Source organism: Dreissena polymorpha, chromosome 13 (genome assembly GCF_020536995.1).
Source record: "Dreissena polymorpha isolate Duluth1 chromosome 13, UMN_Dpol_1.0, whole genome shotgun sequence".
NCBI lineage: Eukaryota > Metazoa > Mollusca > Bivalvia > Myida > Dreissenidae > Dreissena > Dreissena polymorpha.
Genome location: NC_068367.1, coordinates 47,096,876 through 47,157,823, shown reverse-complemented (window position 1 = coordinate 47,157,823; position 60,948 = coordinate 47,096,876). Strand labels below are relative to the sequence as shown.

At 33.8% G+C, this 60,948-nt stretch overlaps 3 protein-coding genes across 3 annotated transcripts; 2 read left to right on the top strand and 1 right to left on the bottom strand.

The window, feature by feature from the left end:
* The first annotated feature begins 6,576 nt into the window (after window positions 1-6,576).
* Window positions 6,577-12,460, top strand: LOC127854638 (uncharacterized). Its single transcript, XM_052389700.1, has 6 exons — window positions 6,577-6,691; window positions 8,424-9,445; window positions 10,221-10,391; window positions 10,596-10,768; window positions 11,611-11,752; window positions 12,356-12,460. Exons 2-6 carry the CDS (start codon window positions 8,426-8,428, stop codon window positions 12,458-12,460), a joined length of 1,611 nt encoding a protein of 536 aa, XP_052245660.1. The 5' UTR covers window positions 6,577-6,691; window positions 8,424-8,425.
* Window positions 12,461-12,470: 10 nt separating this feature from the next.
* Window positions 12,471-16,769, top strand: LOC127855694 (uncharacterized). The gene is made up of 4 exons (XM_052391477.1): window positions 12,471-13,827; window positions 14,658-14,809; window positions 15,166-15,434; window positions 15,752-16,769. The coding sequence occupies exons 1-4, from the start codon at window positions 13,672-13,674 to the stop codon at window positions 16,462-16,464; spliced, it is 1,290 nt and encodes a 429-aa protein (XP_052247437.1). The 5' UTR covers window positions 12,471-13,671; the 3' UTR covers window positions 16,465-16,769.
* A 2,000-nt stretch (window positions 16,770-18,769) lies between these two features.
* On the bottom strand, window positions 18,770-19,312 carry LOC127854636 (bifunctional 3'-5' exonuclease/ATP-dependent helicase WRN-like). The gene has a single exon (XM_052389699.1). It carries the CDS (start codon window positions 19,310-19,312, stop codon window positions 18,770-18,772), a length of 543 nt encoding a protein of 180 aa, XP_052245659.1.
* Between the last annotated feature and the right edge of the window lie 41,636 nt (window positions 19,313-60,948).

The following is a 60,948-nucleotide window of genomic DNA, read 5'->3' as shown; positions in this document are numbered from 1 at the left end:
AGTTGGGGGACAAGATTTTTTTTTATAGAAAACTTCAAAGGGCCATAACTCTGTGAAAAAGCATCCGACCAGAACCCGCTGATTATATGCACATCTCCTCTTGGAGTAAAGCTTCCCATAACGTTTCATTGAATTCCGGTCATTAGTTGCTGAGAAATAGCCCGGACAAAAATTGTGCACGGACGGACACACGGACGCACGGACACACGGACAGACGAAGCGGCGACTATATGCTCCCCCCAAAATAAATTTTGGAGGAGCATAAAAAGACGTCAAATTACGACGACTACATTTCTGAAGATGTATGTTTTAGAAGCCAACAGCGCATGACTACTTTGTTTGACTATTCTGTTGGTAAAACAAATAATAATAATAATAATAATAATAATAATAATAATAATAATAATAATAAAAGCTTCATATTCAGAAGGTTACACATAAAGACAATGAGACATTATGCATATTACGCAGATGAATCAATACTTGTTTTACAATGTGGCCTTCTTATAATAACATACACAAATAGGTCTAAAACAAATAAAACATTCAAACAATATTTTCTTAAACCAATACATTACACACATTTTGCCTTTTAGACAGACACACATGAAATATCATTGATAAGAAAAAAAATATGTGAGGCGGGAGGGGGGGGGGGGCGGGGACGGTACGTGGAGGAGTTACCCGATACTTTCAATGAATGGAAAATAATTTAAATTAATTGCAAATTAATGAACTGAAGCATTTATTTTTGGTGAACATATTAAATTGTTTAATAAATGTCGTTTGCTCGATGTTTTATTTATAATTAAAAATCATTTTAAAGTTAATATAAAACACTAAAAGCTGAAATACAATTAATGCATTTATATTGAACTGTTCTGGCGATGTTCTCTTTTTTTCCCTTAACTGATCTATTCATGTATTAGTTTAAACCTGTAACGTGTACATGTTAGATTAAACTGTAAAAAAAAAACACACACACACATACATTGATTTGCATTCACTTATTAAGGATACATAATAAAAACAAGACAATAAACATTGTGAATACACAACTGCGATAGAGGCGAAAACACATTCCTTTTAAGGGAAACCATGTCTCTCCATTGTGGATTAAGATTTGGCACTTGTGTAGATAGGATTACCGGTATCACGATAAGATGACACGGGTCACTTTCTCACTTAACTGAAATATCGGCTGCCGCAAGAATCGAAGAGAAGTCGCGCTAACACGAATCTGTGTTTATTGATAGATCTTTGATGTGCAGGATTATAAATATTACGTAAAACTCTAGCTTTACCGTGTTTAAAACACGCATCGTTTCATTTTTGAATCCTTTGTTTTAATACGAAAAAGTTCTTCGTTGAATTTACAAATTACTAGTTTTATAGGCTATGAAGGACTATGCTGTATACATTTCCTGATAAATGAAACCTACAAAAGTACATTCTGCATAAAGAAATAGTTGTTTACGCCCTGCGTACTCGTTGACGCCACTGATTAAACCGCCGTTTCATCTCACGTCACCCCTTACCTGTACTGCACATTAGTGCAGATAAATCTATATTTTATCCAAATTAACCTCTTAAAAGACTGCGCTAGCGTAGAGATTAATACCCTTCAGAGATGAATTACGCAATGTGGTTTAGTATAGTGCATGTATTAAATCAAGAATATACACAATTACAATTAATGGCGTCGTGTGGTTTTGTAATCGTTTTGTTTTATTAAGATCAGTTTGCAGTGTTGCGTGTACATTTTATGTGCATTTAACCCGATTAAAGTGATATTATGTGCATCTAACAGTACATGCCACGTTTGTAGGTGTCTATCGCAACCGTTGTTTATTTTTGGTGTTTTTACTTAATATACAGATATATTTGTTAATGCAGCATCAACATACTAAAATAATATCCTGGAAAGAGAAAAATAATGCATTTGAATATCAACCGTACTTTCGTGTTGACAAATGACGACAGTTATTAATCGATGTATGATGTGAATCTAGTTTTAGCGCAGATTCGTTCGTACGACACACGAACACTAACTCCGATCCTAATAAAAAGATAGTTCCGCTCGGCTCAGATGACTGAGAAGTCATGTAAAATATCGAATATATATATATATATATATATATATATATATATATATATATATATATATATATATATATATATATATATATATATATATATATATATACAACTGGTAGAAAGATGATTTGCAGATAATTGGTCAGTTATCAAATTTTAACTAACTATTTGGACCTGTTAATTCTTTTCAGCTCAATTCAACAGTGAAAAATGCGCATAATATCACTTTAAATGGTACATTCTCAAATCTAATAGCTGTGCTTACATTCATTTGCGACTCGCGTATACAAAGTAGTTTGAGCTTCATGCGTATGTTTTCCTTTGCAATGAGCCATCTTGAATCCTGATTTAATGATGAATATCGTATCGTGTGTATTGGATCGTATTGTGTTGTATTGTATTGTATTGTGTTGTATTGTATTGCATTGTATTTTATTGTATAGGCAATCGGTCATTTGCCATAATTAAAGACTGGCATGCAAAAATATCCCCTGAAAGATGTTTCTTGAGTTTCACTATTTCTAGTCGGTGGAATCTTGAAAGGCATTATTTCTCGCCTGCCTTACAGTTATCGACGACAACTAGAAATTGTCAAGACAGACAGGTTGTTTATTCATCAGTTCTATTAGGAAATACATTAACATTCTCAAATGGAATAAATACAACTGCATATGTCTGCTTTATAATGAAGGAAAACTATTGCAATAACATGTTTACACTTGTTATTGTGTTAAAATCCATTCAACACTAGAAACTGTAAAGTTTTCGTGTAATATTATTATTTTCTCAGTTTTGTATCCAGTAGGGATAAATATAAATTTACACAGAACAAGTTCCACTCTTTCCTGATATATTTCGCCTTAATAGGCTTTTTCAAAGTTTGTTTTAACAAATTAACTACATTTTCTTTCTATTTCTCAACACAAACAAGTATATAATGACGTCAAAAAACAAATAAACAGGAAATGACGTCATGACGTTAAAACGGCAGTGACGCTATTTAGCGCCAGAAACTCATGCATGTAAAATTCACTGTCACAGTAATAATGATAATGAAAATATAAATATTCCTATACTTGGATAATTAATTATACACTTATTATTAAAACATAGATAATAATAATAATAATCATAATAATAATACAAATAATAAATATAAATAATAAAAATGTGATCAATAATTGTATTAAAAATGTCATTTATATAGTAATATGATTATAGGTGCTACCTAATTTACGGGCAAAAGCTTTTAAAGTTTTTTTGATAACAATGTATTTTTAATAAATATATTGACATGATTGTGTTCAAAATATTATAATTGTTGCAATAATTAAGTAATGCATCCAAAAAAAATCAATCTTAAAACAAGTTACATGTTCCATGCTTAAAGATCTAGCATCTTATATTTTTTTGTTTTCTAGCCACAGGAATTTATAGCTGGTTCGGTGTCTGTGGTATATTGGATGGGGTGTCTGCTAACTGGCTTAGTCACTGGGAGGTCTCTGTATTGATCTCTTAAGTGGGAGCATTCTTTAGATAACCCTAAAGACATACTATGGCGTACCATTTGGGTTGAAAGTCAAGAAGACCTACAAGTTAAAAAGAGAAATGTACGTCAAAGTACAATAATTGTACGTCGACATAAATATAAAATACACTTCGAAGTATATATTTGTACGTCAAAGTACAATTTGTACTTCGACATACATGTTTGTACTTCGACGTACACATTTTTTGAACAGCCAATCAAAACACTAGTCTCTCGAGCCGCGTTTCCTTCAGATTTATTCATAATACCGGTAAATGTTTAAAATCTCTTTTAATTGAGGACAAAATGAATAAAAATATCAGAATGGCAAAAAAACAACACATAGAAGTTTCAAGTATTTAATACATTGAAATAGATTATATACAAATTTGAAGAAGATTCAATTGTTACCTTTTTTAAATTAAAATTATTCAGCATATTGTGAGTATTTATTGATCATGCGGGGCGGAGTACCACGACCGTCCAGTGCATTACTGTGTAGGAAATTCCCAACGGTAACCAAACAGTTACCAAGCATTAACGGGATAAATAATGTATTATAACCTCTCCGTTGGTCGTATTTTGTGATAACCATAACTTGCATAAGTCAGAGGTTAAATCCGCCACGCCAGGTCAATAAATACGCACAATATCTATGAGTTAGCGGTCGATAGTCGCATAATTTGGTATAAATTATAATAATAATAATGTTTAATAAATACGTACAATATCTATGAGTAAGCGGTCGATAGTCGCATAATTTGGTATAAATAATAATAATACTTATGTTCAATGTCAAATATCTCTAAAAGCAACAGATGTAAGGTGTCTTCTGATTGGCTAACACTCAAGGGTCGGTGAAAACTGTACGTCGAAGTACATTTCTCGTTCTACCTAGTAGGTCTTGTAGACTTTCGACGTCATGGTATGTCATATAGACACTAAGTACTGGTCCTACCCAGGAACCAGTTTGTTTCATCAAATGTCTCAATTCAACGTGACAGCTTGCTAAAGCAGTTGCATTTAGCATACAGTACATGTGATGTGTCAAATCAATTTTGATTGACAAATTTGACAGGATTTTTTTTAATCCAATAAGTTTTAGACTGCCAAATAACACACACTACGTATTGAAAGCCATACCTGGAGCTTTCGTCTGTGTACCACTGGCTTCATCAGAAGAATGATTTCTACTGTTGGGAAACGTTAACACCACTAATTGTCTTCTTATTTATTATCAATGTATAATTATGTGTAACAGCATAACAACATACTTGTTTCGCAATTAAAATATTTAATAAATACAGGTATCTTGCAGGTTTCTAATTTTCTTTCGCAAACTATTGTTGAATAGTTTAAATTGTGTCGCCACTAAAAAACTAGCCATTTTGTAGCAATTCTAAAATCACAGTCTAAACTGCATACACTTAGCTCTACAGTTACAATTTGAATGCAAATATTAGAATGCATCATGTTATATCATCGATATTTTTTTATTTTAACATTCAAATAACACATAATACAGTACATATATAAAAAGATATGTGGTATTGTGTGGATATACAAAACACTTCACATCATTTATTTGCCATAAAATAATAGTTACAAAATAAGTAAAACTCATCAACCTACATTTCAAGAATATTTACGTTTATGAAATTACAAAGTGGTGTTATTGTATTACCTTTTACAAAATTAACATTGCTGGTTTTGCACTAGCCATTAAACATTTATCATGGATTAGCAAGTAACAACCAATTTATTAATTACACAATAGAACGGAAATCATATTAATTGCATTATGCATTTACTAAACAAGCTATTTGCTACTGTTTAGAATTACACTATCTTACTAAAAATGATCACTGGTACTTAGTGCTTTTACATACTTGTGGTAAGTTTTGTATTACTAGTTTGACAATAATCGACAGACACTTGTCGAAATACAGACAAAATTTGCATGGAAACTTTTCATATTTTTTCAGCATAATTGCCTTCAAATTGTTAATTTAACAACCCTTTGACATGGTTTGCACATCTGATCTTATTATACCATAGCTGATTTTTGTTTATAGATAGACATATATAGACTTTTCAAAGTTCTATAAAAGTTCACACATGTTCCATCCAAGTAAACAAACAGAACCAATAAAGATCACCACAGATAATAACTGTGTGTATAGCTTGGAAATTTTGATAGTTCGGGAATCCCTTCTTTGTTGATTTCTGTAAACCAAAACTGTCAGTTTTGCTGGATATAATGGCTTATATAATGCCCAGCTCTTGCCTTGGCAGAACAGCTTCTAAAAACGGAAAACCAACAAATATCTTAAAATTTGATCAATAATGCAGACAATTTATAAATGTCTTGTTTTTTGTTGATTTCGAATCTGGAAGATTTTTTACGTAAGATTGTGGTACGAAAATTCCAACGGTATCGGATTTTGTGGTTTTAGGCCTAAACTATTTATAGTGATATGTAACCTTTTGGGATATCGGTAAAGTGCGAGCAGACGAGGAGAAAATACTTTAAAAATTAAAGCTAAAAGACTAAAAAGTTATATCTGAATATCTTAAAAATTTGTGAATAAATGTGTTTCTGGTGGGTAACAACGACAACTTACCAGAATATTGCTCATGATCAAACGTAAAACTTCTTTCTGAGAGCGATTGGAAAATGCGTCACAAATTCTGATACATAAACAGTAGGGTGTCGTTATTGAAATACCGCGAGAATACTTGAAGAATAGAGATGCCAACTGTAGTGTTTAAAACAAATAATTTTTTAACAAGCGTTTGTGATTTGTCAGGATAATAATAACAATAAGATATCGAAAAGATCAAAGCAAATAAATTCGACAGAAATCGGAGATTCGGCAATATATTAAAGACGGGTTATGTTCCCCTAAATTGTGTTCGGTGAAGACTGTTACTATATGTAGTGAACCAGCATTGTGTACACACCGGTCTTACTGACCTGTGTACTATCGCGAAAGGAATTGTGGGTAGCACTACTTTTTCAACATGGCTGCCGATTGACATCATCTCAGTTTGTCAACGTTCAAGGTAACAATATATGAGTATACTGATTGTCAGTTACAATCATGTAAGTTGTAGTTATTATTTATTGTTGCATACATTGTTTGGCTGTAAGTTTAATTAGATGAAATACGATAAATCACCAATAAAAAGCTATTTGATATATTACATTAACTGTCGGTGTCAATGTCATAGTAATGTTATATAGTATTTTACAACAATTAACCACACACATTAAAGCTGTAGTGAAATAAGGTCACTTCCAACAGCCTTGCTGTTGGGCTAGCTCTTGAGTGTCTGACTACCACTCTGGAGGTCGTGGGTTCAATCCCCGGCCTGAGCCCAGTATTTTCACATTAATGGCGACGAGGCAAAAAAGAACTGTGAATGCGGGAATGGGTCTGAGCTGTTCAATGGTGTCTGGGAGGGCCATGCGGATGCAAGACATGCTGTAGCGGGCGAATCTGGGCCTTGAAACATTAAAAAGGGGGAGGAGTGTAGTGAAATAAGGTCACTTCCAACAGCCTTGTTGTTGGGATAGATCTTTAGCGCCGTGGTTAAAGTGTCTGACTACCACTCTGGAGGTCCTGGGTTCAATCCCAGGCCTTTGCTCAGTATTTTCACATTAATGCTAATTGAAGATGTTTTCCCATGTACTAGTAATTATTTTCTCAGATTGTAAAATAATTTATTACAGCAAAATGAGTTGCTATATTGCTCAACATGTATATCACACCTTTATTCTAAACTAAAGCATTTACACATTTTCATAGGTTTGAACACATATTCTTATGTGGTACTACATGTAAGTCTCCGAAAGTGGTATGATATTGTACAGTCAGTCCACCAGGTTAGAATAACCCGGCAAAAAACTTTGAATTTTTTTACCACGATAATTCTTTCGGGATTTAGTGTTAATGTGAGAAGATGTAAAAATAAAGGGTAAAATTTATTTGTATGATAACAGATTAGGCAAGACAGCATATGCAGTTATTTGTCAAAAATAGCCAATTAAAGTTCACCCTTTAGAGAATTATTAAAAATCATTTACATAATAATAATATAATTAGTATTTCAAAACATTGTCATGGCATTTGTTATCAATCAGCAAAAAGTTTATTTGAAAATTATAAAGCCTCCTATATCCATATTCACATTTCAAAACATAACTAATTCAATCAGTTCCAGTTAACTTTTTGCTGCATTTATCCCCCTGAAAGCATAATACAAAAGCTTTCTTGCTTAAACTTTGTTGATTTATTCCTTTACCTTAGGTATACCCTACTTTGGGAACATGACCCATACCCTTGAAATTGGGAATTGAAGTGTCAATTCACCCTAAATTGGGTAAATATTATTAGTAAAATTTCTAAGTTAATTGTTATAAAATAGAAACTGAAACCCTATCAGAAAAATGGTTATTTCAACCTACCAGTCCTTTTTCTACACTGAAAATCTTTTTATTTCTATACTTTGAAAACTGAAACTATCCATTCACCATTGGGAATGTTTTTAGTGGATTTTGGAAAAAAGGTATGTTTTGCCATTGGGAATATGACTGAATAACGGCTATAAAATCAGCATGAAAAAGCCCTGCTTTAAATATGCTGTATTAAGTGTATGCTTAAACATCATTTGTATATAGTTTATCTAACAAACTTGATTTGGCATGCGGTGGTTAATATCCAGTTTGAAGACCACAAGCCTGTGAAAAGGTCATGCTCAGATTTTGTTAATACTATGTTATTGTCTTTTGTAGCCATGGAAACAGCAACTCCAGTAAAGTCAGTGAGGGCCTGTCTAACCTGTAATCGTTCATCTCAAGGACATTTAAAAAACTTAAGAAATGTAGCTATGCGATCCATACTACTGAAAAAACAGTTTGAATGTCTGGGCTGCAATATTGAAGACCTTGTGAAAGTAGTACATGAGAATCTGTTGGTTTGTGACACATGTTTGAAAATATTGGACAAACTATCAGAAATGAAGTTGAATTTACAAATGAACATGAAAGAACTAAAGAAGAGTGAGGATAGAACAAAGAGATTAATTATGCATTCTGTTTCTCCAGTAGTTAAGAAGTTCAAGGACACAACTGTACCAGTAAAATCTAGAAAAAGTTCAAGGGCACTTTTTAAGATGCCATCTCCATCTCCATCAAGATGTATTGATTCAGTTATTAGTCCAAAATCAGGCAGCATTGATCATTCATACTCTGGTATACCAAGCAAAACAAAAACACAAAGCCTTGACCATTTGTATTCAACAACCGTAAATCAAAATGTAGATCTTAATAATCCATACAGTTTTCATAAGAAGAAAATACTGATGCCTCCTGAAATTACTGTTAACGAAAAGAAAAGTGTCATAACAATATTTGAACAATCATCAAAAGACACTGTAAGTGTTAATACTGTTTTGGAAAAACTTCTTGATCTCCCTTCTGTAAATGAAAGACTATATCTATGTTTATTGCAACGACTATCTGGAGAACTAAACAGGATCTGTGGAACAAAAGACAAAAGTGTTTTAAGGACAAAGGTGTCAGAACTAGAACCTGAAACCTTTTTCAGTGACATTGTAAAAGAAATGCACTTGAAATGTCCGAAGGTGTTGCAGTTTCTGATAACCCTGTCTTGCCCAATGGATCTTGCAGTTCCAGAGAAAAAACATGGTATAGCAGCTATGTATGCACTTGGCATGTACTTACGGAACAACCACATGATTGCCTTTCAAAAAGCTGTTGCTGCATCATGTATAAGATATAATGCAGGGAATGGAGTAAGTATGTTTATTCTGGCCTTAAAACATTAACTGTAACAGGGATATAAATTAGCTTTAGCCCAAATTAGCCATGGCCCCTAAAATGTGTGATGGGCTAGTAAAATTTCAGAGATAACTCCTATATCCACTACACAAACAGATTAAAAGAAAAATGTTGGGCTAATGGATTCAAAATGTTAGTTTATAAGCCTGTGGAATGGTTGGCATTTACATTCTGGATTATGTATGTGTACTTTATTATAAATTTATATCATATTTAACAATGTATTATATGTGCAGTCATGTTCTTTCCATTTTGCTGTAACAGCTCACACTATTGTGTGAACTTTTTTTAAATGTCTGTTATAATTTCATACAAAAATGTGCACATAATGACGGTATTAAAACATAATTGTAATGTGCATGAAGATTCAATCAATGGTTATCATGAATGCCTGTGATGTATCTGTAGTTTAAAGTCACGCTCCATAGATGGCTTTTTTATATAAATATATATATATTAAACTACTAGTCTACATTGTAGATAAGGTTTCTATTTCTTCTCTTACCAATTTAAAACGGACATATATGTACAATTAGTCATTCATGTACCCTAGAACTTTCAAACATACATTTTTTGGTTAATACAAATTAGTTTTAGTTTGAATAAAAATCATTTATGTTCAAAGCAACCTATGCCAATGTCAAACATATTGATTTAGAGTTTATGGAGTGCAGCTTTAAGTGTTGTTAAATATCAAACAATGCTTGAGATTTCAAATTTCATTTCCAGCTCATGGAGTTTTTACACAACCTGGGAATGTCAATACCTACAAAAAGCAAGCTGCCAATGTTGGATGACCTTGGACAAATAAATGGTCGGGATGTAGTTTCTGCTTTGGCTATTGGGAAAACCATCAAAATCACAGTTGATAACATTGACGGGCACATAAAAGCTTATCAGGTTAGGAAGTTAATATGTTTGTAACTTTAATTAAGCTGTATAATTTTATCAATGTTTTACTATTTGTTGCACTTTAACAATATTTAATATATAAATATATATTTAATATATAAGAATAATTTTGATAAAAAAATGAGAAAACAACAATTAAAACAGATAGAGTCTGTACATTCAACAGGAGCAATATGAATTTATTTTCCACAGGTCAGGCTTGGTAGTGGAAACAGAGATTTTCACTACACTCATTGGTCGATCCTTATCGACAGATTTGACCCAAGAGATCTTCAAGGACTGAGCACACAACCGAAACAGATAACTGCCCAAGGACCTGACCCTACCATCTTCTTTTTGTCTTCAAACGAACATGAAGCATTAAGGTATTCATTTATTTTCTCAACTTGATTGAAAGTAGCGCAAATACAACATGTGAGTGAAGAAAAGAACAATAAGAAACAGTTAACCATGTTAATTGAATTGCAACCTTTCTGTTTGTAATCCAGCAATACATTTTCAATTCAGATAATTACATAAGGTAATGTTCATTTTTTATATGTGAGTGTTAGCTCACAAATAATGTAGAGACAATTTTTCAAGTCAGTCTGCATTAAGTACGCTAGGAACCGTTACCACTACCTGTATGGATAACTGCAGTAAAATTAAGCTGACGATCCTAGCCTATCCACCGCATCTGCCTGTTTATAGTCTCCACTGGTACACTACAAAGTGTGTATGTATTCAAAAGTATTTAACAGCTTGTAAGACAACATTGGCCCGTCTAGTGTTTGTCATTGAAATCTGTACATATTGGCTGCTTTCAAGGAAAACGGGGCTTAATGCATGTCATAAAAGATTAGCCTGTGCACACAGATTAGCCTGTGCAATGTGCACAGGCTAATCGAGGACGACACTTTCTGATATTGTGGTGTTTTTTGTTTAAAGAGAGTTTCTGGTACTGGGATGACAATTAATGCATATGCATTAAGCCCTGTTTTCCTAAAATGAAGCTTAAAGCTTTTTATTAATGATTTGAAAAAAACCCACATCTTGACCAGTGCTTTAAGACAAGCTCTTTATAAATTTGAATGGGTTGTGGTCATTTCAAACTTGCGATATAAAAAGCTATAACATAATTTTGAAAACTGAGTTGCGTCTAAGATTATACAACAGCAATGCCGAACAAATTCAGTGCCTTCAGCGCTTTGATTTTCTTTATTTGTAGGAAAAGATGTACTCAGCTTGTCATGCGGATACTGGTAGAAGAAATACAGCCATTGTCCATGTTTTCTACGGCAACACCTCGTCTTGTGGACCATAAATACAAACAAGTGGTTGATAGACCATCACAAGTTCATTCAATGTTTGTAAGTAGGACAAATAAATATGATTTAATGAATAATGGAATTGGCTAAATGAAAATTTTGTACATTTTGACAATTAACTTCATTATATGTGACCGCAGCTGGGAAAATCAGTCTTGTGGTCAAAAATCACATTTTGACTTTTTGGTTAATTGAGATTCTGTAAACGTTGTAGTTTGCAAAAATGACCAACCCTACAGCTTTTTGGTAGGAAAAATGGTCACTTTCTAGAATAAAACACACTTAAAACATTATTCAAACAACAAGCAAAATTGTTTTAAAATAGGAATATTCTTTTAATCAAATACCTGTTAACAATATAATCAAGTAGCAACAGAATAATGGACATGTTAAAAATACACCAATTATGTTGCCATGTTAACTAATCACCAAAATACACAGTCTTGTCTTTTTATGCAAATGAATTTACTAATAATAAGTGTTTACTAAAAGGTTAACACTTAAGCAGCACCCTGTATAACTTAAGTGGTCCTAGATATTTTCCTAAAGAATATATATATATATATATATATATATATATATATATATATATATATATACTAGTAAATAGTTAAGAACTAAGCTACATGGATTTTTTTTAATTAGGTGATCATGAAAGACCCAAAGTCATTACCTAATTGTGTTCAGATAATGGACACTATATTAGGAACCATAGAGTCATTATATACACCTGCTGGGAGAGGTATTTAGTTTGAGTTAGACCACAGTTTCCAAGTTCATGTTATTGTTGTTTTTCCATATTCTTTACAGGGCATATTTTTGAGGCCGAAAATTTGACCCCAAAGGTTTATTTTTTCCCTAATTTGAAAACAAATTCCCCCAGAAAGAAGGAAAATGTGCACAACGTGTCATGCTTTTGTTGAAATATTTACATAGTCCGTTTTTATCAATTTCAGTTTGTGTTTTTATGGGGTTTTTGTGTCGGCTCAAAAGTCTCGTCTTTATTTCATTAAAGTCAATTGAAAAATAAGATACTTTACATGGATTTTTAAAATTTTCAACGATGTTTACACTTTCCTGCTTCGCGTACTAGTAAAATATGACGTAATAAGCATGTGTTACGGCCACACTTTTGCTTTGCTTTAGTTATATACAATGTATGTCTAGGGAAAGATCTAAAGTAAAACAGGAGGGTGCTGCAACCTGCTCCTTTTTTGTTCTTCCCTCCTGCCCCTCTGTTCTGGCCAACAAAAAATTATGAAAATATTTAATTTTCCCAAATATTTAATGAAAAATGCAGCAGATGTGCTTTAAACCCTTGATCACATGCATTTGACTAATGAGTACCCTGGATATAGCAAACTAAAAGAAAATTTTTGGTCCAAATTTCCACCCTGCTCCTTTTATGCAGCACCCTGTACCATATCGGATCCTAGATCTTTCCCTAATATGTTGCAACATATTACAGTTTAGTTGCTTGATAAACTGTTTGAAACTCTTTTCAGTTACAATATACATCATTATGTTATACACTATTCCCATTCTACAAAAATATTGGTGTCAGAAATGGTATTTATTATTGCTAATACTAATGAAAATGTTTTACTGGCTTTCTGTTTCACAAACACCATATTAAGCATTTTTGTTTTATATACATAAAGCTCAAAGTTTTCATTTATGAATACAATAACAGAGCGAAAACAAGGAAAAAAGTTAATTGTCTTCTCCATTTATAAGTGTCTCTATTATTCGGAAAAATACGCACATAACACTTAAATTCTTTAATCACAGTGTCCTAAACATCAGGCATACCAAATATATTGTATATCGGTAAAGAAAACATAAACAACTAAAAATACTACAAGAATGTGCATTGAAACAAATTAGTATTTTTATGAAACAAATAAAATGCAACAATTAATTATTTGTTTTGGTTATTTTCAGGTGATGAGTTTAACAACATGGCCAGTATTCCCCTGGGTGGTGATCAGCTGACACGGGTAACATTTGATTCGGCACGCGTTCTGAGATCTGGTACTCACAGTCGAACAGAGAGGTTTGACCAGTTGTCTCCAGTCATCGAAGAACTATTTCATGTTCAGCAAGACTTGTTAGAGGTATGTGAATGGTATCTCTATAGTGACAGTTTTCATATAGGCTAATTCTTGTTTTGTATTAGTCAACTGTTGTTTGAAGATTCTTATCACAAATGCTACAACACAAGTTGTTATCAATATTTTCACTTTTTGAATATCCAAAACATTCCAGCATTAATAGTCTCATGCATTTTGAACTGTTCTTGCAATATTGTATCATTTGCCGCTCTATTCCTGGTCGATTTCTTCGTATGTCAGTATTGTTATAAAACATAACTGCCGTATTTGGTGCATTTAGTCCCATTCCAAGGGCTACAGTTGCAAATATGAGTCTGATCTTCGAATTTTCTTTGCATAGCTCTTTGACTATGTGTCGTTTCATTTTTTCTGTATATGTTTGGTGGTACTGAGCAAAAAGTCTGTTCTCCGGCACGGCATCTCCCACATACTGAAGGTCACCCATTTTTTTCTCAAAGAAAGCATAGACATAGCTTATTACATATGTGTCCGTGTACATGATAGTAAGTTGATATTGATGTTTTTCTTTGATAAGCTGTTCAGCCATAGGAGTAAGGATCTCATCCAGATGGTCTTGTGTGTTTGAAGAAGACGGTCGTTCAGTTTTAATATATTTAATGTTTGGTCTATCAGGATTCATTGCTATTATCTTTGGAGTTTTAAGTTGAAGACTTGCGCATATCTTCTTTTGAGCATCTGGTGAAGCTGTAGCAGTGAACACGAGAACAGGAATGTTAGTAAACCTTGCCAAGAGATCAGAACCTATTCTGCTGAAGTCTTGTCGAAACTGCTGTCCCCTGATATGAAACAAAATGTGTGTTATGTATTTTCAGAAAATCATCAAAACCTTCTACATACCAGAAACAGCTCGTGAAGAGGGATCACTTGCCCAGTACAGAGCAATTCTTCATAGAACAAACGTTAATGGTCAAGTTAAGGCTAATGGATATGAATCACACAAAGACTTCCTCATTACTGTCACTAGGTTTCTACACTTATATGCTGTCATTATAAATTAACATTATCATCATAAAATCCGTTAACTGTGTTGGTTCTTGCTTGAGCAAAATTATAGAAATATATTTTGAATGCCTATTAAGAGATTTACATAGAAAATTGGCACTTCAGTGTTATGCATGACTGTAGTTGTTTGCCATTTGCTATTACCAGCGATTCAACATAATAAATGTTGACACAGTGGTTTCATCATTTAGTATAAGGGCTAACACAGGGTTGTTAGAGTTGGTGATGGCTCAGAGTAATACAATTAACAGTAATGTCTTAGGCCCTGTCATTGTAGCTTTTATTTTATTGTTTGTTAATTATTTTACATCTTTTCAGAGCTCTTGTGATAGAGTTAGCTTGTGAAAGATGGGGGGCTGATTGCAAGACAGACTTGGGGTCTCTGGTTCCGGAAAAAGTGAAGACTTCTAATACCAAAGGGAAGAAGCAGTGGTTACAGGAGCAAGTGACCAAAGTGGTGGATACACTGTTCTGCCCATACTCTGCTCCAAAAGATGCTAAAATATACCTTCGGCGCAGTGGCCATTTGTACTGTGTTACGGTGCCTTCAAAAGATGTCGGGAAAACCATTGATCTTATAATAAATGGTAATTAAATATAAATTCTTAATTCAAACCCATATTTGACCTTGACCTAATTTGGGCTTTGTTTCACAAAACTCACTAATAAACATCCAATCCAGATCATGTGCATTTACTGAATGCCTCGTCTTGATTTTTCTTTGTTTTTTTTATCAAAAATATTATATTATTTCCTGGTATGTGTAACCTTTAATTGGAAACTCGCTTTTTTAACATATATCAGTCTAATCAGTCAGAGGTAAATTACAACTAATTGTATCTTTAAGTTATTTGTTTATGATGACAGCTTTTCTATTGTAAAAATAATTTTGTTTGGCTTTCAGGTGAAGCTGTCCGCATAAGAGTGCCTGAAGATTGTAAAACTGACGAAGCAGAAGATGGTGTGTTTTCATACAGCCTTGGGATTGTCAGAGTTGCAATGGATTTTATCATGTTCAATGATGCAATAAAATCAGGTGATATAGACATGATTACAATTCTTATGAAACGATTCATTCCACTGTTTGTAGGATTGTCATCCTACAAATCAAAGTATGCTATTGAGTGTGTCAACTTCCTTACTAAAACTGAATGCCTGTTGTCAGACTTTGAAAGTGCTAGAGTGAAACTGGGATTGTTGGTCAACAGAAAAGGCCGACCAGGAAAAAACAAACCAGCAGACATGGAACAGGAGAATAATATTCGTCTTGTCAAACACGTAATTAGAGGACTTGGAGCCGGAAAAAGTGATAAAGCTATGCTAAGAATATCGAAGGCAGCACCTGTAATCAGTGCAATGGTAAATGGACTAGAAGGAAGCAAGACACATAAAGATAGACACTCCAGAAAGTCAATATCAGAAGATATTTCAAGATTAGGGGATGCAATTCGAAAAATAAGGCCTTTCAACTATCAGAAGGGTAGACAAATGAATCCTTTCAAGAAAATTTCATCAAATGTGATTGGTGCTGTGAACAAAGACAAATTAAAGGACTTTATAATCAGGCACAGCTCCAGAGCAGTTAATAAGCTTGCTTTTGATGACAATGAAGACTAATAAGGGATGCTGTTAATGCCAATAAGGACTCGTTAAATTGATTTTTGTAGTCAGATCTTCAACACTTATTTTTGCAAAATTGAAAAAAATGTGGGTTTTTTTGCTTTTTGCTATTTGCACTAAAGTTTTGTATCCTTCTTTAACTTAAGTGCACATGAAAATTAAATTGTGTAAAAAACAACATAAAAAAACACACCTGAAGTCTGAGAAATGGTTTATGGCGCTTAATATTAATGGAACATTAATATTGTTTTGTAACCTGTAAAATAAATCATGTGTAAATATTGAGCACAGACCATCAAAAGTTTGATATTTTTACCCAAAATTGTTGGAAAACATTAGTTACTAGTATGGCATTTGTATTATCAGGTTAAGTATTTTAAAAGGAGAAATCTTTTTGTGAGGGCACATATGTGCAATGGAGAGTGGTCTACTTCACTCATAGTAATATGTGATTGATGAAGCATATGTCAGTCTTGTTCATGCAATCATTTTTATGTCCCCGGATCGAATGATCGGGGGTATATTGTTTTTAACCTGTCTGTCTGTCTGTCATTCTGTCCCAAAACTTTAACCTAAAACTTTAACGTAGGTTAAAGTTTTGCAATAACTTTTGCAATATTGAAGATACATGTAGCAACTTGATATTTGGCATGCATGTGTACATTTTGTATCTCATGGAGCTGCACATTTTGAGTGGTGAAAGGTCAAGGTCATCCTTCAAGGTCAAAGATATGGATTCAAAGCGGCGCAATAGGGGGCATTGTGTTTCTGACAAACACATCTCTTGTTTAGATATGAGAAATATGCAAACACTTCCTTATTTATTTTCAATTTGTGTTAACTATTAAAAATTGTGTAGCTTTTAACTTGTTTTGCATGATTTATTCATTATAATGTTTTAAAATAGCCACTAGTGACAAAAGTTGTGTGAGTCTTGGTTGTTCTGGTCATGAGTGACACGTTTATTTTCTTAGCCTAACTGTGAATAATATTTTAACGTAATATTATAAATAAATTTGTGTTGTACTTTTCCGTGTATATAAATATAAGTACATGTATATGATAAAACTGTTTTGATATTGATGAAATTGAGGTACAAATAGTGTTATTAGTAAAATTTCCTGTCTTATTTGAATTATTTAAGTGAAATTCAATATGTGTTACTTAGACTTTTGTCATTCAATCTTACAATTGTTGCTACCTCACCTCATGTCAACTTGTATTATTGAATGTTTTTTATTTGTGAAAGAAAAACATGACATAAAATGCACAGGATTGGAAATCAATTATCTGTCAGGTTAAATGAGCCAGAGACATAGGTCCATAATACTATCCCATGGTTTTGCTCTTTTCAGTATGAAAGATTTTCAGTGAAAAAAATATGGATAATGACCCTGTTTTAACTTATTTTAAAAACTGTGTAGTTCTTACAAGTGTCAATTCAGAGTTGTTGAGCAGAAAACTGTATGCAGTGTCTCAAATGATTGTCAGCTGACCATCATTGTCATAATCATAAACCATTATAAAAAAGTACAGCATTATTGATGTCATTATTGTGTTTATCATTATACCTCTTTTGGACTTATATATGTATTTTATGCATTAATAAACACATATTATTCAGTTGTGTGTGTTGTTTAAAAAAAAAAATGCATCCTGAAGTGATCACCTGGCCCCATGTTCACAAAGGATCAAGTGCCAAAAGTTATATCGGGATCAAGTACTATCGTAACTCAGTCATACTTCATTAAAGATTGTTCTTCATTAACCCTTTGAGCGCTGGAACCGGAATTTGAAGGCCTTTGCAAACAGTTTGGCGTCTCATCAGGATCCAAACTGTTTGCTATTCTGATAGTATTCTTTGAAAAAAAAATCGAAGAAAATGCTAATTTTAAAAATTTAGCAGACAACATTTTAGCAGACGACAAATTTCCCAGCATGCAATGGGTTAATTGTTCAGAATATCAAACGGAATACACATGTACATTTTCCAAGCATTTCAGTAGTTGAAATTGAAATTGGAATTAGTATGTGATCCAGGATCAGTTTGAGGATCAAATTTAAAATCAAGATAGGTGATATAACTGCCAAACTCTGGAGTATTTCACATATCTTACTCATTGAATATCTTCATATTTGCTTAGTGAATGGCTATAATCATGTAGGTGAAATTTTGTTGGTGAGGTGACTTGGAGACCTGGATCAGGGGTGGATTAGGTAACTGTTTAATCACCATTTTCAAGTGTTAAATCTACCAGCCATGTGTATATGTATTAAACATCAGTATAAATAATAGAAACAATTACCATTCCAGAATCATGTGTGCCTCGTCTACAGCTATGCACGAAATTATTTTTTTATTCTCCAAATTTTGTATCAAGGATTTCCCCGTATCAGTGCTTAAAAGCGCCCCAGGGTGAGAATACACCAATGTGAACTTTCCATCAGCAATATCGGACATAGGGACCGTTAATATTACATCTCCATCTGATTTAGCACCCCCTTCATCACCATCATCATCAAACAATGCTTGACCACCCTGACAGTTATAGTCCACACAACAGGCTTGTACTCCAATCTTTTGCAGTGCAATGATCTGATCTTGCATAATACTGTTCAAAGGTGTCAACACGATGCAAACAGACTTCTGTTGATTATAATAATCTTTAAGGATAAGTGGTGCCAGCTGGTAAATCAGGCTTTTACCATAACCTGTTGGGAGTATAGCCATAATGTCACGTTTTTCAATGACACAAAGTAACGCTTCGATTTGCAGTTCCTTGAGTGGCATGGGAAATCCTCCCTTTTTAGCAACCTCAAGTATGATATCTCTTGGACTTGCCATGTTTACGATTGAATTGTGAAAGCGAAAGTAAGACAGATAAACATGTTTCTAATAATTGCAATTCTTCTTTATAGACATTTGAAATCACCCTTAAACATAATTTAATAAAATTTCTTTAAATAACATTCCATTTTAAACACATATTCAACACCGTTTTTCTCATTAAAAAAAAAAATTCATTCCTACGCGGAACTATTTTGGCGGAATCACAAATCCCCTAACCAGGGGAATGTGATGCGTCCTAGCATAGAGGTGACAATAACGTAGTGACGTCACCATCTATGTATAGAATGGTGAACCAGTCTTCGGCTTATACCCACTGAAGAAGAGCATTCAGGGGAGATAATTGAGTAATGACCTAATTCTGGAACGGTTGCGAAGAAAAACAAATAATGCGAGAATATTTAGTGCGATTCGCTACACAATTATGATGTCATTGATATAACTTTTTCAGAGGTATGTATTTACATGTGATTTAGCATATGTCAAAGTGTTTTTGATTTGTTCAAGTTCATAAATAGCATCGCGAAAATATATGTCGCCTGGCAAATTTTTTTGAGACGTATCCATATGTGGTATTCTTATGTAATTTTATGTCTAAATTCCCATATGTATAAACGGTCAACGCCCGCTTCGCGGGCTTTTGCCCGTACAATGACAAGTATCATTATTATAAAAAAACATATATGTTACTATTTGCAAAAAATACAACAAATGATTAAAGTAATTAAATTAATAAAAACGGAATTTATTTTAATAATAAATTAATTATCACAATATTAATTATACTACTGCTTAAAATGATAATACATGTTTGTGTTATAATACTAATTATTATAACTATTTTATTAATAATAATTATAATAAAAATAATAATATACTAGTAATAATAACAATATTACCAAAACGTCATTATCATTAACTTATTATCATCATCATCATCATCATCATCATCAACACTACCATCATCATCATTATCATCATCATCGTAATTTAATTATATTATCACATTAATTATAATTATTAAGACCCTAAAATAGCTATCATCATCATATTATTGACAATTGAATTATTCTTATTAATTGAATAGTGTTTTCGTGATAAAATACATGCATCAACATCTGACATTTAATTTCACTGTCTATATTGTTGCCATAATATTTCGGAGGTTGATTTCGTATTCAGTCCATTGGGAACCTCTGTTTTGAGTTTTTGGATCCATGACAATTCTTTTAGTTTTCGATACGATCCCGAATCATCCCGAATACACTGGAGTATGCTGACACCCATGTCGTCCATCCCATGTTCGAGGGAGTTGAAATGTTCAGCAACTGGTTTGTCCCTTTGGAGTCTGACATCCGCTTCTTGTTCTTTCAGTCTTTGTTTCAATGACCTCTTGGTTTCACCCACATTCACAAACCTTTGACATTTGAGGCAGTTAATGCCATAAATTATGTTCCATGTCTCACAACTTTGCCTTTTTGATAAGGAAACTCCTTCTATGCCGCCATTATTGTGTAGACCTCTTCCTAATATGCCACAAACAACACATTTACCTGTACATCTTGTATCTAGGTTCAACCCGCTACTGACAACACGATTTGTTTTCCCATGAATGAGAACATCAGAGATATTTCTATCCCTTCTATATGTTATAAGCGGTGTTGTAGTGAACACCTCTTTCATCTTCTGAGACTGCTGAAGCAAGGGTAGGTGTTTTTGTACAATACTGTGGGTATTCGGTAGTTTTCTTGAATATGTCAGAACAAGAGGTACTCTTTTGTTGTCTTCCTTATTATTTTTGCTTGGTTTTAAGAGATTTTCCCTGCTTAATTTATCAGCACGTTGAAACTGTTTATCAAGTAAGTGACCACTATATCCACGCTTTCTAAGATGGTGTCTGAGTTTTAGTTTCTGGTGTTGATAATCACCTTCATTGGAGCATATTCTTTTGAGTCGTATGGCCTGGCTGTATGGAATAGATTCTTTTGTTTTTGTAGGATGGCTTGACTTTTGATTCAGATACATGTGTTTGTCGGTGGGTTAAGTATATAATGAAGTAGTCAACTTTGTATCTTCGAGTTCAACAATTGTGTCCAAAAATTCTATCTGTTTTGCATTCACTCTCATTTCTACCTGTATGTTTTCGTCGATCTTATTGGCATGTTCTAGGAATTTATCAAGCTGATTCCTTCCATGAGTCCAAAGCCCAAACCCATCATCAATAAACCTCTTATAAAAGATTGGTAGACATTCATATTCCATCAGCTGTTCATCCCATTTACGCATGTAGCTGCATGCATAATTTCTTCCTAGCTTTGATCCTATGGCAACACCCTTTATCTGTTTATATTTCGTACCATTGAACATTATAATATTGTTGTTAATTACAGTTGTAATCATGTCTTCCACCGCTTTTGACGGAAATTGTCTTATCTGTTCTTGCATTCAATGCCTCTCTACAAGCTTCGAAACCTTTTTGTCTAGGAATGGACGGGTAAAGTTTGACGACATCAAAACAAAATAGTAGCGCTCCTTGTGGTATCGTATTTGGAATTTCTTGTAGCTTATTTAAAAAATCTGTTGTGTCTCTGATGTAACTAGGTGTACTTTCAACAAATTCATTCAGTTCCTGTTCTGCTATTTCTGCCATATTTTCCGTTGGTGTTCCAATTCCATTGACTATAGATCTATAGGGGTTGTTTTTTTATGGATTTTTGGATTACCTTTCACTCGGGCTTCCTGTGGATGTTTAGGTATCAAATAATCCTTTAATTCTTTGCAAATTAGTCCCTCCCTGTATAGTTTATTGGCTACCTTCTTGACAATCTTGATCGCTTCCTCTTTTCCATTTCCATTGGATATCTCATATGACTCCTTGTCACTCATTTCCTTTTCTATATTCATGACATAGTCTGTTGCGTTCACTACTATTATTCCGGACCCTTTGTCTGCTGGGCGAATTACAATATTGTTATCGTTCAACAAAGTCTTGAACGCTTTCGATTCTTCATCACTTACATTTGATGCAATTGTATCTTTAAGGCCACTGATAATGTTCCTCTTTACAGATTCAATATATATATCAAGGCTTTTATCCCTCCCAGGGACAGGTGTGAAGTTACTCTTCTTTTTTAACCATGGTTTGGTATCTTCTTTTAGCTCACTCTGCTTTCCATGGAAGTATTCCTTGAGGCGCATACGTCTTTCCCACTCTAATAGATCACTTTGCAGCTTGGTTACATCATACTTATTTGTTGTTGGTATGAATTTCAAACCTTTTGATAGAAGTGTTATTTCGTGTGGTGTCAATTCTCTAGAAGACAAGTTTACCACGGTTGATGACACGTCAGTATGTACAGAATCAACTTCCTTATTCCTAAATTTTCTTTCTGGGTGTGTATGCTCATCTGCTTGTTCTGGGGAGCATTCGATACTCGATGTGATGCGACATTCAAATGTTTCACTATTTGACTTTGATGTTTCTATTTCATCTGGCATTGGTTCCATGTTATACCAGTCAAATTTAGCACTTTCTGTTCTGCTGACAGTGACGTTGGAAGTGTGGCTCTTATTTTTCACATTTAAGAAATCATAATGTTGATTTTCTAGCCTTAAGAAAATTTTGTGTTTTATCTTGTTCTTCTTTGTTGTTGGTTCAAAGGTCAGCTTCGTAGTTGCGTTATGTTCAACACTGTAAATCTGTACTATAGCTGAATATAGTGTAGCTACAGCATATATTTCTGCCTCTGTGGCCCACGAAGACACTCGGCCATCAATGTATAGTTGATTAGTCATATGGACACTGGTATTTCCATCTATATATATTGAGTACTGATCAATATTATTGTTCATATGTTCCACTATCTTATCCCGAATATGTTTATGTTTTTCTTGGGAACCATAGATGTCTAAAGCAATACACCTGTAGAAGCAGTTTCCATCAGCCTTTACTTTTGTCACATAAAAATCATATAATACAATTATTGATCACATTTTTATTATTTATATTTATTATTTGTATTATTATTATGATTATTATTATTATTATCTATGTTTTAATAATAAGTGTATTATTAATTATCTCAGTATAGGAATATTTATATTTTCATTATCATTATTACTGTGACAGTGAATTTTACATGCATGTGTTTCTGGCGCTAAATAGCGTCACTGCCGTTTTAACGTCATGACGTCATTTCCTGTTTATTTGTTTTTTGACGTCATTATATACTTGTTTGTGTTGAGAAATAGAAAGAAAATGTAGTTAATTTGTTAAAACAAACTTTGAAAAAGGTTATTATTTTCTGTTTTTCTTCTTTTAAAATTCATTATTGCATCTTTGTTATGTGATCGGTTGTTATGGCGATTTTGGCTTTTGCAATTTATACATGATTACTTTAGACGTTTTATGCTTATTTTAGGCCTACAATATTTTATACTTGAACAGTACAGACATATCCTGTTTTTATACTGTAAAATTGTTATATTGTTTGTTATTGTTATGGAATAAAAACAAAGTACATAAGCACTGACTTTTGATGTAAATACGACTGTATCGTTAATTTGGTATAAACATTTTTATTTAATTAAACTATGACCCTTTAACACAAACTTCATGTGTCAGCTACCCTTAGCACAAACTTCACTTGTCATTTACCTTTAACACAAACTTCACTTGTCATTTATCTTTAACAAAAACTTCACTTGTCATTTACCTTTAACACAAACTTCAATTATCATTTATCTTTAACACAAACTACACTTGTCATTTACTTTTAACACAAACTTCACTTGTCATTTACCTTTAACACAAGCTTCACTTGTCATTTACCTTTAACACAAACTTCAATTGTCATTTATCTTTAACACAAACTTATATGTACGTGTCAATTACCTTTAAAACAAACTTCACTTATCATGTACCTTTTACAAAAAAACTTCAATTGTCATTTATCTTTGACAAAAACGTCACTTGTCATTTACCTTTAACCCAAACTCCACTTAACTTTTATCTTTAACCTAAGCTTTACTTATCATTTACATATAGCATCATTTAAGCAACCAAAGGTTGCTATTTGTTTGGTGATATGGTGAGCAGGGTTTTTTACACTAACAGATGTACATACGTATACGCTAGATCGAATTTCTCCTTTCGAATGTAACAAATCCAACGTTCAGCTGGTGATTGCTCTAAAACAAAAGGACTCATTATTGATTTATATTATGTAGTCTGAGCACACTCGCGGATGATAAAGTGATGTTGTTGTAAAATAAACGTTGTACTTGTATCCATAATTCATTATTTCAAGGATTTCTAAAGCTTCGCAAAATAACCGTATTTCATAACAGAGAAGTAACGCCCAACCTATATGGTATTTGTAATTAGACTTTCGAAGAACACAATTTTGCTGTTAATTAATGTATGTTCGACGCCATTGCGTTTATGGGGTTCTTGTCGTAAAATACGCACACAACTTAATAGATAATTCACACTTACATTTTTAACAACTGATAGGCTTCAAAACACATTAGTGCTTGTTTATTCGTACATGAAGTTTAATATGCAAATCAACATGTATTACTTCTAGCTCAACCACAACTTAATGTTGTTTTTTTAAACATGTTTCGTGTATTGAAATTACGCAGCGCACTATATTTCAATAAAAGTACTGAAGGTACTGGTGTGACGATGCTTTTGAAGAGGATGGATATTAAAGCATCAATTTAAGTTTATCTACATCACCACAATTATGTAGGTGGGTACGAACATTTTGGGAACGAAAACAAATCTGAGTACGAACATTTTGGTTACAAAATAAATTGGGTACTAAAAAAATTGGGTATACAAAAATTAGGTACGAAAAAAATTGGGTACGAAAAAAATGGGTACGAAAAAATGTGGGTATAAAAAAATTGGGTACGAAAAACATTTGGGTATGAAAAAAATCTGGGGTTACGGGGAAGTAGTACTCGTGGGGAACTTGACCCATTCAGCGAAACTGGGAGGCGGGTTACATTCTCGATGAAATCTGAACATAGCTACATTTGGGGTTTTCCCAGCGTCACAGCGTTTGATGTGCCACCTTGCAATTTTGTGGCTGGTTTTTGTCCCGAACCTCTCGATAAATTTGAAAGAGGACGGGAACCAAGCTGCGTTTACCTTTATCAATGATAATCAGCGAGGTCAGCTTACACAATCGGACTGGCTCGGTCTTTTACATAGGTCGCAATTGTGAAGAATTTGTTCATGGTGTGATAACTTTGCTTAAGCAGCATCGTCAAAAACGCGTATGATAAAAAGTTAGAATTTAAGTTTTAAAACATATGCATGTTTTCTACGTTTCCAGCGACTAAATCACAAAGTAAAACCAAGTAAATTAAAAACAATGCATATTTAGGCATCACTGTTTGAGACAACTGAAGGATATGTTTATCAGTCTTGAATAATTATTTAACTCAGCCTATATATATATATATATATATATATATATATATATATATATATATATATATATATATATATATATATATATTTATTTATTTATTTATATATATAGTTGAGTTGTGTTATTGCAAGTTCGTGACTACAGCACTTAATTTTTATTTAAATGATGAGTAGATCGACAGTTGGGAGGACGACATGGTTGTTTTTGCTTTTTGTATACCCTAACATAATGTACACTATGCCCGGTGAAGTCCTAACACGCATCCAACGCGTAACCAAAAACTAGAGAGTCATGAATATTTCTTCCAGAAGGTTAATTTCAAGCGCTAGCAAGATTGTTGAAGATTTGAACGCATTGTGCAGATTTAAACTTGGTAGACTACACAATTTAAGGAAAACATTGCTATTTATACGGAAATTACAGCCAAGACGTATTGTGAGAATATCGGTTGTCCACTTCCGACCAATCAATACGTACTGATAATGTTTATTTCATATTTGATGAACCTTTGCAGTCTTTGGAGACATAGTATCCGGGAAGTCAGAAACCAAAGCCACCTCAATTACAGCATATGATTGTAATCGTCATTTTAAAACGATATTTGAGACGAACAAAATCACATCATTTAGGATATCAAATTAGCTCCATGAGGATACTTGCATTCAGTGTCTTAAACCGTCTGTGTGAATGAATAAGATATTATCCACAACACGTTTCCGAAGCAAGCCAAATAATTTTGAAAAATTATGTACACCAGATTTAAGTACACGAAGTTCGATTATACAATATAAATAGACAAAAAGTTGTGACTGTAATACATACCATTTTCTTTATCGGCAACGCAAGTGTTCATAATCCTTAAATATTATTTGCCAGTATCTGACTAGATTTTCTTACTGCAGCTTTCTGGCATTAAAGACATAATGAAGGATATAGTGAGGAATAACACAAATCTTATCGACTAAGCATATTTGTTTTCATATATATTATGTTGACGTTTGCTCTGAAAATTCATCAACAATTTCATAATTTAATAATCATACCGCAAAGAGCAGACTACATATAGTATTGCACCTGTGAAATTGCAAATAAAGCATATGAGAATATAGCTGTGTAGAACGTATTAATAGTGGCCAGAAAGATAAAATACAATAATATTTAAACTATCCATTAAGACTATAAATCTTTAACAAACACAGACCGTTCTATTGTTTCATTGCATATCATCTTCAGTTTTAAAAATATTCGTTTTCGAAGTCCATATTTGGCGTAAAAAATTATGTTAATTTTAACGCATAAACATAGTATTATTATATTATTATATATTACTTACATACAAAGTTGAATCTCCTCTAAGGTTTACGGAAATCAAGTGTTGTTAAACGCTATAGCGGTATATTCAAATCGTTTCTGAACTTGACTTTTCAGATTGATCCTTTCTACAATTGAATAGGATGTCTCAAAATATTAATTTGAAAAATTCTGGTAAATCAGTTATATAAGATATCATAAAATCCGCTGGTTAACTATTTTCATAGTCTAAAATTGATGCATTATGAGTCAATATTAGATTACGTATTGCATCCAGATCAATAAAAAAACTATACTATTTAAATGGCATATATACAAGTCTATGAAGCACTACAAAGGATCTCTCTCTCTCTGTCTGGTCCTGCGATCATCCGATATGACTCGGATTATACTGATCAACAGGCCTTAGGGTAACGGAGTTACGCTGTTCAGACAGGCAATGGTATAACCATCATACCATTGGGTTAACCTCTAAAATAAATTACCTGGCTCGTAGATTTATAAATAAACAGTTTATTTACATATAAAGACAGAAAATTCATTCATTCATTTATTGATTTAATAACACAAAATGCTCCGTTTCAGTATCTTCAAACGATCGATCACCTGCATAGTCAAACATAAAATATATTTTTGTATTTCATCGTGCACATTAGTTTTACATATTGTTGCTCTGGTTTGAATCAAACAATTAAGCAGTTAAATTAACTGCTGATTGCATTGTGATTAATCACTTTAAGAAAATAGTATTTAGACTAAAATGATATACTTCTCGAATAATTGATGGGGTGTTCTTTGTTCAGATTTTCTGCGTGAATCTGCCCATTTCAAAACTTGTTTTGGCTTAAAGGCTTGAATATTGTCTGAATGTTTAAACTGTATCATGGTAACTCTCAATATATTTCAAATAAAATACGAGATGAGGGAAACACCTCTTTTTGATGCACTCATATTAGCCTCAAACAATAAAAAAAACTATGTTGTTTTTGTTTGTATGCAAACATTAAGTTGTAAATTAGCAACTATTTTGATAATTTTACTCTTATATTGCTATTTAAATTGAACTATCATGCTTTAAGATTAAAGTTTATCACTCGTTTAAGCAAAATTATTCTGGGGATTAGCACTCTTTTACTTCTAGAGCATTTATGAACAGGCAAATGTGGGCCATGGATAAAAGACCATATGCAGTAATCAGGTCTGTATTTGTTGTGTATTTGTGAATAACAATGCGCGAGTTTGGTTTTTAATAAAACAGATTTTAGCATAAACCAGTCTTTCTTCTACTTCTTCTACTTGATGTTTTTCGTGTGGACATTGTATACATTTATCAGTTCAGTGAACTGAAACATGCTGTCTCACAGGTGGTTAGCGTGTGGCTATGATATTCATTAGTGCGAACATCATTTTGAATGATAAATAATCATGTTACAACGAAAAATCTACTTTTCTGAAAAATCATTTTACTATAAAATGTATGTAAAACAAGGTATTCAACTCGAAATCACCCGAAAACAGGGTGCATCGCTTTGAACAGCCATTACTTCATTAATGTGCAGCGATTGTCATGAACCCGATCTTATTCAACGCAGAAATGAATTTCTTTTATGGGAATGTATATATCTTCTTATATTTCTACACACGCTGCTTTTAAGAAATAAAACGATACACAATGCGCGTGACCTACTTAACAGCGATCAGACAGGATTCCTCAATGAAATCTCCAGGTGTAAAGACACACCTTCGCATTCGACCAACGAAATCACTCGTGTGTTTAAAATGTCAGTTAGTTGAAATGTATGTTAGCAAAGGTTTCAAACGGCGCTGGACAGTTAGTTTTGATGCATAATGCAACGGCAAGTACGGTAAGAATGTTTTTTCATACGATTTATTGAATAATGGTATCGAGGTCCGTGAACGTTGCAGGGAAAATGCCCTTTACTCCGTGAAGATTTTAGTCTCAGATCCGGTCTGATCGATGTCAAGTGGGTCACGTGAGTTGTGTATTGTATTTTTTCTTAAAAGTTGACCCAGTATTTGTACAAATTTTGCAAGACAGGTAAATTTCCAGAAAGGAAATTCATTTATGCGTTGAATGAGACAGAGATCGTGAAAATTGCTGCAAAATTGATGAAATTAAGGCTTTTCAATGCAATGCATCTTGTTTTCGAGTGATTTCGAGTTGAATACCTTGTTATATAAATATTTGATAGTGAATTTTTTTCAGAAAATTTGATTTTTCGTTATAATATGATTATTTATCATTCAAAATGATGTGTTCACTAATAAATATTATAGCCACACGCTAACCACCTGTGTGCTGTCTGTAAGGTTTAAACCCACAATATTTTGAACTGACAGTTCCAACCAGATTATTCCTGTTTAGTGTGATAGTGTGCGTGACTGATTATTGTTGATGCGTTAGATTGATTTTATACTGTTTTACTGTGGCTGGTATTTTGACATTTTGTGTTTACTTCAATAACAGACATCGGTCTATAATTGTTATTTTAATATTCTGCATTTCAGATATTTAAAATGCAAAAATAAATCATCAAATATATGATACTATTCAATATATGTTCCTTTTGATTAACTTTTAACATATGTTGTTCATAGCATTAACATGTAATTGTTGTGATGAAAGCATGTCGATTTGGAAAATGCATAATAATGATATAATCAAAAGCATTATATAATAGTTAACACACGTATCAGTCGGTCGTGAGGTTCCTTAATGTTCCTAATAATATGTCTTATTAACGAGGTCTGCATATAATACAATAAACAGTGTGTCTGAAAAGATGAATGTTCCGTCACAGTGTGATACATAACATCAAAGAGTTCAAACCATTTTTCATCTAATGCTGGCTTACATTCAACATTTAATTCCGCCTACCTATTACGTCATCTACAAGCGTCAGTTCATTTAACTTCATGCACTGGGTATGCACCAACAGTTCGTAATTAATAGTATTACTATTATTATAATCATTATCTGTTTCCTCAACAATCACACAATGGAAATATTACCGTTCGAGCATTAAGCATTATCAAGTATCATCAATAATTGAATGGTAAAATAACAATTAGGGGTTTTATAACTTTTTTCTAGTAATTTTTTTTAAACAAACATTAACATTCATGGACGTTTCTGTAGTTTTGGACAAGTATTTTGTTTTCACGAATAATATTTTAAAAGCAAGCAGACAGTAGGCACTCAATTTGTTTAACGCCAGTCGGACGTTTCATACAGAACGTTATACAGAATGTAGATGTATGCAAACGTACGAATAATCACTGTTCTAATAATTTACACAACTGTCAACTAGGTCATTAAAATTATACTACGACATATATAAATATAAGTAAGTCCATCCGATTTTTCTCTGTGCAATAACGTATTATTATTTTTGCAATATTAGCAATATTTCAACAACAATGTGGTTTTGAAATATCAAATGTGCGTTCTCTTTATGTAAAGTTATTTGTGTAATTATACGTTTTTCAAAGAGCAGTTTTAATGAAATTCACATCGTATGTTAAAATAAAAAGTGCATGTTAAATTTTTTGCGCATACCGTGGATTCATTTATGTTACATTTACACATCCGTGAATGTTCATGATCGACATTGGAATATGATACAATACATTGACCATTGTATATAGATAGAGATATTACTCAAGACCGTATAGATTGCTCTGGAATACAATCATTAAGTTTAATATCATATCTGTAGATCAACGATAGTTTCGTTTTCATTTTGGTGGTCAACAAAGGGATAATCCGAATACTAAAACAATACTTAACCACATGTAAATGTTGCATATTTCGAGGTTATATATTATATCGAACAGCTTGAATGTTAACAGAATTTCTCAATCCTATATTTTTTCATTTTTAAATTGCGAATGAAAACAGAATGAACGTATAACGATGGATGTATGCGATTATATTTTTCTTTCATATTACTTCATAATAATGTGTTTTCCTATTTAGAAAAAATCTCAAATTTTTTAATGTATATAAAAGAAAAATATCTTACATATGGAGTTTAAAATAATAATATTTTGTCTTCTATACCTAATGATAAAATGCGACATTTCTGCAGTGAAATAACAGCAGTGAAACTAAACAAATTGTTATTTCAACGGTGAAAATAACAAATTTTCGGAACTACTTTAACAAAATAAAAATAAAATGTGTTTGATTCGCTGGAATACCGATTTTAATTCACTCGTGATCATAAAAAGCTTGATATGTTAATCTAAAAATAGAAAATGTAAAGTAGTTCCGAAAATTTGTTATTATTTAGACAACTTATACTTGTACTGTTCCGTAATATTTTAAACGTAATGTCGCACTCAGTTTAGTTTGTATTGACTTCAAAAATAATATTTCAGAAATATAATGGCCTAGCATCTAGTTTGATAGAGCAACCGTTAAGCACATGGAACAAATCTATGCAAATGTGAGGCCCGATTACGATTGGAGTTGATAGCACAGGAATTTCGATATTGAGAACGTCTTCGAACAAAGATAAATATGCCAAAATGTGTATTGGGCATTATGTATTTACGTCTATTTTATATCTCTCTCTGTAGTATACGTCAGCACGTTTTATACTGAGTCCTAACACGTTTATTATGGTTTTATTGGTATTGAGAGACGTTGATGAGATAATTGTTATTACCACATTATGTTGTAGACCTTGCCCTGAGGCGAGATGGTTTTAATACTCGACGTCTGATTAGAAAAAAAAATAAAACAAGGAAAGTATACAAGAAACGAATTTTATAATGTTAGATTTCTAAATTTATACAACTCTGTTAGCATTAATAATTCTAGATTGCCTTCATCACAAGAAAAAGTTGTGTATGCTACAATAATATAAATATATCATCAATGTAAATAACTAGACAAAGTTAGACAATGACATTTTCTCAACATACGAAAACCTTTACTACAAAGCACCAAATGTGGCTGAAAATTATCACTTGTATACTCATTCAAAATTATGTGGTGTTGAAACATATCACACGATATAGTTTTTATTAACCCTTTGCATGCTAGGATATTTATCGTCTGCTAAATTGGTGTCTGCTGAATTTCTAAAATCATCAGTTTCTTAACTTTTTGTCAAAGACCACTATGATAATAGCAAACAGTTTGGATCATGATGAGACGCCACGTTCTGCGGCGTCTCATCTGGATCCAAACTGTTTCCAAAGGCCTTCACAATTCGGTTCCAGCACTGAAAGAGTTTAGTTTAAAATACGAATGTACACAAATATATTCTACTTCGATACAAGTCGATAACCAGGCCGAATGCCACCTGAACGGCATATCCTACTCGCAATCAAACTTTTTATGTACTTTAATCATCACATGCGCCTATTTAGTGCGTATCCCTTTCGATAAAAATAATGTTTTTACCCAATATAGTTATCACCAATAAATGAGCTGTTGTGAAAAATCGACTTAATGAACACATGGTATAAATTAAAAGAGTTAATATGCATGTTAAAAACAAACAATTTTACCGTCGAACGTCTTGTTAAAAACACAGAAACTTGGAATATACGAAAAGGCATTTATAAAGTCTATATAATTTAGTTCACGTGTCTCGACTTTCGTTATCGGCAAAAACATTTTGCTTTGCGTGGCAATAAAAAATGGCAACGATAACTTTGTTTTTGCCATCGCGAAATATCGCACGTAGAAAACATTGGAAATATTCACCCTAAATCATTTAAAAAGATCTTTCTATTGTAACGACACTTGAAACTAAACATCTCTGTAGCATTCCATTCATGCGTCATGTTTTGGCATTCATGTTTTTATATCATGTCTGCTAATATACATTTGAACGGGATTGTATTTGATTTGAAATTAATTAAATGATTAATGTGTGGAACAACACAATTTACTATCTTACCCACATGTTTCTAAAATCAGCAAACACTTCGCAAGTGTTGGATAAACGCATTTTTTTACTTTGATCTCACATATATGTTAATCAACAAAATATTATTCGAAATTGCAATATTTTGTGTGTGACTTGTATCCGCACAACTATTAATCGTTGTTGGCTTTTCGCGCTCCGAGTATTGCGTTTTAAAGTCCTTTTTAAATACAGTGTTGCTTTGATCAACCATTCACAGTTGACTGACCTTGATGAGTACAGAATTATAGAGAAAGACGTTTCGAGCCCGACAATTTCTAGTTTAATATATGATATTGATATTTGTCAACTATTGAATATGTTGTCAAACATTGTGTGCTTTCAAATCATTTCTCACCTTATAGTTGATCTCGCTGAAACATTCACTGTTGAATAACATAACACTAACCTGTTGATTATTATGAAAACATTAATCCCTGGTGGGTTAAGTTTCGGCAGAGTTATGGCATTGTGTCTGTTTTGCACTAGAAATTATTAAGTTTCAGCATTTGTATGTTTGAAATTCCTTCTTTATTTCAGGATAAATTTTGCTCAAACATTCACACCCAATTTGCTGCAACTGGTCCTTTGTCTCTTAGTCAAATGTACAATATGGCCTGGATAGTTTCGGTCAAAACATTAGTTGCCGGAGCGTCTGTGTCAATAACATGTTTTTAACGTATGTGTCATATATTGGTCAAGATTAATTAAAATATATTATTGAAGTTTTATTACAAGTAGTGTATACATGACGCCGGCAAAACGTCGTGGAGATTATACTGACTTTCTATTGTCAATATACGATCAAGACGTATGGTTAATGTGATATATTTATAAACATTGCAATGACCATTTTGGTAATTGTGCAGTTAAGGGGCTATCGGATGTGCCATAGCCTTAGTTTACATTGCCAAACATGTTAATCAAAGTTGGCCTAGTGGTAATACAAGTAAAACCAAAGAATATCACACGAGAATTCAATATAAATATAGTATTTACCACGTGGTATATGTGCATTGTTAATTTTCAAGTTTGATTTTATAAGTTGAAGAAACCCCAACGGAAACGTAAACACGAAGGACCTTATATGGTTCTTAATACATATGTGTAGGAAACTAAGTAATGAAAAAACATCACTCTCTATCAAACATGTGCTTGCTCGCAGTATATGATACAGTATATGCTTTGTGACACAAACTCTCAGCTCTGAATTTGTTCATATGGGTACGTAATTTGCAGATTGGTTTTCTGACCTCTAAGATGTTATCAAAGTAGCAATACCTGTATTAACAGTGCGGTGCACATCAACGCACATTTGTTTTCTTAGTTAAATATGTGAAGGTAGTAATGCATGTTAATGCTATCACGCTGTGTTTATTTTTTTATAATAATGTTACAACGGTGGCAGTGAACTACATTTTGTGAATACCTTAACATATTAAATATTGGGTATAATGAATTATTATGATTATCAGAAAATGGATCCGCATCTTTATTGACTGACATATCTTACGGCTGACAAATCTTATGACTGACATATTTTATGACTCACGTATTTTATGACTGACATATCTTATGACTGAATGTACAATACTCCGGTCCAACATTTACCCATTAAAAAGGCCTTGGCAAACAGCATAGACCCAGATGAGACGCGGAATGATGCGTCGTCTCATCAGGGTCTGCGCTGTTTGCTTAAAGGAATTTCTGTAAGAAATGTGCTAAATATAGAAATAAGTATACTAGACATCCCTCATTTTGGAAATAAATTGATCCAGTTAAGAAGGATGGTATAGTCCACTAGGCATAAATGGGTTAACATTCATGTGCAACGGCGATACGGCATACAGCTACAATCCCTATATTGATTAACTAAGAGCAAACAGAAAGATGAATTGTTCCACCTAAGATTAAAACACATCCACAGAAAATGGCATTTGGCCAAAAGGCTGAAGACTATTAAAATATAATTATTACAATAGTAATGGTCATTTTTCGTGTTATTGTTTGTATGCGTTGTCCTACATTCGGTTAAAGCAGTAGGGACATAATGAGATCGATAATATTCGGGCGATATTGTCGTATTCGGAAATTGTTCGGTAACGATATGATATCTACGTAAAAGTCCGGACATAATACTTAAATCAAGAAATAAAGGAGTGCGTTTTAATTTAAGAACTTTAAACTCAACATGCATGTGTGTGTATGTTTATTTAATTACTTACTATTTTCATCTCCTTAGAGGGGCCTTTTCACAGTTTTTGGCATGTTTTGAAATAAGTCATTAAATGCTTTATATTGATAAATGCAAACATTGGATCTTAAAAGCTCCAGTAAAAAATCAAGAATAAAATTTTAAAAAGGAAAAAAAAAGTAGCCGCAGCCGGACTCGAAATAGTGACCCCCGGAGTCCTGGAGTAAAAACGCATTATTAGCCCGCTCGGCTATTCTGCCAAGCATACTTGGAGTATTGTATGCATTATATGAGCAATCTTCGTAGTTTCACAAAATTTAACGACAACAACAGAACTCTCCAAATTATTCATTCGTTTCGCGTTGCAACGCTTTATAAGTTTTAGGTTTTTAAATCGTCAAGAGATGCATATATTGGCTATATTAGACCATGGTAAATGTTCAGTAATACTGTCTCCTCACAAATATCATAACTAAAACGAAAATTTGCGAATCTGAAACAACTTTTTTCAATTTTGTCAATTTACCAAACCGTGAAAAGATCCCTTTAAGATATAGCCATTTTTAAATAATTTTAATTTAGTAAATTTGTTTGAAATTTTTTGTTCGTTCATAACGTCACGGCTGTTGATATTTTGTTGCTAATGGAAAGTGCGTAAAAATACCAGCCGGTTCGCAAACACAACAAATAATGGGATACCGATAACCAACGGTGTTCTGCTGTTGCATAAAGGCAGTTTAATGTAGACAAATATTATTACGGTATGTTTTATGCATCGTTCTATGCATAAACAAATTATACCCTCATCAATAATTATTGTAACTTATAAATTACGACGTTTTACAACTTTTAGAACTCCACGATGTTTCTGTAACTTATTAACACATATTATTGACACATTGACTTGCAGTTTGGTTACTTTTTTATTTATGTGTTATACATCTCTCGGATGTCATGTGGAAGCATTGCCTGGAACTGTTTCCAGAGGCAATTCTATCTTGTCAAGTTTGAGTCAGAGCCAGCGTAAGTAACCTTCGACCTTGTAACAACGATCTAAGTAAGACATACGTGTTTGTGGACATTGTTCAAAATATTTTAAATATAAAAACTCATTTGCAAGAAGGTTATAGTGTGTAGAGTTTCACCATTTCATCATGCCTTACAGCATGCAACACATATTCTCATGTTTGATTATTTGAGGTCAGGGAGTTGTCTACGTGTGAAGTGCTTGATGTCCACACAATTTATTGTATTTCATAACAAATATCGTATAACGCGTATCTTAGTATGAAACTTAAAAAGGGATAATTGAATTCATGAAAAGCGTTGCGTAGATTTTATTACAGTTCGAGTATCAGGGATTCCGGATATAGGTCATATTGCTGTCATGGATTTAAAAACGGATTCGTAGTTCTCCACATAATAGAGTCAAGTTCGGACAAAACTGGGCATAATGCATGTGCGTAAAGTGTCGGTCTAGATTAACCGGTGCAGTCCGCACGGGCTTATCAGGGACGACACTTTCCGTTTTTACTAAATTTTCGGTAAAAAGGGACTTCCTTTAAATGAAAAATACCATTAAAGCGGAAAGTGTCGTCCCTGATAAGCCTGTGCGGACTGCTCAGGCTAATCTAGGACGACACTTTACGCACTTGCATTTTGTCCAATTTTCACAGAACAAGACATATGTGGAGCCATCAGTGCCGAATTCTCATGAAGCCCAGAAAGTAGCTGGCAACTCTGTTGATGCTTATCGCAACATATCTGTTAATGGTGAAATGTGGAAAGTGTCTCAATTACAGCATATATATATATATATGGTGCGTACGATTGGAAATATCTTGACATTTTGTGGTGAAGTGGAACTGTATGGATGGGTTGCCTTTAGACCTTGGGTGACCTTAAGATTGTATTATTTATGTTTTATTATATCTTTGTTAAGCACAATTGCACCATATATAAGAGTGTTTAACTATCGCTTTCAATAAGAAACTAGAAAACTCCAAATTTGATGTGAAATACACGTTTATACCAAAATCCATGGCGTGATAATGAGCGGGGGTAGTATTCAAAGTGTAATTTCTTGAGATAGAACAGGTAGAACTTCCCGAAATTCATGTATAATGTATAACATGTATTGTGTTAAATGATTGTACAATATATGCATTTCATCCCACTACAAGTGACAAAACACGTAATAAAAACTGCTTGTCATTGAATGATTTGTTGTTTTTTTGCCATTTTATTCAGATGAGTGCACATAAATGAAGATCAAAGGCACAATTTGCTTTCTATGAGACTTTTTGCATGCTGTCCCTACTAGCACAATCCATTTGAGTATGTTTATTTAGTAAATTGTCAAAATATATGCTTATCTCATTTAAATAAAATCTTAACAATAGATAAAGGGTCATTCGATAGAAAACGCCCAACCAAGTCAAGGGCTAGGTGTATCCAAACAAGTGTAAACAATTAACTGGCTGGAAAAAAGTTTTAAAATTTTGCAATTTATTTGGCTTAGAAACAATTCAGTTTCTTGGATTGGCTGTAATCTTGCTCTTTAATCAAGTGATCGTTACTGACGTTGTTACAGTGCAATACTAAGGAAAGAAATCGTATTTTACAAATAATCTCGTAGTGATTATTTCGTTGGAAGGAACTTAATATAATTTATTACATTTTGTGCATTGTTAATTAAATAATATACATTTAGCCTTCACATCCTGAAAACATATTAATTAAAAGACGATCAAAACATATCTTTACCGGCGTATGGATAATTTTCAAGAATACATAAACTTAACTAACATTTTCACGAGATTAATTCTTTTTCAAACAATTTATTAGATTTAAAGCACAAGTTTCAGCCTTCTTTGTTTGACATCCACAACGCACTTTTGTAACATTGTAGGAAACCTTATTAGCGTTGATCAATATACAGATGCTGTGGAAATATTGCAGAAAACTTCTTATATATCAGCTGCGATGGGATAGTACAGATTCAAATATTTGTTTTGAACAGGGGAAATATATTATTAAACCCGACAACACAAATTTACCTGAAAAGCACATTGTGTTTTTAAGCAAATTTTGAACAAATTGTGTCTGATTTTTAAATATTTTCTATTTAATCGACGCTTTACTGTTCACATTCACACATATATGTATTTAATATTCAACGGAGCAATATATACTAACTTTGACACACGTTTAAGTAAATGAAAACAAGTGTCGTCTAACAACATTAGTGTCAAATATATTTTTTATTATCATATAGTATACATTCTTGATAATCACATTCCATATGGCTTATATGATACCCCGGAAGACAAAACAATCGCTATACAAAGCTGCGTTTGAGTACGTTATGCTCTAGATGCTATTGCCATGCCAAAACCACATTTAATGATATGTTGATGTAAGTTAATAAATAAAGCATGGTTTACATGAGGTAGCAAAAATCGTCTTTCACCGCAACGTCCTTACGTAGTACTGCAAAACTTGTATGTTTGCTGTCAGTTAAATTGCAAACATTTTATACTAGTTATAACATTATCGTATAATTTAAGGAAACACATACAATATGGAACCATTAATACGGATAAGCATTCCAATAACATTAAGCATCGCTTCAACCCTATCATATTTTAATCAGCCTTCATTAGTATGTTCCAGACGGAATTTTTCGCCAATCAATGTGGGAGAGGAAGTTAATGAGAAAAAGAAGAACATCCATCATCTATTATCGTCTTGTCAATGAAGGAGTTACTAGTTGTGAACTTTGACGTCATATATAATTTTGACATGTGGGCAGAGTAATATAAGTTCGCGAATCTAAGCTTGCCACTATTTTACTACTTAATAAGAAACTAAAATCTAATGTGCAACAATACAACAGCTCATGTTCGAGTACACGACGGTTCTTGACTAAAGGGTTTACCCGCTTACGTTCGAACACAAACCAGTAATAGGCTTATGGTGTAGCATATGTCATTTCAATATTGGACAGCAGGTGCAATCATTGACGTTGCTTATAATATTACAGTTTTATTGCGCTACTCATTCGTGGCCTACTTTTCTGACACCATTTGGTTTTGTATTCAAATATTTATGTGTTCATGTTTACCATATGTGGGAACATCAACCGTTATGTGAAGGTTCGATAATAAATAAAATACTCACTAACGAATTGTATTGTTGCAAAAATGATATCAGCGTCTCGTCATCTACCAATGCCATTTAAAATTCAACCTGAGCGTTCTTCTACAGCATCTTATGACATATTTGGTGATTACACATGGACAAGAAATGGTTTAATATGTTTATTTACAGCGTAGTTGTTCGCGCCATAATCCTTTTGCCATTAATCAGACTTTGTATATATTCTAATGACTACAAGACCACGTCTCCCAAACGCTCATTTTTTACTGCCACATTATCCACAATTACCATTCTAGCACATCTTGACGCAGAACAAGATTGATAACGATGTTTTGAATTACAATTATGAGTCGAGATTACTTCACAAAATGGCATTTTCTGACATCTCTCTGTATTATAAAAACATCGCGTCCAAAAGAACATGTGGAGACAATTTAATCTGTTCGTATAATTATAATGAAATAAGTCAACTGATGGCATTGGCTTATTTAAGTAGACATACAATTTTTGTTCAGTCGTACATAGGCAAAATAAATGGTTACACTGAAGACGAGCATGTAACGCATTCACTATACACCACCTTTATACAAATGCATCATGCCGCCCTCACAGTGAAGCATGTAACGCATTCACTATACACCACCATTATACAAATGCATCATGCCGTCCTCACGGTGGAGCATGTAACGCATTCACTACACACCACCATTATACAAATAAATCATGCCGTCCTCACAGTGGTGCATATAACGCATTCACAATACACCACCATTATACAAATGCATCATGCCATTCTCACAGTGGAGCATGTAACGCATTCACAATACACCACCATTATACAAATGCGTCATGCCGTCCTCACAGTGGAGCATGTAACGCATTCACTACAAACCACCATTATACCATTGCATCATGCCGTCCTTACAGTGGAGCATATAACGCATTCACAATACACCACCTTTATACAAATGCATCATGCCGTCCTCACAGTGGAGCATGTAACGCATTCACAATACACCACCATTATACAAATGCGTCATGCCGTCCTCACAGTGGAGCATGTAACGCATTTACTATACACCACCTTTATACAAATGCATCATGCCGTCCTCACAGTGGAGCATGTAACGCATTCACTTTACACCACCATTATACGAATGCGTCATGCCGTCCTTACAAAAGAGCAAGTAACGCATTCACTTAACACCACCTTTATACAAATGCATCACGCCGCCCTCACAGTGGCAACACACTATCAACATATTACCTCGACCAGTTCGAAAATCGACCGATGATTTTTATCGCGATATTTCTCTAAATGCATTATAACGAACTTGACCGCAGACATATTTATTCGAAGAGTTATTAATTATTTTAAGTAAATTTATTGAATTGGAAATACTTCATGAACATTTACATTTTTACTCTGTATTGTTAAATTCGCCCGCTTTGTACCAAAAGTGCTTAATTTGCCACATAACAAAGCCTAATGTATGTCTTGATATACCATACAAACACGAATGTTAAATTATTTAAATATTAAAACTGATCCTTTTAACATAACAATACATCAATAAATAAACTCGAGCTGTATATGGTTGGTTATGTATTATGCTAAGTGTCATTTATTACCAAGTTATCTACTATAATCTCAATTGAGTTAAACCAATTTTTATACATCTATATGTGTACGGATGTTTGTTTTTAATATATGACCATTATACTTATTATTGCTAGAACAGTGCTTGCATTGGTAAAGCTACGCGACGATTACTGATAAAGTTTAAAGATAATATGTTTATGAATATTTATAAAATTAATATAAGTCATAGCATATTCATTTATTTTAGAACTCAATGAGTTATTAAAAGAAAATAACATGTATCAAAATCGTCGAGCATGAAGTATAAAAAATATTGTGGTGTTAAGAAGTTTAACAGGCGTAGACTTCATTATGTTGCGTCGTTAATTTGCGATTAATAGGCCGTTAGCGCTTATAATATAATTCACAGGGTAGCAATCTTGCACCAAAATAATAACATCATTGAGGGCATCAACCATAATCTTATTTACCATTTCAATGACGCTAATAATACCAATAAACACGTTATATGTAAATAAAATTCTTATGTGTCGTAAATCCGACCGAATCAAAAGAATAACGTACAAAATAAGATAACATTCTTTATAATATCGTTGTTTAGGAAGTTACACTTTTGCAGGACCTATAGCTTCAGAAATCTGGCATGGTATTCGAAAAGGTATAAATCGACGACCTGGAGTAAAGAAACGGCTTAGAAGCCAAAGGAAGACAAAACAGAAAACAGGGATTTTACAAACTACGTTATTACTAGTTGGAGAGCCGAGTGTTAGGTGTGAGTACAAAAAAGTGACCAAACGAGGCTAAATGTAAACATGACAAGGATCAAACAATCTTTACCTGTAATAAATTAAAATGCTGACAGCGATTTTTACCCATTGAAAAACGAACATGCAACTGAGTATTTTATGAGAATTAACCCATTTATGCCCAGTGGACTCTCCCATCCTTCTATATTGGATCAATTTATTTCCAAAATTAGGGGTGTCTGGTATACTTTTTTCTATATTTAGATATTTTATCACAGAAATTCCTTTAAGCAAACAGCGCAGACCAAGATGAGACGCCGCATTATGCGGCGTCTCATCTGGGTCTACGCTGTTTGCAATGTCCTTTTTTTCAGGACGCTAGGCATGAATGGGTTAAAACGCTCCGCTCGACGTTTGTTGGCTGACTGGTCGGTCAATATCAGTGGCATTACTATTGCATACGTAATACAGATCTGATGTATAAATTAAGTGATACACCATCGAACCAATAAACAAAATAAACATGTCATAGAGTTGTAAATATTTTGTTTTATTAGACGAGACTTATTAATTACAATTTAATTAATCGTGTGTTTTGCTGCTTAGAAAGAACCTGCCGTAATTTAAAACTAACAGAGTGCGTCAATATTGTGTGTACAAAACAAACATTATAAATCCAGCCTCGTGATTAAACTGTAATTACTTGTTAAGATTGATAGCGTTAGTAGAAACCCTCTAAGAACTAGTTACGTAGCATCATTTTAATTCAAGACAAACTAATAAAATGCGTCTCAAAGGATATCGTGATACATGTTAAAATACAATCCCTTTCTTGTAATAAGATACCGTTCGTGTCAATACTTTTTATTAACGGACTCACGTGATATGTTCTACTAGTTATTAACTAGGCTCAATATTTGCAAGGTGTATAGTTATTTTATGGACGTAACGTGTTTGGTACACTATGAAAACAACACTGATAATCAAATTAGACAAAAGTATCATTCCAGTTGGGCAAAGCGTGGACTCCCGGACAGTTTTAATTGTTTTCTTAGTTTTTCATCCACGAATTGTTCATAATTATATACCTTTGATTATCAGAATAAATCAAATAACCGATAGCTGTTTTTATTATAAATATTTATACAAATTAATGCAAATCGCTCTGAATCCAAAATTGTCTTTATTGCCGACAATAATGTACTCAGATATAGTATAAAACAGCTTAAGGCAATATCTCAAGTTTTATTTTTATTTTTTTAAAACACGGAACCAGGTTAACCCATCGTTAGATTTGGGAAAAAGAAAATTCGTTGAACAATGCAATTATAGTTGCAATATCATTCGAAATGGAATGAAAAAACACACACGGAACATGATTAGTGCCTGGGTTCAATCTCAAACAAGACAGTATAGAACATTATTATAAAAGTCATTATTCATAGTAATTATTTCATTCAATTCACATGGGAGCAATTAGCATGAATCAATGTAATTATACGTGTAATGATACTCCTTTTTCCTTCATAATATACTTGTAAAAAGGTGTTAAAACATCATGTTTTCAACGGGAAAAGCATTTACTTTGGAAGCTGAAAGACACTTACATTGCAACTTAGTCTTACTTAAATGAAGCCATAATTTAGATGTTAACACAAATAACATACCGTTTATAAAAATAAATCGTGGTTATAATTGTTTTATGTAAATGCAAAGTAAAGTTTCATTTAATTAGATGAATGCACATTACATGCGGATCGTTACTTTTTAGTCTGATACTAGTGATTAGTCAATAGTACAGTCAGATAAGTTGCGCGGAGACCACTAAGATTTTCTATTTTTCTTAAATACTTTTTGAAACAGATGCGTAACTAACAATCCTTAGAAATTGCGCAACAATTATTAGTTTTTATTAACCACTTTCAGTTGATTTTCATTAGCTTGAAAATCAATAATTTGGCGTAAAATTTATCCGCTGCAATTGTAGTAGGAAAATTAAATGATTTTTGACAGCTTCGCTAACATATGACCAGTTATTTATGTGTATTTACCCAAAGTGTCAATTGTTTACATAAATCACGATTGTACATCCCTAGTGTCGTAAAAATATAATTGATTGACTTATGGATGGCAACACTAAAAGAAATATACAACCTCAAAAGACATAGTATTGTGTCGTGACAGACACCTTATTCCAATATTAAAACTAAAATGCCATACTTGACGCAGCTTTGGTTTGCAATGCGTCTTTATTGTCAGTAATAGGAGAGTTAAGCTTTATTTAATATATGAAGTTTATCCCGTTTAAAAAAAGTTTTTGCTTGCATCATGTTACAAATTATGACGTTATCAGATTTCAAACCGAGCGCGGGATCGTATTTCATCATCACTGAAGCGGATATTTCCTTTAAATATGGTTAATAAATTACAAAACTCGATTTTATGTAAAATAATAGTCTCAAAAGTAAAAATTATTATTGCAAACATTGATATTGTGAGTCTCAGACTTAATACAGAAAGACCGATAGTAAAGCTAATTATATTTGTATAACTGTATAATAAAAGGAACAATATACAACATATCATGGCTAACAATTTTTTACAAGTTGTATGGGGAGAATATTTTATACTGCGTGATTATAACTCACATGTGCAAATCAGAAACATTTTGGACGCGATTAGAGCGCTTGCGTCTTGCTTGTGTTCTTCACACTCAATTGTTTTACAATTGATTTCATGCTTTAATTTGTAATTTGAGTTTAAAATTATCAACGAACAGAAACTGATAATACAATCAAAACTAATTATTATATATCTACTTTTCAATATTATCAAACTGATTGCTAAAGTTATCATAGTTAGACATACATATTATTTGACCTGCGTCATACACCCAATTATTTCATCTGAATCCACATTTTGTATGTGGGCGTGACGTATATGTTGTGTATTATATGAGCTAAAAGATATGATAATATCCTATTTATTTTCAGTGTTTTATTGTTTTATAACTTTCGTTATATATATAACTCGGACGCCAATGTATGCAAAAACCAGTTCGATGTCTAGCATTGCTAGTTAAAATGAGTTTTTCCAATTTTGATATTTCCTATGCTGTATATTAAAAACATCAGTTTGGAAAGTTCTGACTTATTATTTTGTATTACTTTTTCCTGGGATAGATAGACTATCAGTACTTAGTGATTGCACTGATGTCAGTAAATCATAGCTCACCTACTTGGATGATTTATCATGACCAGTTCCCACCAGATCGGGGATCGAGCACGCGATTCTCAAATTTATAGTCCAGTGTTCTACAGACTGAGCTCGCCAACTTGGTAGATAATTGTGGCAACATCGTAATATGGCTAGGATCGAGTAGCACAATATTCAACAAAAATGATTTTTTTCTATTTATTGCGATGGGATTGAACATGATATTCTATATTTTGTTTATATTTCAATTGCTATATGTATTTCCGTGTGTAAGGGCTTGTACCTAGTCTACGCCTTAATCATCTGATTGTACCACTCACTTAGATGTCACGTTCACTTTGCAGGAATCATAAGAAGCGGTAATCAATCCATCTGACTGCCCCACTCACACAGTGGCTACATTGCAGGAACCATTAGAAGCGGTCATCAATATCTCTTACTGCCCCAATCACCCAGTGGTCAAATTACAGGAATCATTAGAAGCGGTCATCAATACATCTGACTGCCCCACTCACCAAGTGGTCACATTGCAGAAAAGATTAGTAGCGGTGATCAATCCATCTGACTGCCCCACTCACATGCCGGTCACACTTCAGGGACCATTAGTAGCGGTCACCAATACATCTGACTGCTCCACTCATACAATGGTCACATTGCAGTAACCATAAGCGGCGGCCATCAATACATCTGACTTCCACACTCACACATGAGAAGCGGTCATCAATACATCTGACTGGCCCACTCACACAGTGGTCACATTGAAGGAACCTTTAGAAGCTTAGAAGCTGTCAACAATTCACCCCAGCGGTTTTTTCCACTAAATGCCTGAACATACCCGTTTTGCCCAATCTTCTACTACAGGAAGCCACATTTAGCTCAGTTTTTAAAGAAAATTTGTCAGGATTTTTTCTACATGTAGGCCAATACCTTTGTTATCAATGTTAATACACAGTTGTTTCAAATTGGATTTTGGAAAATTTAATCTTTCCAATTTACTAACCCTATGTAAGTTCATGCCAAAATTCACAGAACTGTCCCCTAAAGTATTACACGACTCGCAAGGTATCGGGTTTCCTTTGGTGAATACCTCTTACTGCCTCAATCACCCAGTGGTCACAAAACAGGAATCATGAGATGCGGTCATGTATACATCTGGCTGCCCCACTCACCAAGTGGTCACAATGCAGGGACCATTAGAAGCGGTTATCAATACATTTGACTGCAACACTCAAACAGTCGTCACCTTGCAGGGACCATTAGAAGCGGTCATCAATACATCTTTCTGCCACACTCAAACAGTGGTCACATTACAGGAATCATTAGCAACGGTGATCAATACATATGACTGCTCAACTCACCAAGTGGTCAAATTGATGGAATGATACGTGGCGGTCATCAATACATCTGACAAACCCACTCAAACAGTGGCTACATTTCAGGAACCATTAGTAGAGGTGATCAATACATCATACATCTGACAGCCCCACTCACCAAGTAGTCACATTGCAGGAACAATTAGTAGCGGTCATGAATACATCTGACTGCCCCACTCACACAATGGTAACGTTGCAGAAACCATTAGTAGCGGTGATCAACACATGTGGCAGCCAACTCACACAGTGGTCACATTGAGGGAACCATGAGTAGCGGTGCTCAATACATCTGGCATACCCACTCATACAGTGGTAACATTGTAGGAAACATTAGTAGCGGTGATCAATACATGTGTAAGCCCACTCACACAGCGGTCACACTGCAGGAATCATTTATAGCGGTCATCAATACATCTTACTGCCCAAGTCACCAAGTGGTCTCATTGGAGGAACCATTAGTAGCGGTCATCAACTTATCTGACTTCCACACTCACACAGTGGTCACATTGCAGTAACCATAAGCGGCGGCCATCAATACATCTGACTTCCACAGTCACACATGAGAAGCGGTCATCAATACATCTGACTGGCCCACTCACACAGTGGTCACATTGAAGGAACCTTTAGAAGCGGTCATCAATTCACCCCAGGAAATCCGATATCTTGCGGGTCGTGTAATACCATAGGGGACAGTGCTGTGCATTTTGGCGTAAACTTACATAGGTAAGTAAATTGGAAAAATTTAAAATTTCAAACTCCAATTTGAAACAACTGTGTATTAACATTGATAACAAAGGTATCGGTCTACATGTAGAAAAAACCTGACAAACTTTCTTAAAAAAATGAGCGAAATGTGGCTCCATGAAGTAGAAGATCGGGCAAAACGGGCCATGTTCAGGCATTAAGGTGAAAAAAACTGCTTTAATTTGCAAGCCACTACCGCTATTACACAAAATTAAGCGCACGTTTAGCGATTTCATTTCAAATGAGTTTTTCTCATTACGACACTTGCCGAATTAGCACCAAAAGTCTCAGATCACGCCACATAAATATTTTTCATAAAAAACCCTATATACACTTATTTAGACATCATTTTTATGTACCTCACCAATTAATGTATGCGACAAAGTAGTCAAGTCTTTCTTTATATTTTCCAAAATAGTGTTGGTAAAAAGAAATAAAACTCGAGAATGTTGAAAAGGCACTATTGATCATATATAGCGCATTAAAAGTACAATTGAATGCATATGTGCCCACATACACTAACTGTTGCCTCTACAAAGCAAAGACATTGCAACAAAATGGCTGAAAAAGAATTATAAAGTCACTGCCCACATATGGTTTCCTGGTCTTCCCCAGAAGGTATCAATGATTTCCCAACATGGTCATTAAAAACGCAAATTTCTCCACAATAAATAGTTTTCTGGAGAAACCCTGCTGAGAGGTTATGGAAGACATATGGAAGTTTGTATAAATCCTTTAATAATGGTAGTGGCTTGCGAATTAAAGCAGTTTTTCTCCACTAAATGCCTGAACATACCCGTTTTGCCCAATCTTCTACTTCAGGAAGCCACATTTCGCTCAGTTTTTAAAGAAAATTTGTCAGGATTTTTTCTACATGTAGGCCAATACCTTTGTTATCAATGTTAATACACAGTTGTTTCAAATTGGATTTTGGAAAATTTAATTTTTCCAATTTACTAACCCTATGTAAGTTCATGCCAAAATGCACAGAACTGTCCCCTAAAGTATTACACGACCCGCAAGGTATCGGGTTTCCTTTGGTGAATACCTCTTACTGCCCCAATCACCCAGTGGTCACAAAACAGGAATCATGAGATGCGGTCATGTATACATCTGGCTGCCCCACTCACCAAGTGGTCACAATGCAGGGACCATTAGAAGCGGTTATCAATACATTTGACTGCAACACTCAAACAGTCGTCACATTGCAGGGACCATTAGAAGCGGTCATCAATACATCTTTCTGCCACACTCAAACAGTGGTCACATTACAGGAATCATTAGCAACGGTGATCAATACATATGACTGCTCAACTCACCAAGTGGTCAAATTGCAGGAATGATACGTGGCGGTCATCAATACATCTGGCTGTCCCACTCACACATTGGTCACATTGCAGGGACCATAAGAAGCGGTGATCAATACATCTTACTGCCATGGCATACAGTGGTAACATTGCAGGAATCACTAGTAGCGGTCATCAATACATCTGACAAACCCACTCAAACAGTGGCTACATTTCAGGAACCATTAGTAGCGGTGATCAATTCGTCATACATCTGACAGCCCCACTCACCAAGTAGTCACATTGCAGGAACAATTAGTAGCGGTTATGAATACATCTGACTGCCCCACTCACACAGTGGTCACGCTGCAGAAACCATTAGTAGCGGTGATCAACACATGTGGCATACCCACTCATACAGTGGTAACATTGTAGGAAACATTAGTAGCGGTGATCAATACATGTGACAGCCCACTCACACAGCGGTCACAATGCAGGAATCATTTATAGCGGTCATCAATACATCTTACTGCCCAAGTCACCAAGTGGTCTCATTGGAGGAACCATTAGTAGCGGTCATCAACTTATCTGACTTCCACACTCACACAGTGGTCACATTGCATTAGCAATTAGTAGCGGTCATCAATATATATGACTTTCCCACTCACACAGTTGTCACATTGCATAAACCATTAGTAGCGGACATCAATACATCTGACTGCCCCACTCACACAGTCGCCACATTGCAGGAACCATTAGTAGCGGTGATCAATACATCTGACTGCCCAACTCACACAGGTGTCCCATTGCATAAACCATTACTAGCGGTCATCAATATATTTGCCTGCACCACTCACACAGTTGTCATATTGCATAAACCACTAGTAGCGGTAATCAATACATCTGGCTGACCCACTCACACAGTTGTCACGTTGCATAAACCATAAGTAGCTGTTATCAATATATCTGACTTCCCCACTTACACAGTTGTCACATGGCATAAACCAGTAGCAGCGTTCATCAATAAATCTGACTGTCCCACTCAAACAGTTGTCAAATTGCAAAAACCACTAGTAGCAGTCATCAATACATCTGACTGCCCCACTCAGACAGTGGCCACATTGCATGATCCATTAGTAGCGGTGATCAATACATCTGACAGCCACACTCACACAGTGGCCACATTGCAGGAACCATTAAAAGCGGTTATCAATACATCTGACTGCCCCACTCACAAAGTTGTCACATTGCATAAACCACTTGTAGCGGTCATCAATACATCTGACTGCCCCACTCACACAGTGGCCACTTTGTAGGAACCACTAGTAGCGGTCATCAATACATCTGACCTGCCCACTCACACAGTGGCAACATTGAAGAAACCATTGGTAACGGACATCAATATATCGGACTTTCCCACTCACACAGTTGTCACATTGCATAAACTTTTAGTAGCGGTCATCAATACATCTGACTGCACCACTCACACAGTGGTCACATTGCAAGAATCATTAATGGCGGTCATCAATACATCTGAATGCCCCACTCACACAGTTGTCACATTGCAGGAACCATTAGTAGCAGTCATTAATATATCTTACTTCAACACTCACACAGTTGACTCATGGCAGGAACCAATATAAGCGATAATCACTACATCTGACATGCACACTCACACAGTTGTTACATTGCAGGAACCACTAGTAAAGGTCATCAATACATCTGACTTCCTCACTCAAACAGTGGCTTCATTGCAGGAACAATTAGTAGCGGTTATCAATCCATCTGACTGCCCCACTCATACAGTGGTCACATTGCAGGAACCATAAGTAGCGGTCATCAATCCATCTGACTGCCCCATTCACACAGTGGTCACATTGCAGGAACCATTAGTGGCGGCCATCAAAACATCTGACAATCCCAATAACACAGTAGTCATATTGAAGGAACAATTAGTAGCGGTCATCAATATATCTGACTGCCACACTCACACAGTAGCAACATTGCAGGAACAATTAGTAGCGGTCACAATATATCTTACTGCCACACTCACACAGTGGTCACATTGCAGAAATCATTAGTAACGGTCATCAATACATCTGACTTCCTCACTCACACTGTAGTTACATTGCAGGAATCACTAGTAGCGATCATCAATACATCTGACAGCCCCTCTTGCACAGTTGTCACATTGAAGGAATCATTTGTAGGGGCCATCAATTCATCTGACAGCCCCACTCACACAGTGGTCACATTGTAGGAATCATTAGTAGTGGTAATCAATACATCTAACTTCTCCACTAACACAGTTGTCACATTGCAGGAACCATTTGTAACGGGCATCAATATATCTTACTGCCCCAGTCACACAGTGGTCACTTTTCGGGAACCATTAGTAGTGGTGATCAATACACAAATGCTGAATAACTAATGTAGAAAACCTTTGATACATCACTTACTATAAGATGACACAGATAAATATACTGTATTTAAACATGTTTTAAATATTTTGTCTTAATTTGAACATTTCACCTTAATTAAGGCTTTAATGTTTACATTCACACATTCTCTTAATTAGATATTTAAAAACAGTTTTGAGGCACGATGACATAAAATGAATACAAGTAGAGTCTACACTCATTATGGACAACTAGATTTGAGATAATCACAAAGTATAACTCGCCGCTCATCGTTATCCATATAGTGTATAAGAAACATTTACCACCGTATAAGACATGTATCAACGTGTCATTACTTTATGTTAATGCCATTTTAAAACCACACATGTATATTTGAGTTGATACATTAAGCATTGCACATTTGAGGTCGAAACAAGGGTCTAATAACCGCATCGTCCTTATGTAGTACTACAACATTTTTTAGTAAAAACACGTTATATGAGTTATATAGTTATCAAATAGTCTTATGCAATACGTTTAGAGAAAAAAACGGTCGATTCATACGCTATAATCTTACGAAATGAAGTAAATTAAATTAATTCTAACCACACGTCTGAGTTGATCATTAACTGTTCTAAACAACGGAAGAATAACAACGTGTTGAAAAACTACACATTGCATCCAGTTGAATTCGTAGTTATCAAACTCATGCACATGCTTGTGCAATATTTATAACGTTTAATTTGGGTCGATTTGTGTTTATAGCGAATTGTGAATTTCCTCATATTTCATCATATTTAAATCAACCAGCTAACAAGGAAACAGCCTATTTTCTTTGCCAATTATTGTGTTAACGGAGATTAATGTGTTAAAAAGAACATCAATTATATATAAACTACTCGTACATGAACCAATTACTGTCTTGAAATCGATCTTTGACGTCATAGATCACAACCCGTGGGCTTATTCGTGTACATGTGCGAATCTAAAATATATCTGCATTAAAATAATTTATTAAAAACCACAATATATTGTGTCAAAACACAACGACTTAAGGTCGAAATCATTACATTAATAGGCTTAAATGGCAGTTGTTGACGTTCTTATACATTTCAATTATACTAAGCTAACGATGCAGACGTTGACGATGTTTATTCTACAAATATTACATTTTGCAAGTACTCCTCATTTCATGTGTAGCGTACTTTTATGACATCGATAGTGTGTTTATTTTCATACTTTTGTGTACATTAAGACATTTTTGGGAACAACCAACGTTATGTGAAGGTAAGATAAGTTTATGTCAACCTACGCATTTTACGATTGTGAACACAAAGCGGTGTCTCGTCATCTAAAAATACCATTTTAAAATCAAAGTGTGCCTTTTTCTAAAATACATCCATTTAAGACGTATTCGGTTACTGATACATGTACGCAACTAATTTTATTATGTATTTACAGGGTTGTTGTCCCGGCGATAATCATTTGGTCATTAATCATTATTTTCTAGATTCTGCTTGCTAGAGGAAAGATCACGTCTCCCAAACGCTCATTGTTTTCTCCCACATTGTCCACAATTACCATACTAGTACTTCTTGACGCAGAAACAAGATTGATTTCGATGGTTTGAATTACATTCAAAGTAGAGATTACATCATGACATTGTATTGTATGATATCTCTCTGAGGAACGAACACATGGCATTCGATAGAACACGAAGAATCAATTTCATCTAAATATGTATTCATTATAATAATCAAACTGATACTCTTTACTTATAAAAGTTAACAATCAAAATGATTCAGTTTGTCATATCCGCAATAAATTGTTTCAATGAAGACGAATATGATACGGATTTTTGACATGCAACACCATAACACTAAGGTGTGATTGTGTTCTCACAGATAACACCATAAACCTTAGGTGTGCTTGTGTTCTCACAGTGGCACCACTGTCAACATAACTCCATCACTTCTTAAAAAATTGACCGATGAGTTTTATCGCGATATCACTATTAAATCAATAACACAAACTTAATCACAGCCCGAATAATACGGAGAGTTATTAATTATTGATGTGTTATCGTATTACATATGAATGACTATTTTAACAATAGAACATAGGGATTCGTACTCTTTATTTTTTCATTTATCCGCTTTCTACAAAAAGGCATAACTCATCATGCAACGGAACAAATAAGTCAAATGTGTGTCTTTACGAAAACCAAACTTACACGCGTGCTTTATTAATTATATTAACATTACCGTTTATTGAGCGGTTAAAGAAACAATTAAAATAATACCTATATTAACTTAATCAATGCAGCACTAAACGATTGACATTCACATATTCATTAAATTAATTAATGAAGTTAGTAGCGCCACTATAATAACTTACCTACAACATTAATATTGCAAAATAATGATGCTTTTCTTCGCTAAAAGACATTTTTTGGGGAATTCACGTACATGCTTATAAAAAGACCTAATGAAGATAAGCCGCATTAAGTTTAAAACAAAAGTTTTTCTTAACGGGATTATAAGCGTGTCTGTGATTAACATTTACCTGGTATTGAATCTACCCTAACATTTCTGCATTTTTCTGTCTTAATTAGGAAATTAAACAAAACAAAATGCCTAATCTACACAACAATGCAAAATACCATCACGAAAATAAATACCATGTCTTCTCTACACTGTACTGGGTGTGTTAACTGTATTTAACAATGTTTAAATATATCAATATTTATCAGATGAGGTATTATTAAGCTAGTGAGGGTTTTGCTGCTGATATAAATAACGTCTTACCAATGTCCATTAAGGGATGTCGTCAAAACATTGAAATACCTTCTCTTCTCTATTTAAATTATCATTTGCCTTAAAATTTATAACGGGACCACGTGGTATATCCTTTTATGCAAAACATAGGCAAGTAAATCGCACTTTTTCCACATTTTAATGGACGTTAGGTGTACTGGTAGATCCGTGGCATTTGTAATAACAAACACGATTCATATTTTGCTGTACATTTCAGTTTAAGTTTAGGTTTAAGTATCGAGCATTATTAATATTTTGTCAGTATTGTATATTGTATGTATCCTTGTTCCGCAATACTGCCTGCACACGTGTAAAATAGCGGTAAAAATAATGTAAAATCTGCAAATATGCTACGTGGTTGTTTAATATCTGAAAAATTACATTCACCTTTTCAGATGAAAACGAAGCAGTTTTCCAATCTCAGACTGTGAACAGTTCCTTCCAACAAACATTTATGTAGCACACGAGCTCTTAGTACTATAGAACTGTATACTTATTTAAACAACGGGAGGAATATTCATTTACATGTAGAATAACTCATCTATCAATGAATTGGTCACATGTGGATGGCGGTAATGCTTCTACACCAATGTGTTATCGAGGTTCTTCCATTTGTATCGTAAGTGAATAGAAAAATGAGTAACCCGAGTAACGGATAACTGTGAACGAATCCGGTTTGATAATCCACAATATGACATCATTTCCAAGTGTTTTTTAGTATCCCCGGCCTTTATTGTGCAACAGATTTTCTGGTTGATACATCACCACCAATATTTTTCCATTGTTCAGCAGCTGAATGTGATATTCTACATTTTACACTTGAGTAAGGAACAGACCCCAAAGAGTTACACGTTAGTCATGCTAGTCATGGTTCGAGCCCTGCACTGGAGGCATATTTGTCCTTGTTTAACAATGTTTTCATTAGGTAAATGCACGGTCCTCCTTATATTATTGTGCCTTTCACGAAAAACCTTCACAAAGTGCTGGGAAGTAAATGTGTTTTTTTTTCAATTTTCAGAAGTTGTAATTTATTTGATTGATATCCATGACTATTACGACGATCATTCTCATGATTTCCGGTGTTCGTTGGAAATTAGGTCATGTTTATTCCAGGGCGATGCTATGATTAGTTATTATGTATCACATAAATATGTTAGTTTGTTTATGTATTAATAGTAGCTGTATCAAATAATTTATATGGCGTTAATTATTTATTAAAATGTAAAAATATTTTACAAACATCATGAACAACAGTTTCGTTTTTCCATTAAGTTACTTTTTTTCAAAACAAACTCATGCGCATAGTAAAATTTTTTAGCAAACCAGTCAGAATGGCCGATACTATGATAAAAGTGTACATGAAACAGATTACTACAGGGAGTAGCCAGTACTTTGTCAAAACATTGACAAGTTTAATGCAGTGTTCGTTGTTATGTCCAAGAATACACATTTAATTATAGATTGACATATACCACATGCGTGTTTTTGTATGTGTTCACTTCCAAAATTCGTATGTATTCATTACGAAGCTCGATACTACGGATAGACATGCGAGATGGTGGAAAAATTATTAAAGGAAGGAGTGTAGTTTGCATGTGTTAAATAACCTTCTTGGTAGATCACCGTTCTTATGCTCCAAATGTAGTAGGTTCGAGTCCCACACCCGGACATTCTCAAAAGTGTTAAAATGCCAGAGGACATCCGATCTTGAGGTTTTTGTTTCTTGCAGGACGAGGCTTGGATTCATGAAATCAGGACATCAAGACAACGGCTAAAATAAATTAACATAATGATACTTGGTCATTGATCTCGGTCATTGGAAAATGAAATAAATCCATACAACAATGATCACTGACAAATAACAACACTTTCACACAGTGTTCTTAAATCAAAGCGCTAAAGGCACTGCAGTTGTTCGCTGTTGTTGTCCTTGATTAGCTTGTGCGCATTGCACAGGCTTATCAGTGTGCACGGGCTAATCTTATTTGACGTGCAATCAGCCCCTTTTTCCCTGAAAGCAGCCAATATGTACAGATTTCAATGATTAACACTAGATTGGTCAATGTCGTCTTACAAGCTGGTATATACACTCACTGATATTTCAGAATCATTTGTCGTCTGCTGCAGAAAGGAAGAGGTAATCATCTCTGGCAGAGTTTTTAGAAACTAATGGAAAAGCGTGAGATACAGTGACTGAAAAATGCAAATAATTATTTACACAAAAAAACACATAACTACAGGTAATGAATTATATAATATACATGACAACAACACAAAACATGTACGATATCAGTTACATAATGCAAAAGACACAGTCTTTGAGCACAAAGCAATATCGAATTTAGAAACTGACAATGACAACATTTTCCAGGCCGCGAAATTATATAACACATCAGATTAAAGCCACACACCTTGAAATGAAATATATGGCATAGCAAACTTAGGTATAAATAAGAAACATATTTTATCTATGCCAAGTAGAATATTTCTGGTGGTTACACGGTAGAAATCCGTTTCTTTTGCGCTTTAAAACTTATAAAATAATCGCGTTTGTCGAAATAGACGTATACGTTTAGAAATCCTACTTTCGGTTTTAAATGCGGTACCGTTTGAAAAATAATAAATAGCATGCTACCTAAGCTATAGATTTAATTTTATCTATCTCACTTAGAATATATCTGGTAGTTACAAGGTAGAAATCCGTCTTTTTTTGCGCTTAAAACTATAAAAAATCGCGTTTGTCGAAAAGGACGTATAAGTATACAAATCCTACTTTCGGTTTTAAAATGTAAAACAGTAATAAATTACTTGCTAAATAGGTTATAGATTTAATGACAATTTTGCACGCTTTCAATTGCATCTATAGGTATTGATTAACATGTACTTCATTTTTGGGTGTGTGGCTTTAATGATCTTTCATTGTTTGTTTTAATTTAGACTGAAAACTAACGTCAGAAGGTACATTTACCACTATACAACATAAGTCGACGCAACATAAATTTGAAGCGCAGTATAAAGTTATTAAACTTATGATATAGTTAAAATAAATACTCAAATACAGAAAATATCGTTCAATTTGTTTCGTTCTGTACCTGATGACTTGGATGTATGTTACAAAGCTTCGCTGTAAACAGATGCAGTGATGTGGGCAAATTTCTGTGTTTTTACTATCGATAGTGCTGATATTTCCGTAAGCGGTATTCAATAGGAATTTGAGAAAACGCCATCTTACCGATTTCAAACATAGCGTCTTTCAACCGATAGCAAACGTGTTCCATCGTTGAAAAACTGCAACACCAGCTTAATGATGTAAAACAGGATCATGTTGACTACATTTTAAGCATATACGTTCGGTATTAAAAATCTCACTCAGGGATTGATATCACTTAGCCGTTTCTGTTCTTTTTTTAAGCACAGACTACGTCTACGTCATAGCAAAATAAAAACATTGAAAACACGCAGAGTCGATTACAAGCGACAGAAGACATATCCATAGAATTTACATGTACATGAAGTGGCGACCGAATTATATAACGAAACTTATCTTCAACCAAAAATATTATCTGCACTCATTATCGGATATATTACGTTTAATTTTCTTATATCATTCACCAAATATTCCTTATTTCTTCGTTTACAAATCTGCGCATTCTGAAGATGAATAATTGTATTAACGAGCATGGTCAAAACATATTTAAGAACAGTTGGGCAATTATCTTTATTTTTTGTTCTTGTTAAGCATATACGTTCGGTATTGAAAATCTCATTCAGAGATTTGATATCACTTAGCCGTTTCTGTTCATTTTTAAGCACAGACTACGAATTTTAATATTATAAAATTGACTAAAACATTATAGAATCAAATACTAAATGGCACCATTTAAAATGCGTCAGAGATGATTCTAGTGTGCAACACGCACAACCGATAAGTGCTAATGACGCCTAACTTTGCTCCATTTATGAATAAAACACACACAATATTCAATGGTGAATTTAGTAGAGCCTTGAATTAAGATGCTCTTAATTTATGTATAAAGCTGTTTGAAAACGTATATCAGATTTAAATCATGACAATAATGGTTTAAATGTGTATTAAGTGTACTGTGAGGTACAAGAAGGTATGTTGAACACAGCGTTTGGCTCGATTGTTGTGTTAATTTTACTATTGTATTCATTTGAATGTATGATCTTTCTGACATTTCTCCCTATTTGAAAAAATTAAATATGTGTAAACACATCGGATAAAGTTGTTTGTCTTTCAGTGCTGTAATGCGTTGTGAATTGATGGGTTTTTTTTGGATTTTTGTTCGTGTTTTCATGATTCATGGTTTCTTGTGACCTGATTTTTGTTATATCTTGTATTATGTTATAGTGTTGTATATTGTGATGTGCTTTGTTGTTAACATGGGAGTTATGCTGATTTCTGTATTTTGTGGTTCGTTGTAATGTGTGTTAAGTGGTTTGTCGTGTTGCCTTGTTGGGTGTGTTGTGCGGTATGTTGTTTTACGCTGTGTTGTGGTGTGCTGTGTTGTAAAGTTGGTATGTTTTAATGCGTTGTATTTTTTGTGCACGGCTGTGTTTTGCTGTGGTGTTTTGAGTTTTTGGTTTTTTAAATTTAGTTGTGTTATTCTTCTATGATTAATTTTATGTCGTGATGGGTTATGTTTTATTTCGATGTGTCGTGTTGCATTGTATCGAATCGTATAATGCTATTTTCTATGTTATATTATAGTGTGTTATATCGTGTCGTGCTTTGTTGTGATGTGCTTTACTGAATATTGTGCAGCAGTGTGTTATTATGTGTGATGCTGTTTCGCGCCGTGTGTGTCGTGTATTGTGTCTTGTTTTTTAGTGCTATTCTGCGACTTATATGGGGAACCACATGCGTAGAATTCGGCGTTCGAACTTAAATCAAGATAGCATCGTCAAATCAAAACTAGCGCGCTTGTTATATAAGAGGTCAAAGCCATTTGGTTATGTAAAGATTACACAATTCATCCACCCTATTATGAATCGTTTGCTTCAGACGATATTAATGTATGTCTGGTTATTCAAATGTTGACGAAGTCCTATGAGATATTTTGAGAGAATAATAGTATAATATATTTATAATCAAACCATTAGAATAACAGAAAATCTCACTAGGATTTGATATCAAAACATTGTACACAGTAATATTTAAATTGAATTTATGAATGTTTACTTTTGTATAGATTGCTATAAAAAGGAAGCGGTTTAATCTATAAAAAATATATAGTTTGTTGTTTACGCGAGCAACTCATCTTGGTCTAATCTATGACACACGAAATGTGTATTCGACCGGGGATTTTAATTTTCAATGTTTAAGCCAAATCATATTTAACAATAAGAATTGGTAAAAACTTATCAATGATTTTAGTCTAAAACAACATGTGTCTTTTCCAACAAGAGTTACAAATTCAAATAAATGACCATTACCCAGTAGTTTTTACATTAAGCGTCAAAGTTAAAATTGTTAAGACAGATGATCATAAACTAATTAAGTACTGATGTTTTAACAAATTTAATTAAATCAATTTTCAAAACGACTTAGCAAATGGCTATTTTCATATAGTGGAAAAACAGTGGATACAAATGAGGCATTTGAAGCATTATATAGCATATTAAACTCAGTTCTTAATAAGAATGCCCCTATCAAATATAAAAAATTGAAGAGATTGCAACAAACTTTTTGGTAAAGCGAAAACGTAAAACAAGCTAGGTCTTTAAGGGATAAATATAAACGTGAATCTAATTGGCCACAATATAAGTTGTGGCGTAATCAATGTAATAGTGCAATCAAAAAGGCAAAAAAGAATATTTTGCGAATGCGGTACAAAACAAAACATGTGCAAAAACTGTTAAAATCTGGAAAACTGTTAAATTAGCATCAAATGAACACGAACAATCCTCTATTTTGCCAAACATAATAAGGAAGGGTGATAAGATAATATTTGGTAACACATATGTAGCTAATGCACTTAATGACCACGCTGTTGACATCTCGAAACTAATTAATAAGACTGAATTTACTGAACACGATTTCATCTCAATGAAAACATATCTAGATGCTAAGCTAGATTCTAAGCATTTCTCGGTTTAGTTTAATACTTCATAAGAAAATAGTATTTTAATTAATCAACTATAATCGAACAAATCTGCTGTGGATGATGGTATGGGGCCCAGCATTATTAAACTTTGCAAATAATTCATAACACAACCAATCAATTGTCTTACAAATACCTGTAGATCACATGGAACCTTTCCAGACATGCTTAAAATTGCAAACGTTGTACCTTTATACAAGGGGAGATCGTTGGAAGATCCCAAAAGTAACAGATACATATCACTTGTACCTACTATATCTTAAATATTTGAAAATCATATAGCTAAACAATTGCATATATATCTAGAATCTACAGGTCTTTTAAAAAAAACTCAGTCGGGTTTTTGCAAATATCATTCTTGCCAAACAGCATTGATTAATATAGTTGATTCATGACTTAACACATTGATAATGGAAATCTGGTAGGTACAAGTTTCTTGGATTTAAAAAAGCATTTGATCTTGCGGACCATAGGTTTCTTTTATACACATTAAAACTTTATCATTTTAAAGATAGGGCATGCGACCTATTGTCTTCATATCTCCGCAATCGTATTTAGTATATCAAAGCAGAAAACACTATCTCTACTTGTAAAAGCATCAATGCTGTTGTTCCCCAAGAATTTGTTTTGGGACCTTTTCTATTTCTTATTTACGTTAATAATCTTTCGTTAAATCTTACATGTAATTCTGCAATGTATGCTGATAATACAACATTGCACACTGTGGGAGCAAATATATTCAAACAGTTCAAAATAAGCTACAAACAAATCTTTATATTTTAAACGAATGGTGCCAAACTGATAACATGATTGTTAATCCACTAAACTACCTGTATGGTATTAGGGTCGAAACGTAAAGTTCAAACATCAACAAATCTGAAACATGAAATTTCAGATACGGTGATCAAAACAGTAAATTGTCAAAAACTTCTTGGCCTTAATATTGATAATAATCTATCTTGCAAACTACACATTGACAGAGTTTGTTCAAATATGTCGTTTTCTGCACAACATTAAACCATATATACCACTTGGAATGCGTAAGCTCTTTTATAATGGTTATGTCTCACCTGTATCCGAGTACGCATGCCTTACCTGGAGTTCAGCGGCCAAAACGGAAATTAATAGAATAGTCAAAACACAAAACCATTGTGGTACACATATTTTAAATAAAAAAGTACAACACCAATTCAAGAAACCTGTTTAAAGATCTAAACTTGTTGACTTTCGAACAGCGTACTCACTATTTCACGTCAGTTATTGTATTT

Coding starts and splice junctions, on each gene's coding strand:
- LOC127855694 (XM_052391477.1), top strand. CDS start 13,672: ATGGCCAGTATTCCCCTGGGTGGTGATCAGCTGACACGGGTAACATTT. Junction 14,810..15,165: donor TTCCTCATTACTGTCACTAG/GTTTCTACACTT, acceptor ACATCTTTTCAG/AGCTCTTGTGATAGAGTTAG. Junction 15,435..15,751: donor CATTGATCTTATAATAAATG/GTAATTAAATAT, acceptor TTTGGCTTTCAG/GTGAAGCTGTCCGCATAAGA.
- LOC127854636 (XM_052389699.1), bottom strand. CDS start 19,312: ATGGCAAGTCCAAGAGATATCATACTTGAGGTTGCTAAAAAGGGAGGA.
- LOC127854638 (XM_052389700.1), top strand. CDS start 8,426: ATGGAAACAGCAACTCCAGTAAAGTCAGTGAGGGCCTGTCTAACCTGT. Junction 9,446..10,220: donor GATATAATGCAGGGAATGGA/GTAAGTATGTTT, acceptor TTTCATTTCCAG/CTCATGGAGTTTTTACACAA. Junction 10,769..11,610: donor AACGAACATGAAGCATTAAG/GTATTCATTTAT, acceptor CTTTATTTGTAG/GAAAAGATGTACTCAGCTTG.